The following is a 72,089-nucleotide window of genomic DNA, read 5'->3' as shown; positions in this document are numbered from 1 at the left end:
CATACCATGCTTGAGGAGACCTGTTGAGTCAAGTACATTAACATCAACAGCAATATCAAAATCAAATCAAATGGAAATTGTAGTTGTAAGCCCCATGCCGGTAGCACATAAAAAGCACCATCCAAACATGGCCGTTGCCAGTGCTGCCTTGACTGACTTCTGTGCCAGTGGCATGTAAAAAGCACCGTCTAATCATGGTTGATGCCAGCTCCTCTGGCCCCTTGTGCTGGTGGCACATAAAAAGCACCCACTACACTCTCAGAGTGGTTGGTGTTAGGAAGGGCATCCAGCTGTAGAAACACTGCTAGATCAGATTGAGACCTGGTGCAGCCTCCTGGCTTCCCAGACCCCAGTTGAACCGTCCAACCCATGCCATCATGGAAAACGGACGTAAAACGATGATTATGATGAGGAGGAGGATGATGAAATGCAATATTTAATGATGATGCATCACTTTGATGGCATGCACTGCTCTCTCACTCAATAATAATAATAATAATCTTTTCTACTTTAGGTACAAGGCCCGAAATTTTGGGGGAGGGGCCAGTCAATTAGATCGATCTCCTGTACACAACTGTTACTTATTTAATCGACCCTAAAAGGATGAAAGACAAAGTTGATCTCAGCGGAATTTGAACTCAGAACAGAAAGACAGACAAACTACCGCTAAGCATTTCGCCCAGCATGCTGTTTCTGCCAGCTCGAAGGGACTTTCCTGTTCAAATGGACAAGAAGCTAGAAAATAATAGACCAGACATCAAAATAATAGACAAGGAAAAGTGAAGCTGCTTTCTAATTGATCCATCATGTCCATTTGATTTCAGAGTTGTAAAGGATGAGAACAAAAACAAAAAGAATTCATTCCCTTAAAATTTGAAATTGCAAAAATTTGGAGTTTGAAAACTGTAAATGTTGTGCCTATAATTGGTGCATTGGGAGCTATACGCAGAATTTGCCTCTTAGGGACAGGAAAGATTATCAGGAGGTTCTAAGCACTTGCAAGATTATTGAAAGTTTGTGGATACCTAAGGTTATAAGTAGTAACCCACTACCCACATAAGTCCTACCAGAAATAAGAGCTAACCTCAGTCATATTAATAATAATAATAATGATAATAAGAATAATAATAATAATAATAATAATAATAATTGCCCTGATGCAATACCAAGCAGTGGCTCACATGGCTTTTGATCTTAACTAATTGAAAGTGTTATCATGTACATTGTTTTGTCTTGGTATAAAAAGATAGGATACAGCAAATATTCTGCCCAATACCACAGATTTGCTTGTCAGTTGTTTGACCTTAACCAGTGGAGCATGTCTCTTAGTGGCTGACGATATGTGCACCTCTGATCACAAGCAGGAGTAGTGGGGGAGCACCATAGCCATGTGTTGAGAAGAATTTTTTTAGGGTTTGTTCATCATCTTTAAACAACCCTCATTCAGGGACCTTTTGAGTGGGAAGGGCTACTCGACCTGAAGAAAATTCTAACTGAGCCCCACCTACAAAGTCACGTGCTGTTTATCTTGATATAAGGTCACCATGTCATGCACACATGCTTGTGATTCATGTACTTGGTGTACCCTTATCAGATGGGTAGTCATGATGGGCAGTTTGAGCTTTCTATATTTGTACCCCAGTGTCAGTTCGATGGCATACATTTATCTCTCACTCAATAATAGTAGTAATAATAATAATAATAATTCTTTCTACTACAGGCACAAGGCCTGAAATTTTGGGGGAGAGGGGCCAGTCAATTAGATCGACCCCAGTACACAACTTGTATTTAATTTATCGACCTCGAAAGGATGAAAGGTAAAGTTGACCTCAGCGGAATTTGAACTCAGATCATGCAGCTAAATGAAATACTGTTAAGCATTTTGCCTAGCATGCTAATGACTCTGCCAGCTCACCACCTTAATAATAATGAGAATACTTGTAGTAGTGTCAGCATTGTAATTGTAACAACAGTACAATTTTGATAATTGTCCCAGAGTTGATACATGTAAAAGCTTACTTTAGTTAGGTACCTCATCTTTTATATGCACAAGTCAGTAAAAATCATTCTCCTCATTTTTCTAGTAATCACAGTGAGAAATTAATGAACAGAAAGAAAGGAATAATGGGATTTAGAAACATATTTTTCTGCACACTCACATACTGCCTAAATAAATTATGCTTTATTTCACATAATTTCACTTCTCTATTAATAAAAGATTTCATTATTCATTATCAATAATGTACTTATTCAATAACTATTCATTCTGTGTTTTCAGTTGCTAACCAGTTCATTTCATTTATTTAATATGCATGATTATCTACCATAAAGATTTCAAACATGTAGTGTATGACACCAAACAGGCATCTGAACAGTTTCTGTACCAAAATTCACTCTCAAACTCTGACCACCCTAAGTTATGTCAGAAGACACTTGACCAAGATACGACATCCTGGGATTGAACTTAGAACCAATATGCACTTCTTTTTTATATGCAAGTCCTATACCTCTGTGGAGGCGCAATGGCCCAGTGGTTAGGGCAGCGAACTCGCGGTCATAGGATCGCGGTTTCGATTTCCAGACCGAATGTTATGAGTGTTTATTGAGCGAAAACACCTAAAGCTCCACGAGGCTCCAGCGAACCCTGCTGTACTCTTGTAGCGAACCCTGCTGTACTCTTCCACCACAACTTTCTTTCACTCTTACTTCCTGTTTCTGTTGTACCTATAATTCAAAGAGTCAGCCTTGTCACACTGTGTCATGCTGAATATCCCCGAGAACTATGTTAAGGGAACACGTGTCTGTGGAGTTCTCAGCCACTTGCACGTTAATTTCATAAGCAAGCTGTTCCATTGATCATATCAACTGGAACCCTCGATGTCATAAGCGACGGAGTGCCAACAACCTATACCTCTGCTATACAAATAAAAAGTATCCTATATATTTACACTTATGAATTTCTGTTGCAAGATTCCTGATGTGAAACTGTGTATTGAAACAGATATTGTTGTCTTTCAGGATGGTCAATTTTTTTTTTTTTTTTGCCAAATAAACATACGCACTATATATTCATTCTTCACTCATTTATTACTATTCTTATTTCAACTCATGACCATTGGTACATAGATTTACACTCTATGAACTATTGAATCTCAATATTTTATGCCCTTAAGGCAACAAGCTGGCAGAACCGTTAGCATGCCAGGCAAAATGCTTAGCTACATTTCGTCACCTTTATGTTCTTGGTTCAAATGCCTCCAGGGTCAACTTCGTTTTTCATTCTTTAGGGGTTGATGAAATAAGTACCAGTTGAACACTGGAGTCGAATTAATCAATTTAGCCCCTCTCTTAAAATTGCTGGCCTTGTGCCAAAATTTGAAACCAATAATTTATGCCCTTTGTCATGAGAACTCTATTTTCATTCTATGAGGTATTATCATGTATGGCAGGTAAAATGTAGACAGTGAAAAATGTATGATTGATTGGTTGGTTGATGGGCAAATGGGTAAATAAATAGTCAGATGAAACTATCTGTATAAAGTAGTCAAGAGTCATGGGTATTTAACACTGCAGACAGGAAAGTAGAAAACCATGTGTATAGAAATCATGGATAGTGAGAGAGTGAAATGAAAGCAAATGATATTCAAAAGAAGGGGGAAAAACGAAGCTGCCATGAGAAGTTAATAGGAATACATGCAATGTACTTAGACAGGTATAAACAGCAAAATTATTTTTCATCTTTCAATGGTTTGATCAGGTATAGGAAAATTTTCAGTCTGCAGAGAAATGGCTAAAATTTGCTCTGTTTATAATTATACCATATGTTACTTATTTATTATATCATTTCTTGTTACTGTATGGACTAAGATCCCCATTGAAAGGGCGCTGGTATTTATAGAGTGTTAAATGCTTTCAGTATGCAAATTAGGAATTCCTTCATAGAGTAACTGCTGCATTTGTTGAATATATAGAAAGTTTGGCTGATTGATTTTTCTGGAAGCTGTCAGAATGATGTGGATGCCTCTGAAGAAAACCCAATAAGGTACAGAAATCAATTAAAGTTGTTTATCATCATTTTGTTTTCAGTCAGTGGAGAAATGGCTAAAATTTGCCCTGTTTATAATTATACAGTGTTATGTATACATGCACAAAATTATACAATGCATACAGATAAGTACAGGCATATCTGTGTGCTTAAGCAGGTTCAATCACATTGCATGGTACCTTCAGTAAGAGTTCTACTTTAGTTTCTTTTTGGGTAATGCTTTGTGAGTGGAATTTTGTAGATGGAAACTGAGCAGAAGACTTTCATAAGCTGTGTAGAAAGAAGTCTGTGTAGAAAGAAGTCTGCTTTCCAACCACATGGTTCCAGGTTCAGTTCCACTGCATATATACGTATGTATATGTTTGTCTGTCTGTGTTTGTCCCCTCACCATCGCTTGACAAACCAATGTTTCTAAGCAGTTACAGGGCTTAGAAAAAACTGAAGGACTGCTGCAATAAGTGTGTGAATCTGAGAGGGGAATATGTTGAATAAAATCATAATTAACTGATCCTCCTGTATTTTCTTTTACACAAAGCCAGGAACTTTTCAGCACCCCCTCATATATTCAGTTAAATATGCATGTATTTGTGTGTGTATGCATGTGTGCATAATAAGTAACTAACAACATGTTTACATTATTTTTGATATTTCTAATTTTCTGTTGACTTGATATTTTTTCTCATTTTTTTCTTTTTCTTTTTGTTGCTGTGGCTGTGGTATATGAGGAAATGTGTAAGTATTCAATTATTTCCACTCCAGTAAGCAAATACTCCACATCTGAGAATCCATACAGAATCTTTCAAATTTTAGGTGTTGACTTAAAGCAGCATCTAAACCTATTTATTGTTAGGTGTATCAATACTTTATTTCTGAATACCATATTTTATTTTTATGACACTAATTTTTTTATCTTTCATATTTATAATTGTGGTTATAGTTGTTGCTATTATCATCATCACCATCATCATTATTATTATTATTATCATTATTATTATTCATTTATATATTTATTAGTAGTTGTAGTAGCATAGCTATGTTGTTTGCTATAAATATATAAGACATGGCTTTAAAAATCTCTCACCCTAGCAAGGCAAGAATATCTACAAGAAAAAAATAAGAAAAAAAAGTAACACAATAGAGAGCAGAATAAACAATAATAATAATAATAATAATGATAATAATAATAATGACGACGATGATGACAAATATCACAAATAACTTCGACAATATGCGGTAACAACAGCAGTAAGCATGAAGACAAATAGAACTGTTAAATCAACCTGTAACAACAACAGCAACAATAACTTCAACAATGACAACATCTACAATAGAAACAAAACAACATAACAGCTGACAAAAATATTAATATGGTAACAACAAAGTTACAGCAACGCCAAACACAGAGAGTACCACAATCAATACATAAAGGCTGTACACGCATATGTATGTACGGACATAAAAAAAATGAGAGTGGAGAAGAGAGAAAGATACATATATCACGCATATACACAATTATTGTTGATATCATTATTCCTGGTGCTATATGTGGCTGTTATATATATAAATATATATATACAAGTATGTACATGTGTGTATATGTATGTAATTATATATATATATATATTCACACACGCATGCACAAATATATGAAGTGTGTGTGTGTGTGCATGTGTGTACAGATATATATACAGAGATAGATAGATATGGATGTATCTGTATATTACACAAAAATATAATATGCAGTCTCATATATGTATATAATATAATATAAATATGTGTGTGTGTATGTGTGTGTGTATAGGGAGAGAGAGAGAGAGAGAAAGATTGGATAGATAGATAGATAGATATATAGATAAATGTGCATGTATGTGTGTGTGTGTGTATCTATCTCTTTCTATTTATATGTATGTATGTATCTATCTATCTATCTATCTATCTATATATATATATATATGTATGTATAAACACATGCACACAATCAACAAGAACTTTAACAACAGCGGCAACAAGCACTGGGTGTAGTAACATTAAAAATATAATCTATTTCTCAAGCAACCAAGCCTGTATCTCTGACACAATAATCATGAGAAATATCCAGCTGACACTTTCAGCTTCTTTTCTCTTCAAAGATGAAGAATGAAACAGGAATAATGTGGATAGTTTTAAATCTACATAGTTTTCTTTTTTTTTTTTTAGCGTTTCTGTTTATTTTCATATTTGTTCAATCATCCCAACACTCTTCCTTTCAGATGAACAAAACAGACATCCAGCAACCCAGCCATCACAGGAGATTCCCCTCTTCCTATCAGGTACAAATTCTTCTGGGCTGCCACTGATAACGTTGGCACAATGAAAGTAAAATCTGAAGAAATTGTAAAGATGGAGCAGAACGGGGTAAATGTGACTGTGTACAAGGAGTAAATTAGAGAAGAGCGTCAGATAGAGTTCTCATGGGTGATGAACACAGGTTGAAATTCTTATGGACAAAGGTGCTACAACAAATGCACTAAGCTTAAATTTGGCATAGAAATGGGTAAATAAAGTGAGGTGTTTAAATTTTGTGACAGGGTAATTATGCCTAAACTAATAATGATTTCAATTTTTTACACAAGGCAGCAAGTTTGGGGAAGGGGAGAAGTTGATTACATCGACCCCAATGTTCAACTGGTACTTATTTTATCAACCCTGAAAGGATGAAAGGTAAAGTCGACCTCAGTGGAATTTGAACCCAGAATGTAAAGATGGACGAAATGTCACTAAGTATTTTGCTTAGTGTGCTAATGATTCTGCTAGTTTGCTGCCTTTATACTTAAACTAATTATGGGCAATATAACTGCAACAGTTATTTTTGCATAAACACCATAATCATGATTGGTAAATGAACAAAAGGATACATCTTTATGGGGTTTCTCTTGTAGACTCTTGTAGATCTCATTAAGGAATAACAGCAACTTTGTTATCATAGTTGGGGGCTTTAGCGGACATCATCATTATCATCATCATCACTTAATGTCCACTTTCCATGCTGGCATGGAGGTGGCATGCCAGAGAGCTGCACCAGGCTCCAGTCATCTGTTCTGGCATGGTTTCTACTGTTGCATGCCCTTCCTAATACCAACCATTTTAGAGAGTGTACTGGGTGCTTTGAATGTGGCACCAGCATGAGTGCCTTTTATGTGACACCAGTATGTGTTCTTTACATGGAACCAGCACAGGCATGTCATGGAAAATCAGATTAACTATTCTGACATACTTAGAAATTATGAATATGTTATGAAGAGTGGGGAAGAGTTAAGACTCTTTAAGTTCTGCAACAAAAATTACCTATCTACCAAACTAATTTCAACAAACCAATCAGCTATTTGATCACCTACCAAGTGGCCAAACTAGCCAGATGGACATCACACTCATCAAGAATGGACATTTGGTTGTGAAAATTAAGTCTTTTCTCTCTAAAGAATGTACCATTCAGCATAGACTAGTGATCAGTAACCTTAAGATAACCTTTCCAAAACAACAAAAATCTGGAAAACAACTGGAAGAAAGTAGGAATCAAGGAACTCTTTCAGCTACCTAGAAGAAAAGCCATATATCGAGTATACATAGCATGGAGGGAAAGTTGAAAATAGAATGTTTGTTGTTAGTAAACCCTAGGTCTGTCAAGGCAAAGCAAATCTATGTTCAAAAGCATTCTAGCCATCCCCATTTAGTCATTAAAAGCAGTTTATCTTCCAGTGCATTATCCAACACAACTTCCTTCTTTCATTTAAAATAGTAGAGTGTGATGTAAGAGAAATTTGGCTGCTATTTCTGGCAATAACCATCTCAGGATCTCCTCAGAAGTTCATTGAGTGAGCTTAAATATGGATAGTGTAATAGTGTACAGTCAGTAAAATGGGGAAGGGGAATAGTTATGGTCAAAATGATGAAAAGACAAAGATGTACCATGGTATGTTGATAAGGAATCAATTAGGGAGTGAAGGCTTGAAATATTTACTAGTTTCTTCCAGTAGAGCTTGCTTTGTGTACCAAGAAACCAGAATAACAGCAATCTGTACAATATGCATCACCTCCATCTTCAGGAGTCAGAAGAAGAGATCTAGTCCAGGAAGTTTCTATTTACACTATTTTTCAAAAGCTCCATTAATAATCTTTCTACCGTCTTTCACAAATAGAACAAAACACACAAACTTTAAGTCTCACATGTCCAATATTTTTACAGGATGATAACTGCTTAAATGTAAACAGGATATTAACATTTTGGAGTGTAATATGTCTCCTTGCTTTGGCCTAACTGGAATTACTTTAGTTTCTTACCAATTAAATTGAAGGAGAAAATTTCAGTGTAGCCTTTTACTTACTTTGTATCTTTAAAAATGGAAGAAACCATATGTTTTAGCACTTAAACGTAATCATAGAACAAGGACAGTAATGATTAAAGAAATTTTAATCAAGATGGGCATAATATCATACATGCTAGATTTTTGTGCCTGAGATATTTGAATAATAGTTACTACTGGGAGATATTTGAAGTAATGTTACTGCTGGTAGAGGAAAGAGACTTGTCAAGAAGTAGTGAAGACTAATCTTAGAATGCTGAACTTCATGAAGATGATAATGAACAGTAACAAGTGGTGAGGCTGTCTTCTTAAAAATACCCATCCAATCCAAGCAAGCATGGAAAAACAGAAGTGAAATCAGGATGTCTATGAATTTGTTCAAGAAGAGTCTATTGATGCTCGCCAACAATAACAACAACAAGGTCACATTCTTGCTTGGCAAAGAAATTTTTTTTCTTTCTGATGGAATTACTTATTAACAATACTGAACTTACAAAGTTTTCATTGTTATAGTCTTCTATTCAACATATCACTGTTATATTTCTTCTGATTCTATCTATGAGTTGTGATATCTTTTAACAGAATTCCAATTCTTCCATTTTCAATTTTCTTTGAAGTATATTCCTTAAAATCTCTATTTTTCTAATTTATATATCATACTTTATGTAATCCAAATAGATATGATTTTTTTTATGTTTTTTTAAAGAATTTTGAAATTGAAACTTTGAAATATTTTCATGAATAATAAAATTAGTTATACTGAAATAATTCGAATAGCATATTTTCTTAAATGTGATTTGATTTAGAATATGAATTGTGTGTATCCAAGGTAGAATTGTACAAAAGATGTAAATGGGATTATCTAAAAGTCAAAAAGTTAAAAATTACATAGAAACAAGCTAACGTAGAAAAACAAGCAATAAAGAGATGATAATGATGACAATGATGATGATAGCAATGATAAGGATTATAATGATGATGAGGAAGAAGATAAAGGGATGAAGGCAGCAGAAGTTCCATTCCTTTACACTCAGTATGTATAACTGTAACTGTTTCTTTTCAGTATTTTTGGCCTGTTATTACAACATAACTGTGACACTTCAATACACTCCACTGAAGTTTTCCTCTTCCTGCTCTTAAACAGATTTTCTGATATCTCTGGATTATGTCAGCAAACTAAAATATTACAACTGTAGCTGAATACTGAAACACTGTGTCAAACAATTCAATGAAGGAGCTTCTCAAGTGCCTATATGTACTTGCTCAACCTGCTAAATTTAGCAACCAAATCTCCCATAACTACACTAGACCGTTTTGTACAAGAAAAGATATATTAGATAATATAAGCTAAGACATCCCTAACAAAACAGTTGAAAAGTCTTTGATCTTAGGTTTGTTCATTCGAGGTTGATTTGGAGCTAAAAGAACATTTAATTCAATACATTAACCCTTTTGTTACCAACCGGACTGAAACTGGCTCTGACTCTGAGTACAAATGTCTTGTTTTCATAAGTTTTGAATTTAAATCTTCCGAGAAACTTTAGTCCCAATTTATGTTCCTAATACTAGCTTAAATTTAACTAAGTTAGTTTACTAAAGAATTTGGTATATTCAAAATAACTGAATGAAACACAGAGCATCTCAAAATAAATACAGTAACAAAAGGGTTAAAGAATTCTCTGTTCAAATAAGCACTTATCATCTCATAATCTCATTACATATTTCCTTTATCTTAATATAACACATGTAGAATGGCCAAACTCAAAAGTTAATCAAACCATAAATATTCCATAAGATACATTATGCCAAACATAAAGGAAAGATGTTAGATCCAAGTCACAGAAGTAACCAATGTGTTTCATGACATTTAGTATCTTAACTGTTTTGTGATTAAACTTCTATTGAAATACAATGTCTAAGTATTTCAGTTTATTTTGAAAGTATTCAAGTATTTCAAGAGATTTAGTAAAATATCTTTTTCCTTATTTATTTGTTATTTGGAATGCAACTTAACAAAATTACAATGAAAGTTTTTAATTTAAATATGAACACTTTAAAATGAGAAGATTTACATTATAGAAGCACAGTCTCAGATGGTTTGGTCTCAAAAGAGTTAAAATCCTGAGACAAAATTCTACCAAGGCCACCCTTGACATTCCTGTATTAATTTTCCATTTATAGTTGATTTTAATATGACAAGTCTGTGGGACTGAATATTTTATCTACATTTACTGTTGTTATATTTTTTGGGATATTTGTGTTGTGTTTTTATTGTTGTTTAATCCTGATCAGTACTGAGGAGGGTTAGGATATGAAAATAACTGTTAAAATAAAGTGTCTGATTGGTCTTTCTTGCTGTAGTCATCTTTTATATCAGGCATCATCATCGTCATTGTTGTTGTTGTAACTGTCATTTCCATCATCATTATCATTACAGTCATCATTGTAGACATCGTCATTATTATCATTATCATAAACATCATCTTTGTCGTCATCATCTTACATCTATTTTTCTATGCTGGCATGGGTTGAAAAGTTTTTCTGAGGCAGTGTTTTACCCTTCCTGATGCCAACCCTTTTAGCTAGCATTTGCAGCATACAGAATTACAGAGTACCTATTTCCAAACCCAAGATATATGCAGTATATTATTATACATGTTGTCTGAAATGTAGGGTTTAAAACACATTTCCTGTCTTAAAGATAGGAATGATTTTGTTTTTGATTTGTTTTTTAACAAGTCCAAGTGACTATATACAAAGGCTCTTTATTGACTCATCTACATGTAGTGTACCTAGTTTGCTTGTCTTCTGACCGTTGTGAGCTCTGTCAGCATTATTCAGCATCAAGTCATCAATTGTTTCTTTTCTGAGATCCATATAGAAATTACTGCTTCATCTCAAATATCATATAACAGATTTATTATTTTCCCTAGGTAGAATTTCTTGAGATACAAAAACAAACCTAACATAAATTTTAGAAGAATTTGAAGTGCTATATATTATCTTCAAAATATATTGGATAAAATTACCCATATATCAATAGCATTATAGAAAAAAAAAAAAGAAACACTCATATTTTTTCCCTTTAATTTTCATTTATTTATTTATATTTAAATTTATATTCCCAGAAAATTTTATTGTTAATAATTGGTTGAAAAATATGTTATTTGGTTCTGAAATATAATTTTTGGATTTTTGCAACAATTTCCTAGCAAATCATTCCCTCTTTATCTTTGCTAATATCATACCACTTAAAAAAAAACATTTATTTTATTTTTATATAAATTTTTGGTTACTTCTTAAAGGTGAAATGCTTTCAGTATGTAAAGTCTATTCCAAATCATTTTGCCATAATAGCCTCAGTTTTTTTGTTAATTTTCATGTTATGTTATTAACACCAGTAATATAGTTTCTAAGGCCATTTTGATTATAACTTTCCATACATGAATATTATTGGAAATGATGTTCTTGGCTCATATTTTCTATTCCAGAATGAAAAATTAATCTTTTGCCAAAATAGTTTCAAAAAAATTGAACAAGCTCATTAGAAAATAACAGTTTACATGTTTAATTGAAGACTTTAGGAAATGCTCCTACTGTTTATTTATGTCTTTTTGTTCTTTAGAATGTAACATTTTTTTCAGAATTTATCAAGAATATAGCAACTGGTGAGTGGGATACCTTATCACTAACTCACCGTTCTTGGGTTCTATCCTCTACATAATGCACATTGATTTTTTAATCCCTATTTAATGCCTTCCCTATTTCTTTCTTGTACACAAAATAACATTGGACAGATAACAGAAGGTACATTTCATCTAACCAACTACATTTTATCCCAGTTCACAGTTCAGTAGTTGGCATTAAAGACATATGCAAAAGTAACCAAATTGAAGATTTATATTAACATTTCTATTCCACAGATTTATATATATATGGTTAGTTAGCTTTTCAATCTATTCAACTACAGAAAAATCTCATGATATAAAATCCACCATTGCCAAATTCATAGGCAAACTTTTGAAAAAAGATAATGTGAAACCTTTGTTAGTATCCAAGAAAGATAACCTAACAGAACAGTTTTTTTCATAATGTAAATAACTAAGTTCTCAAAATTAAAAATTATATAAAATTGAAGGTGTTGCATTTATTCATTCTTTCTTAACTTATACATTTCTTCGGAGTGATGGAAATGATATGTAGATTATAGTCCAAAGTCAGAGGAATATCAGGAAAGATTTGATAAGGAAAGTTTATATGGTGAATATGATTAAAATAGGTATCTTTCATTGATGGCATTAATAAACAAGTACAATTATGAAACATTTAAAATAAAACACATAAGACAAAAGACTTATGGCATAATAGAAAACATAAACAATTGCCTAAACAATAAAATCAACACAGTTTTATTTAACCATTGTTTTGGTATAAATTCTTTCCCAAATACCAGCTCAAGTTTATTGATTTAATAAAACTTTGATTCTCTTGATTTAATATTAATCAAAAGAATCAAACATCCAAATAATAAACTGTTTAAAGCTGTTTTGCATCTAATTCCTTGTATTTGGTAGAAAAATTCATACTAGATGGGAAGATATAATAAACAGGGAACAACTTGCTCTTTTACACTTTTATTGATTTCAGTCATTGAATTTTGGCCAAGCTGGGGCACCAGATTCCAAGGTTTTAATCAATTACATTAACCGCAGTACTTCATTTGATTGATTTTAGAAGTAACAAAAAAGACTTCAGCCTAGGTATAAAGGGGCATAACAAAAATGTCATCCTCATCCTGATTTTGCCATTTCCTCCTCCTCTTATTCTTTCTCTTATAATAATTATTATTGTTGTTGTTTTGTTTTTATCTGTTTCATTCGCCGTTTTTAGTCTTATTTTATACTTACTGTCATGTTTCATTCATTTGTAAGATACATCATAAGACACATGTGTGCCACACAGTGTAAGAGCAGACAACTTGAGGCTTGTCTGATGAAGTGCCACCCAAATATAATCAATCACAAATATTATTTCTTTTATTTGTTTCAGTCATTTGACTGTGGCCATGCTGGAGCACTGCCCTTAGTTGAACAAATCGACCCCAGAACTTATTCCTTGTAAGCCCAGAACTTATTCTATTGGTCTCTTTACCAAAGCGCTAAGTTACAGGGACATTGACACACCAGCATCAGTTGTCAAGCGATGCTCGGGAGGGGGGGGACAAACACAGACACATAAATATACACACACTCATATATACTTATATATTTATGTCTTTGTCTTTATGTTTTCGTTTCTCATTGTGTTTAACGTTTTTTGTGATGTCCTGTACCCATATATGCATGTATGTATACATATAGATGTAGGTATGTACATAAATGTATGGATATATGCATATATTTATATATTATTTATGTTATTTTATTTATATACGATGGGCTTCCTTCAGTTTCCGTCTACCAAAAGGACTCACAAGGCTTTGGTCGGCCCAAGGTTGTGTAACTTTTCACATGAAATCATTTACATGCCATGATGTCAGGACAGAGTGGTATTATGACAATTGCAACAAATAATAAAGATATGCTAAATTCATTCTTCCTCTTACATATATGCAGAAAAGGTGTCAGTAGATATGCATGTGTGTGTGTGTGTTCATATGCATGTGTGTTCATATGCGTGTGCATACACACATATTCACACGAACACACATGAAAACAAATAGTTGGAGTTTCAGATATTTCGTTACAAACATTTCAGTTGTCTATAATTAATAATTGACACATATATAATACTGATCATCACCCACCTCTTCTGATGATATGTTGAAATGGAAGATGTAGTTGATGATTGATTTAATATGTTTTAATTACTAATTATTGATTAACAACTACTAAAACCTACTGAGATATTTGTAATGAAATATCTGATATATATATATATATTTGTTTTCAGTTTGTTCTTTTAAACTATAAGTGGTTCTGCCAGCTACATTGTAACCTTAATACATATTGATGCTCCCTTGGTAGCACTATTCTGTTGTAGGGGTTTTTAACATAGCTGTTATGTGAGCCCCAATCTTCAATGGTAGTTTGTTGCCCTATCAACACATCTAAAGCTATGTGTGTGTGTGTGTGTGTGTGTGTGTGTGTGTGTGTGTGTGTGTGCAAAATATACATGCATATATTTATATATTTATAGATAGATGCATAGATACATACATACATGAGTGTGTGGGTGTGTGGGTGTAAAATATACATGTATATATATATTTATAGATAGATACATACATACACACATACATAAGTGGATGTGTTTTCTGTGATGCAAATAATCGTATGATCTGTAATACTAACATCAGGAAACTTGCTAGTCACCTGTTCACCTACCAGTCTGGTGGGTACACTAGTCAGATTGACTACATTTTCACCAGGAAACGAGAAAAATGGCTACTTATAAATGCCAAAACTTTCCTAGGTGAAGAATGCACCCCACAACATAGATTAGTAGTTAGCAACTTCAGGATCAGGGCTAAGTGGTTGCCCAGAAGACAACCAGCATGGCAAAGAAGGGTCTGGAAGCTTAAGGATCCTCTAAATGGACAGAGATTTAGAGATGTATTACTTGAAGCTTTTGACGAAAAAAAGGAGGATATAGCATCACATAATGTGGAGGACAACTGGAGGTCCCTACAGGACAACCTGTTGAGGGCTACTGACCAGACCTGTGGCTAGTGCAAAGTCCCCTCTCGACCTAAGGTAACATGGTAGTGGAACAATGTAGTTGATAAAGCCATTAAGGAAAAGAAACAGGCATGGAAGGACTGGAAGTGTTGTGGTAGCAGGAAACTGTATCAGATCGTCAGAAGGGAAGCTAGGACAGGTTTACTTAGCCAGTGGGGAAGCAGATAAGAAAAAATTCACCAATGTTCTATGTCATAAGGACCAGAGACCTGACGTGTTTCAAACTGCAAGACATTGTGTGAGAGAAAATCACAATGTCATAGGAGAGAAATGTGCCACGTGCATTTAATGATGTTGCAAAAAGAGAGAGACTTGGAGATATTACTATGAAACCTTGCTAAATGTAGAGAATGAATGGAAGAAAGAGAGTCTGCCAAATGTTGACCCAACAGAGGGACCAGCTATTCGAATTGACAGTACATTGGTAGATAAAGCAATCAAGAGTATGAAGACAGGGAAAGCCTTCAGCCCACCAGGAATTACTGCTGAGATGCTTAAAATATCTGGCGGTGTAGTCACCCATATAGTCAACTAGGTGGTACACGAAGGAGGCATACCCAATGACTAGCATAGCAGCACCATAGTCAACTGCTACAAAGGTAAAGGTGATGCATTAGATAGAAATAATTACAGAGGTTTCAAATTGTTGGATCAGATGATGAAAGCCAAAGAGGGTCATAGCCCAACTAATTAGGGAGATAGTTAGTTTAGGTGAGATGCAGTTTGGGTTTGTGCGAGGGAGAAGCACCACTGATGCTATATTTCTTGTAAGACAGCTGCGAGAGAAATTCCTAGCCAAAAACAAACCTCTGTACTTAGCTTTTGCTGATATGGAAAAAGTCTTTGACAGGGTCTCCCAATCCTTTATCTGGTGGTCAATGCAGAAACTAGGGATAGATGAATGGTTGGTGAGAGCTGTACAAGCCATGTAAAGGGATACTGTCAGTAAAGTGAGGGCTGGCAATGAGTATGGTGAAGAATTCCAGGTAGAGGCAGGGGTTCACCAAGGATCAGTCCTCAGGGCCCTCTTGTTTATCATAGACCTCCAGACAATAACAGAGGAATTCAAAACAGGCTGCCCCTGGGTGCTCTTTTATGCTGAAGACCTTGCTCTAATAGCTAAGTCACTACCAGATCTAGAGAAGCAGTTTCAGGTATGAAAGCAATGTCTAGAATCGAAGGACCTTAGAGTTAACCTAGCAAAAACTAAAGTCTTAATAAGTAAGAAGGTGGACAAATCACAAATCCCTTCAGGTAGATGGCCCTGCTCAATCCGTAGAAAAAGTGTAGGTTGAAACTCCATAAGATATACCCACAAACAGCGATGTTACACGGCAGTGAAACATGGGCTGTGATTCCTGAGGACATGCATAGGCTAGTATGTTTCGCTGGATGTGTAATGACAGTGTGCATGTACAACAGAGTGTAAGCACTCTGAGAGAAAAGTTGGACATAAGAAGCATCAGATGTGGTGTGCAAGAGAGACAACTGCACAGGCATGGTCCTGTGTTGCGCATGGATGAAGACAGCTGTGTGAAGAAGTGTCACACCCTAACAGTGGAGGGAACCTGTGGAAGAAGTAGATCCAGGAAGACGTGGAATGAAGTAGCAAAGCACAACCTTCGAATGTTGGGCTTCACAGAGGCAATGACAATCGGCCAAGACTTTGGAGATATGCTGTGCTTGAGAAGTCCCAGCAAGCCAAGTGAGATTGTAGTCATGGTCGATGCCAGTGTTGCATAACTGGCCCATTTAAAAACACCCTTCAATCATCAGGCAATATGCCATACTTGTGAAGACCTGTTGAAGTGAGTGAAATCATAGTCGTGGCCAATGCCTGTGCCGCCTCACTAGCACCCATGCTAGTGGCACATAAAAAGCACCCGTGCCAGTGGCACGTATAAAAAACCCTTCAAGCATGACCAATGCCAGTGATGCCTCACTGGCACCCGCGCCGGTGGAATGTAAAAAGCACCATTTGAGCTTGACTGATACCAGTGCCACCTGACTGGCTCCTGTGCTGGTAGCACCCACTACACTCTCGGAGCGGTTGGTGTTAGAAAGGGTGTCCAGCAGAAACCTTGCCAAATCAGATTGGAGCCTGGTGCAGCCTCCCAGCTTGCCAGTCGTCAGTCTAACCATCCAACCCATGCCAGCATAGAAAGTGGATGTTAAACGACGATGATGATGATGTGTGTAAATATATATTATATGCATGTATGTATATATGCATATGCATGTGAATGTGTGTTTGTGTGTATGTGGATATATATATATATATATCTGGTTTAGGTTAGATGTCTTTTCTCCACAGTAACACAAATAATCAACAAAACTAACCATTTACAAAAAAAATGATGGCAATGCATGCATCATGCATGCACAGACACGAACACACACACACACACAAATGTCATCACCATCATGACTGTGACCAATGATTAATTTTTCTTTTTTTTTTTTTTTTGGAGATGGGCATAGAGAAAATAATTCAAAGCAGTGAAAACATTGAAGGGTATAAAATGTCAATGTAATTAAGATTATCATTAGTTATTATGTGTCATAAAGTACTGAGCTATGTCATAATGCACACTTTGTAGGAGATGAAGATAACATGCCATGACACACAATCTTGTCTCCATTGACATCAACACCATTACTCGCAATCTTAAAATCGGCACTGCCACCAATACCACTAATACTACTACTGCTACTGCTACTACTACCATTCCATTTTGAAACATGTATAAACACATACAAGGCATGCATATAAATGCATGCACATGCTTTACATTCATACTCATGCACAAACAGGTACAGAGATACACACACATATGCATATATACATGTATATATATACATGTGTGTGTGTATATATATATATATATATATATATATATATATATGTATATGTATAAACACATACCTATGTGCATATTTATATACATGTACACATACATAAGTACATACATATATATGTATGTATATGTATACATATATCTACATGCACATCATACTTTTCAGGTTATATAGTATATAAACAACAACAACAATACAAACAACTACATTGAAAAAATGAATGAAGGGTGGTGCCACTATGAAGATGCTTCACCTACTAGAAATAGAAACCAAATCTGACTCAAAACCCATCTTGCATGTGTATAAGATAGTTCTAAAAACATTATTTACATTTGACGGATATTTGTCCTCATCTTGTTTGTTGTTAACACAACGTTTCGTCTGATATACTCTCCAGCCTTCATCAGGTGTCTTGGGGAAATTTACAGCCTGGGCTCTCATTCCTAAGGTATTATTATTATTATTATTATTATTATTATTATTGTTCAGGTCACTGCTTGGAATCAAACTCGGAATCTTGGGGTTAGTACCCCGTGCTCTTAACCACAGGCATATGGCATAGTGGTTAAAAGCAAGGGCTACTAACCCCAAGATTCCAAGTTCAATTCCAACCAGTGACCTGAGCAATAATAATAATGATAATAATAATAATAATAACATCGAAAAATACCTTAAGAATGAGAACCCAGGTTCAAAATTTCCCCAAGACACCTAATGAAGGTTGGAGGGTATATCAGCCGAAATGTTGTGTTAACAACAAACAAGATGAGGGCAAATATCTGTCAAATGTAAGTAATGTAAATAATGTACATAATTCCTCATCTCTTGAATATAGAACTGTATAGTCCTAAAAACATTTAAGCTTAGGATGGTGATCATCTAAATAATAGGTAGTGAATAGCAGAGTTATTAGAGCAGGGGATAGAGTGCTGTGTGGTATTTTTCTTGACTCCCTACTCTTTGAGTTCAAATCCTACTGCAGTCAACATTGTATTTCATCCTTTCAATGTTGATAAAAATGTACCACTCCTAGTAGGTAGATTGGTAGAATTGTAAGACTGTCAGATCAGGTGCCTTGTGATGTTTGTTCCAGTTCTTTGTGTTCTGATTCGAAATCCCACCATGGTCTACATAGAAGGTAGACTTAATCCATCATACAGTTTAACATCACTACCTAGAATCTTGAATCCCTTTAGTGGAATCTACTCTGTTACAAGCAGTCAGTTTGGGTCTCCAGTTTGAAGGATACCCTTCTCCCACCAGTTTCTGAGGCACAGTAAAGGATCACAGACACTGCTTTCCTACATTACTATAAGATGAAATAATATAGAAAAAACTTCTACAACATCAACCACATTGTGTTCACTGGACTTAGAAGTCCTGTAGAATCTATAACATTAGGCTTTCTATAGCCACTGATTTTTTAGAGACACTACTCTTCTATAGTCACTGACATTCTTGAGTTTCATTTGTGTTTTTCCCCTTAACTGGAGATTGGGTTTGTATCCCATTGGAGATATATTTTTTTTAATGCTAGTGCCCCAGTATGGCTGCAGCTCTCAGACTGAAAGTAATAAAAAAAAGAAGAGCGTACAACTGTTTTGTACCAGACAGCACCCTTAACTACCATGTTCTAAGGTTTCTTGGATTGTTTTTTTTGGAATACACTAGATTATAAGAGGTTACTAACACCTTGATCAAAATAGCATTTCTTCAAAGAAGGTGATCTCTCCACAACCATCTCACAGCAATTCATAGCTAACTCTGAGGAAGCAAGTGAAAGTAAGAGAGAGACTGAGGAAAAAACAAATCGATCTTGGTATTTCACTGGTAACTGACTTTGGAAGAGGTTTACCTTGGAAGACATTTACTTCAGATCGATTTGCATCCAGAAAGCAAAGAACCCAAGCAATTTCCAGATGGTATTTCTCCAATACTTCATGTTCTGACTCAGCAATACAGCACAACCAATTCTGAGAGAAAGAAAGAGGTGTGGAGCATGTGAAAGAAGATTCACCTGCTGTTTTTGGCCTGCACTTTATTTATCAACCATGGAAGGATGAAAGGCACGGTTGATTTCAGCAGTATTTGAACTCAAAACACAAAGAACTGGAATAATTTCTTCCAGGCCTTTCAAAAGTTATTTTGGTTCAGCAGAGTGTATCCTGTTCTGAGAATGGCAGAAACAGAAAAGAATCAATTCCTAGAACTTCATTTAGCAACCCTTGAAAGATGAAGTGCAAAGCTGGCCTCAATGGGAATTGAAACCAGAACATAAGTGCCAGAACAATTTACACAATGCATTTGTCCAATGCTCTAATAACTTGATCATTAGACTACCCTTTTCTATGTTATACTATGTGTTTAAATACTGACATTGTAACTATTCTGGCAAAAGACTTCCTTGTATTTTATCATTTCACATTAAATATAAAAATATCCCCATGTGCACCTGTGTAAGAAATCTGTGTAGATCTACTAAATGTATAATGGTTCCATAATAAATGTATTTTGTTTGTGAGTCAGTCTAAAGTGTTCCAAGGAGTTTTCATGAGAAATTTCAAGTAAGACAAAGTTTATAACATATTACATTTTTTTTTATACTGAACCAAATATTGTTATTTCATAGTCTTCCTCTTACAGCATGTGTGAGAATGTACGTGAGTGGGTGTTTATGTATGTGCATATGTGTTCAGGTGTAGATATAGACATAAGATTGATATATATGTGTGTGTGTGTGTGTGTGTGTGTGTTCAGGTGTAGATATAGTCATATATATATATATGTGTGTGTATGGGCTAAATATAAATAAAATATCAACAAAGATTCATCAGTATACATGTTTATGTATGGGTACCTATCTAGCTATCTATATATATATATACATCACTCTTTGTATATGCTTAATTTACTGTTTACAGAATAAAACTATATATGTATGTGTATTTGAGTCTACACACACATATATGTATGTATATGGTCATGCCACGCAAGCACTCATATACAGAAAGAAATCTCTCTCTCCCCCCTACTCTCTTTCTCAGTCATGCACACACATATATATGTCTCTGTGTGTCTTTGTGTGTGTGTCTGTGTGTGTGTCTCTGTGTGTCTTTGTGTGTGTGTCTGTGTGTGTGTCTCTGTGTGTCTTTGTGTGTGTGTGTGTGTGTGTGTGTGTGTGTGCCTGTATGCATATTAATTTTTTTTTTATTGCCCCTTTGTGTTTCATTTCCATGTTTTCAGTAAGATAAGCAAAGAGATGTGAAAAGAAACTTCAATAAGTTCAGTGGTCAAGTATAGTGTATGAACCAGAGACTTAGCTTAGAGCGATTCCAACCCAGTTGTATATCCTGTCCAACTGTGAAATCCATCTTCAAACATTGAAGAAGGGACTCACTTTCTCACTCACTATAGTAAGAACTTTGAAAACTATAAGTAACTATAAGGGCAGTGGGAGACAAGAAGGGTCAGGAAGGAATGAGAAAATGGTAACAAAAACAACATACACAAATACAAATACAGAACAGCTATAAAAATTTCAGCCTAATAAGAAAAAGTCACATAGGTGTTGACCAAAATTGCTAAAGGCATATTGTGCTAAGTGTAATGTTTACTTGCTTTTCTTCGTTTTCTTTTCTTCTCCATTTCATTTTTTTTAGTTTTTGATGTTTGTTTCTTCTATGTTTTTATTCCTTTTTTTTTTAATATACTAATTCTTTCAGATCTTGCAAAGTCTATTGCTTCTATGGCGTGATTATATTTGTAAACTAGTTAGGATGGACTGTGTGATTTTCTGTGTTTATACACACACACACTCATGTAAATACAAATATAATATACATATACTTATATATGTATATATATATATATATATATATATATATATATATATATATTTGCATGTGTATGTTAGTTTCTCTGCGTGTGTGTATTTAACTGTCTTTTGCATGAATTGTTTTTGTAAAGTGAGCTGCTTGTCAGGATGTCAGTTTGCATAAGTGTACATGTGTGTAAATATTTGTGTGTATGTGTGTGTGTATATATATATATATATATATATATATATATATATGTATGTATGTATGTATATATACATACATATATACACACACATAAGTATACATGTAACATGCACACACATACACAAACCGACACATGGCTCACACTCACTCATATTAATACGTCTATGAGTGTATGTATATGTTTATGCATAATTTGTATTCTATAACATATCTCAGGTTTTACATATACAGCCTTTAACAGTCACCTAGTTGATAACACTGTGCGTGTGTGTGTGTGTGTGTGTGTGTGTGTGCACGTGTGTCTATTGCTTTGTGTATTTTTGCTTGCATAAACACATTTTCTCAATTAAGAAGAGAATACTAGTTAGTATACCATACTTTGCAATGCCATCAATCATGCTAGTCAACTACTTCTACTACTACTACCACCACCACCACTACCACCACCAATAATGATAATTTTTTCTACTATAGGCACAAGGTCTGAAATTTTGGAGGTAGGTAGGCAGGGCTAGACAATTTCATCAACTCTCCAGTACTTCACTGGTACTTATTTTATTGATCCCATAAGGATGAATGGCAAAGTCAACCGTGACAGAATTCAAACTCAGCACCAAGAGCCAGAAGAAATGCCGCTAAGTATTTTGACAGGCATGGTAATAATAATAATAATAATAATAATAATAATAATCATTTAATGTCCTCCTTCCATGCTGACATGAACTGGATGGTTTGACAGAAGCTGAGCTGGCAGAAGCCTGCACCATACTTCTGTGTCTGTTTTGGCATAGTTCTTATGGATAGATGCCCTTCCTAACCACCCCACAGAGAAGGCCGAGTGTTTTTTACATGGTACCAGCACAGCTGAGGTCAGTTTTGGTATGGTTTTTACAGCTGGATGCCCTTCCAAATGCCAACCACTTTATAGTCTGGACTGGATGCTCTATAAGTTGCACCTGCAAGACAAGGAATCTTTGAGAGGGGAGGAGCCATTGGAGGAAGTGATCTAGTGTCAGATGATGAATGGTTAGAGTGTGACAGAGAGACAGATACAGGTGTCTTGCTGTAAAGGAGGTACATAGTTACCCAGCCAGAGAGAGAGAACAACAATAACAACAACAAAAATATTAATAATCCTTTCTACTAAAGGCACAAGGCCTGAAATTTTGCATTGACCCCAGTGCTTCACTGGTACTTAATTTATTGATCCCAAAAGGATAAAAGGCAAAGATGACCTTGGCGGAATTTGAACTCAGAACGTAGTGACAGGCGAAATACTGGTAAGCATTTCATCTAATGTGCCAATGATTCTTCCAGCTTACCACCTTAAATAATAATAATAATAATAATAATAACTAGGAAGTGGAGAAGGTAGTGATATCTTTTATGCTTTTATGAACCACAAGGGCTTATGGACAAAATACCAAAAATAACATTGGTTAAAAAGGTAAGACCAACAATAACAATAAAGACATATTAATGATATATATATATATATATATATATATATATAGAGAGAGAGAGAGAGAGAGAGAGAGAGGAAAATGAAAAATAATAATAAGGCAGAATGCTAAACTGAAAGCATATTTTAATATAGATTTCTAATTGGCTTTTTTTGCATGGCAAAGTTTCAAGAAGAGGGAGAACGAAAATGTTTTTTACAAAAAAGTAAGAAGTGAAAAAAAATTATATATAAAAAAATAATATATAAAAAAATAAATATACCAATACATTATATTGTCTTTGAGCTTTTAAAGTTCAATGGTAATCCATGTAGATAATAGTTGGAAAAATAAGGATGCATGAAAATTGAGAGTTGTGTTAGGTTTAAAAAAGGAGCTAAAGGTTTATGTGTTAAGCAGGAAGTGTGGTGTCAAAACAAGAAGTGTGTGTAAGGAGAGATAAATCTCTTTAGTTGGAGTTATGAACTCTTTGTCAACAGGAAGTTTATGTCTGTTCCTAGAGAAATAAGGTCACTGAGGGGTTTGTGTGTTAAGAAATGGTTGGAAGAGTAGCAGTCTATAAAGAACAAATAAATCTCCCTCAATACTGCCAAATTCCACTCAGCGGCCACAGACTCTTGCACCAGAAACAAAAACCCTAAATTCCTTATATTCCCTTTCTATCAATGTAAAGACAGAATCTCCACACAAGAAAGAATCAACAAGGAGAATCTTTTCATGTAAAGTTTAAAAAGAAATATTATAGACAAAACTAAACACTAAAATAAGGCAATAGGTATCAACACTTCAGCTGTACCAATAAAGAGGAGAATTATTCCGCCACCCATCCAGTCCTTGAGAATTTTCTCTGTTGTAAGCATTTGTGACAGGTCTCTGGTGTGAGCACAATTTCTTCTCTTTCTCCTGTCAGTCTTAGAGTCCCTGAAAAATAGTGGATTATAGGCACAGCCCTTTCTCCTTTGACTAAGCTATAAATAAAGTTATAGCTTTAATATTCCCAACTGGGAACTAAGTGAATTAGTATTGCTAAGAAAACAAACAAGAAAAATAATGAATGCATTTAGAATACTCTGCCAAACACAGAAATATTATATGTACCCTGAATACAAGGAAGCAGGAGCTATCTGCAAGAAAATTGTTATAAAAAATATCTTGTAAAGAAGAGAGTAACTTATACAAATAGTTATAAAACATGAAAATAAAGAAAAATTGTTTCCAGTTCTCAATGAAGTGAACAAATATAAACAGGATCAGTGAGGGACAACTGTGAGGAGGACTCTTAAACATCTGAAAACTGAACTGAAAATAGAATTGTCAGGGGTAAAGCTACGACATTAAAAAGCCTTGACATGACCAGTATTCAGTGATACAGAATGAAACGAAAATGGATAAACAACAGCAAAATATGGAAAATTTGGAAAGAAATAATTAATATTATTTCTTGGTGTCCAATTTTAGCCATTGACAAAATTTCAGCAGGCTTGACCGAAATAAAGCTGTCGTACACTGGATATTATGCTAGCATTATGAAATAACCAACTGAAGGAAGTGGTAAAAGCATACATCAGAAAAAGTGAGAATGACAAGGTAACCTTATTCTGGAAAGGGCTAATTTGCATAGACAAGAACATCAACAGCAATCAGTTAAATATTGTTAAGACCTATCAAGATCATGAAACAGATATAATCAGAACTTAGAAACTGGAAACAGAAATAATTCCTATAATAGGGATATAGAAATTAACTTAATTTAACATGAAAATACATATATCTCATGTTTAGACATGGAGTAGAAATGGGATAATGTACAATTCCTCTAAAAAGCAGAGACTATAGCAATTAATTGAAAACATCAACAAGGTTTATAATCTTCTTTTTCTTGGATATTCTAGGGTCAAAACTCTGTATTTCATAATTTCAAGTTGCTTCCTTTTGTACATAGTTCATTCATGTTTTTTAATTGGAACTTTTGATCTGTGAGTCACTTTCACTTTGTTCCTATTGAATTCCTACTGGTGAAATTTTTAACTGTGCAGATCATATTTTTTGATTATTTATTTGAAATTGCCTCAAACACTATTTAAACTATCATTAGTTCTTTTCTCCATCCACTATTCAGAACAGACCAATTGAACAAAGCATTGATTCAGTTATGTAATTTTCTTTACCTTCCACATTTGGTCAACAACATATCAAACTCTACAGACTTCTAACACATGAAAGTATTGAGTACTTTTAATAATTAATTACAAAAGCAATACACACACTGTGGGTGCAGATTCTTATCAAAATGATGTTCCTCAAATACAATAATATATAGTCTTATATATATTACACACATATACATACATACATGTGTATGTATATATATATATATATATATATATATATATATTTATATATATATACACACACACACACACACATATACATATATATAGAAAGAGACAGACAGGCAGACAAACAGATGGACAAATAGATGGATGGATAGATAGATAGATAGATAGATACAAATTTACATATATGTACATGTGTACTACACATGCACACATAAATACACAGATACATACACTCACACTCACACACACACACACACACACACACACACACACACACACACACACAAGACTATGTAATACTTGATTATAAACAATACATCGTATACATTACATATTTCTTCATTGACATTAATATTCAGTTTTTCAAAAACTGTAATGTATTTTTAGGGTTTCTTGTGTTAAATTAAAATGATAATTTTCAAGATTATATTTTGTTCGATATATTTACATTAACTTTAGCTCAATTTTGTCAATATTTTTACATTTTTATATTTCTTTTCTTTTCTTTTTTGTGAAACAAATAATTACATGAATAAAATACAGGATTAAACTCCAGTAACTGAAAGCTATATGATTAAACCAAAAGTAGGTATAGGATCAGCAAATATCTCAAATATAATTATAATATAGACTGGGAGTTCACTGATTCTCAATTCCCAATCCACTTCTATCTATATGATAGTCCTTGAAACAATCACGAAAGTATTTAATGGCAGAACGATGTAAAAGAAGGTTCATTCCTGGAATGCAATTCAACTCAATTTTATTTTTATATTCTGTTATTCATTTATTGGTTTTCGTCCCATATTGGACTGTAGTCATGCTGGAGCACCACCTTTAAATATATTTTAGTCAGTTATAACATTCTGAATATGTTGTTTAGTATTTAGTATTGTATTTACTTTGTTAGAAAATAAAGACAGTTTGTGTTGGGCATAAAAAGAGATATAATCATCGTTTAACGTCTGTTTTCCATGCTAGCATGGGCTGGACGATTTGACTGAGGACTGGTGAACCAGATGGTTACACCAGGCTCCAATCTGATTTGGCAGAATTTCTACAGCTGGATGCCCTTTCTAATGCCAAGATATAAGTTGGTTGTAATTAAACACGAGATGTTTTTACTCACTGTACCATCAATACACACAGAAACATATATATATATATATGCATGTATGTGTATGTGTGTGTGTCTATATACCTGTTTGTATGTGTGTGTCTATGTATATAGGAATATGCATATATACATAAATACACACACATACATATCATTAACATCATCTTCTTTTAACGTCCATTGCCCATGCTGGCATGGGTTGGACAGTTTGACCAGGGCTGGTAAGCTGAGGGGCTGCACCAGACTCCAGTCTGATTAGGCATGGTTTCTGTGGCTAGATACCCTTCCTCTTGCCAACCACTCCAAGAGTGTAATGGGTGCTTTTACATGCCACCGGCACAGGTGCCAGTTACGTGACACCAGTATCTTCCATGACTATGATTTCACTTGGCTTGTTGGGTCTTCTTCTCAAGCACAACATCTTGCCAAAGGTCTCACTCATTTGTCATTGCCTTCGTGAGGCCCAATACATATATAAATGTATATGTATGTACACACACAAATGCATATATTTGTGTATGAGAGACCTGCATGGTGTGGATGTAGGTGTTTTCAAAACAAAACTGGATTTCCTCCTGTCAAGGATTCCAGATGAGCCTACCTCATACCAGGAAACACAGATGAGGGCAGCAACACCAAACTCCTTTATTCCCCAAATGCCACATATCAGAGGAGTTTCATGACCACAGCTTTAAAACTGAAACAATTTAAAGAATTAAAGAATATATATTCATATATATACATACATACAGATATATATTTGTATGCATGTATGTAAGTATGTGTGTTTATATAAATATGCATAAGCACATGTGTACATCTGTGTGCATATCTACTCATGCCTCAAGCTAACTTCTTCCTCCAGTCATTCTGGTATGCCTTGTCCATTTAATTCAGACATGTTTCTTTCTTTCACTCCATATGTTTTCTCTCCTCATCCTTCTTTTCTACAGAAGAGCATAGACTCAAAACGTTGAAGATTTCTTCCATTTACCTGGACACAAACCTTATACACCTTGCTTGTTGTTCTCACCAGATAGATAGGTAGCTAGATAGGAAGGTAGATAGGTAGATAGATGGACAAACAGAGGGACAGAAGAATAAATGGATGGATGGATGGATGGATAAATAGATATGTAGCTACTAACTTGCTATATAGATCAATCAATCAGTAGATAGACAGACAGACAGATAGATAGATAGATAGAGGGGGAGGAAAAGGGAGAAATTCACACACACACACTTATACTTTCTACAGAAACTGAAATACAAGTAAATAAATATAGAAAATAATAATCCATACTGATATGCATATTCTTATAAATATATGATGAGATACTTATATATATATGTACATGTTTAATGATTGATAAACATACATACATACATATATATATATATGTATAAATATATATATATATATATATATATATATATATATATATATACACATACACATATGTGCATATATATACATAGCCTATATAATCTCTTAGGATACCATCATCAATAAGTGCTTTATATTTTTCTTGTCATTTTTAACCATTATCTTTCTTTAACATTCTTTTACCAGAGTTGAAGCATTTTTCAATGCACTCACCTACTTATTATTCACTCCCTCCCTTGCCCTCTTTCTTCCTCTCTCTTTCTAAGCTTCTTTCACTCTATCTTTCTAAGCTTTTTTCACTCTCTCTCTCTCTCTCTCTCTCTCTCTGAATAGAAGAATTCTGATTAGAGAAAAATTCTCAAAGGACACATGTGCAAATCAAGTAATAGCCCTTTGTAATATTTCAAGAGTAAGTCAAAGTCTCTGTAGTTCAATGATTAGCATGCTTACCTGATCAGCAGGAGATTCATAGTTCGATTCCCTTTGGGGAGTTTCTCAGAAATTTCAAGAGAGGGCCATGACATTCAGTCATATATATATATATATATATATATATATATATATATATATATATATATGACTGAATGTCACACACACATATCCATTTGTATGTGTGAGTATATATATATATATATATATATATATATTAATATGTGACTCAAGGGCCGAGAGTTTTGTGCATTGGTGCTTATCAAGTGCCAGTGTACGAAACTTTTGATTCCTGAGTCACTCTGCTACTGCTATCAATTATTAATGAAAAGCATATATATATATACTCATGCTTTGAGCTCTACTTTTCCTGCTTGCATCACCATACCTATAATATATACATGTATGTATATATATATATATATATATATATATATATATATAGGAAAATAAAAAAAGGCAGAATGCTAGACTGGAAGCATATTTTAATAAAGATTTCTAACTGGTTTTCATTGCGAAAGTAAATTATCAAGAAGAAGGAGAATGAAAATGTTTTTTACAAAGAAGTACAAAATGAAGAAAATAATATATAAAAAAATAAATATACCCATACATTATATTGTCTTTGAGCTTTTGAAGTTCAATAGTAGTTCATGTATATAATGGTAGGAAAAATAAGGATGCATGAGAGTTTTGTTAGGTTTAGAAAAAGGGTTAAAAGTTTGTGTTAAGAAGGAAATGTGGTGTCAAAACAGGAAGTGTGTGTAAGGGGAGACAAATGTTTTTAGTTGGAGTTATGAACTCTTTTTCAACAGGAAGTTTGTGTCTGTTCATAGAGAAATAAGATCACTGAGGGGTGTGTGTGTTAAGAAATGGTTGGAATTTCATAGAGAAATTCCAACCATTTCTTAACACACACCCCTCAGTGACCTTATTTCTCTATGAACAGACACAAACTTCCTGTTGAAAAAGAGTTCATAACTCCAACTAAAAACATTTGTCTCCCCTTACACACACTTCCTGTTTTGACACCACATTTCCTGCTTAACACAAACTTTTAACCCTTTTTCTAAACCTAACAAAACTCTCAACTCTCATACATCCTTATTTTTCCTACCATTATATACATGAACTACTATTGAACTTCAAAAGCTCAAAGACAATATAATGTATGGGTATATTTATTTTTTTATATATTATTTTCTTCATTTTGTACTTCTTTGTAAAAAAACATTTTCATTCTCCTTCTTCTTGATAATTTACTTTCGCAATGAAAACCGGTTAGAAATCTTTATTAAAATATGCTTCCAGTCTAGCATTCTACCTTTTTTTTCATTTTCCTATTACTTCTCTGCATGCGGTTAACACAACCCCACTATTTACTGACATATATATATATATATATATATATATATATACATACATATATATATATACATATATATACCTATGTATATATACATATATGTATATATATGTATATATGCATATACACACACATGCATATATATGTGTGTATATATATATGCATAAATACCTGCATATGTGTGTGTGTGTGTGTGTGTACGTATAAATAAAATATTGTTTTTAATTTCATCTTCTTATGTTCATTTGCAGTTCAAATGACACAGAAGGTGAACCTTGCTTTTTTCTCATTCTTCAACTAAAATAATATTATTTGTCATTATTCTTGTTACTTAACCCCAGATTTACTTTGATTGAGCACACTCATGAGATGCCTATGTTAATTTACTATCATTATTATTATTATTATTATTACTCGTCCTTTGATATTTTCCACCATGTCTTGGGCCCTTGTTGCCAATGAAAGAAATCATTGTTATTATTATTATTGCTATCATTATCATTATTATTGTTGTTGTTGTTATTGTTATTATTATTATTATTAATATTATTATTATTATTTTCATTTAATCTGCATGTTTGTTACAATCATTTGCTGAGACACACCCAGCATCCTAGGGAAAGTGAAGGATAAGAGATGTTACAGTATAAGTGAAAGCTTGGGGTGGAGAAGTGGCAGGGGCAGTAGCAAAATATTTTCATGTAATACAACATGGACATTTAAACTGACAGGGTTTTTCTAAGTATGTGGGCAGTGCTTGTCAGCACAATTTTATGGATTTCTCTGAAACATGGTTCCCCTGGGATATTATCTGGATGTTTCTGACACCCCTTTCTTATCATACCTAGGGCACACACAATAACAGGAACAGTTCTCACTTTATGATGCCACATCTTTTGTATTTCAATTTCCAGGTCCTTATATTTACTTAATTTGTCAAATTCCTTTTAAAATATATTTTTATCAGTAGGAACACTTACATCTATTAGTTTACAAGTATTTTCTTCCCTGTCTTTAATAACTATGTCTGGTGGATTAGCCTGGATCGTTCTGTCGGTGTTAACTGGAAAATCCCAGAGGATAGTGACATTTTTACCTTCAACGATTGACTAGTATGATGTTCATACTAGTAAGCAGGGGTGTTGATTTTGTAGTGCTAACGTATTTTTCAATATAAATACTGTCCTACCCTGTTGTAGTGATTTTTGTATTCATTCGGTGTCGGCCCAGGACATCCTGTGACGAGATGAGATGGTCTACTACTACTACTACTACTACTACTACTACTACTACTACTACTATTATTATTATTATTATTATTATTATTATTATTATTATTATTATTATTATTATTATTATTATTAAAGGTGAGATGGTAGAATCATTAGCATGCTGGGCAAAATGCTTAGTGGTATTTTGTCTGTCTTTATGTTCTGAGTTCAAATTCCACCAAAGTTGACTTTGCCTTTCATCCTTTTAGGGGTGATAAAATAAGTACCAGTGAAACCCTGGGGCCGATGTAATTGACCAGTCCCCGCCCCCAAATTTCAGATCTTGTGCCTATAATAGAAAGAATTATTATATTTATTATTATTATTAGTATTATTATTATAATTCATCCTTTGATATTGTCTGCCATGTCTTGGGCCCTTGTTGCCAGTAAAAGAAACCATTATTATTACTATTATTATTATCATCATTAAAGGTGAGCTGACAGAGCATGCCAGACAAAATGCTTAGCAGCATGTCTTCCATTTTTATGCCCTGAGTTGAAATTCTACAAAGATGAACTTTATCTTACATCCTTTTGGGGTTGATAAAATAAGTACCACTAAGCATTTTGTCTAGCAGTCTTACTTTTCCAAGGCTTTAGTAATAACCAGCACAATTATGACCTGCTTAATTACTCTGTTCTAGCACATGAGGATTTCATACCTCAAGTTGGTATAAGACTCAAGTTTTTCCTTTCCTTTTCTTTTTACTCTGGTGTCAAATGGGCATGATACATCAATTACAACACATCTCTGGTCATCCCATAAGCTCTGTCCAATTTTACCTTTTTTAAAATTGAATGAAATTTACTAGTATTTTAGAATGTCTAATGGAATTAAAAATTATTTTTATGCATTTGTATACATTTAAACTAATTAAATATTATTTTACAGAATAATAGAATTAAAATTTCTTTGATTAAAACCCTTTCTAACATGGAAGTATCCAAAGATCATTTAAGGCACATAATGATCTATGAGTACAAAAAAGGAAACTCTGCAGCCGAAGCGACTCGAAACATACACCCAGTTTATGGGAAAGAATGCTTGAATGAAAGAACTTGCAGAAGATGGTTTGCAAAATTCAAAAGTGGAGATTTCAGCTTTGAAGATGAAGATCGAACAGGACGTCCAGTTGAGTTTGATGATAAGCTCCTTGAGGCATTACTTGAAGAAAATCCTGCATTATCATTTGAAGAATTGGCAATAAAGCTTAGTTCAAACCATACAACTGTTCATTGTCATCTTCAACAACTTGGAAAGGTTCCTAAACTTGGAAAATGGGTGCCTCATGAATTGTCCAAAAGCAACTACAAATCCTGAGTTGACATCTGCTCTTCTCTCCATTCTCACAAACTCATTTCACCCTTTTTAGATAGACTTGTGACTGGTGATGAAAAATGAATCTTCTACCGAAATGTTAAATGTCGTAAACAGTGGCTTGGTAAAAGGGAAAAAGCTCAATCACAACTGAGAAGGGAACTTCATGAAAAAAGGTTCTTCTCTTTATCTGGTGGGATTGCAAAAGAGTAATTCACTTTGAATTGTTACCATCTAATGCAACAATGAATGCTCAAGTCTACTGTCAGCAATTAGAGCATTTGAACCAAGCTTTGAAGAAAAAAAGACCCACTTTAGTGAATTGAAAAGGAGTGATGTTTCATCAGGAAAATGTACGACCCCACACTGCAAAGACCGCATCAAAGAAAATCGAAGAGCTTGGTTGGGAAAAAATTCCTCATCCACCTTAGTCTCCCGACCTTGCTTCTTCAGATTTCCATTTGTTTTGTAGTTTACAGAATCATTTGGGGGACAAAACTTTCGCAAGCCAGGAGGGGGTCGAAACTGACATTTCAGAGTTCTTCACTTTGAAACCAAAAGAGTTTTACATTGATGAGATTAAAAAGCTTGTAAATATATGGAAGGAAGTCATAGATAATCAGGGAAAGTACATTTGATGATTAAATTTAAATTAAATATAACATTTGATCACTTGTTTTCTTTATTCAAAATTCGGACAGAACATATGGGATGACCTGATAGTTTCTTCTTGTTATAATATTGAGTCCATTGCATCCTAATCTTCTTTTGGCTCATATAAATTAGTCCCACAACAAACTCAATTCATTATTTTTGAGGGCCTCCATTTCTGTTACCATGAAATGCTTATCACTTTCTTCTGTGTCTGAAAACCAAATTTCAGGCAAAATTTTCATAAATATTATTATAGTGAATTTGACAGCTATTTCTAGCAGAACAATTGCCTGCACATGGGCTCCATAGTTCACTTATAAATGGTACCAGCAATATTTTTCAGGCAATTCAATCTAGTATACCCACTTCTGTTACTAATTTTGTTTTGTGTTTGATGAAAAGTAATCAACATTTCAAAAGAAAATGTACCCAATGGAATTTGTAAAAATATTCTGAGATATTTCAGTCAAATTGAAATGAAAAAATATAAAATAATCAATTGAACAAAAAACTATTTTATTCTGAAAACAACTGAAAGGAATAGAGAACCTATGAATATTATTTATCATATATTATGAATTCTTTATAGGAATGTATTTGTTGAATAAGTAAAAGATAAATAATACAAAACAATTAGAAGAATTGTAAAATTATTTCAGTAACTATCATACATGGAAGAATACACAGATGAAGACAGGATATACATTCTCAGTTGAATGTAACCATCATATTTTCTATAAAATAGAACAAAAATTGTTACCACACTCAGGTGATTATATAGTTTTGGACACTTGGGATAACTAGATCTGCCTGAGCATACAACCACAGGGATCCCATTTAGAAGTCATGAGTTCTGAATTGCAAACAACCAGTCCAAAGTTGAGGGATCTTGTGAGAGCAGTAAACAACATATCTTATGTTGCTGGTACTGTAAATACCTTGGCTGCCTATTTGTGGAACAACCTCAATGAAGGCAAACTCATTTAGGAGTCATAGGTTCTTCTGAATTGAAAATAACCAGTATGAAAATGTGGAGCTCATGAATCCAGTAAACACTGAATAGTATCTTGTGCTGATGTACTATAAAATACTCTGGCTTCATATTAGAGGAACAACCACATCATCAAGTTCATTATCACTACTAAATTCTTGACTGCTTCTAGCAGAGTTCACTGCATTGAAAACATTCAGAGCAGGCTTCCAATTTAGCAATAACGCAATCTCTTGATGCACTGATACTAGTGCACTTTCTTCTGCATAGTGACTGTCATGAGGTGCAATCGGAAAAAGTGTTGCAGCTTAGGCTAGCCACTAAGTAGAGCAAGGAACCCAACCTTGTATGTAATACCAATAGTGGTTGCTTTACCAGCTGAGCATATAATGTTTATCTTCTCTTCCTGAAAACACAATATTTTAAGAGTTCATTAGTAGTCTTTTAAAATCCATCTACTTTTATGATAATCACATCAATACTTCATGAATTATGCTTTCTGTCTCTCTCGCTTCCAACAAACAAAATGAACAAAATGATCAATAAACCCACTGGACAATTTTTCCTTCCCTATACATTCTTTGTGAACTTCTTTCCAAACTGAACTATTCACCTCTTACTAACATGCAAACCACATTCCTTCCCTCTTTGTGACAAAAACCTCTCATCCTTTAATTGCAGCTTATCTCTGTTTGCCAGATTTAAATCTATACTGCCTTCATTGTCAAAGTTGGTTTCTGCACATTTATAGATCCATCTCCCCCACCTCTCATCTATTTCACCTATATATCAACTGCAAAGACCTCCACTTACTCTGGCTCAAAGTCTCCTTTCTTCAACCTTTTAAATTTATCTGTTCACTGAACTTCTTTGACCAATCGTTAAAGATATCGTATATCTATTTCACATCATTTTCATGTCATTGTCCATGATAACCTCAAATATCACAAGTCCTCTCACATCCATTACACAACCAAAGCTCAGAACACAAAGAGCTGGAACTGTTCCCACAAAGGATTTACATTTGTTCAATGCTGTAACAATTCTGCCAACCAACTACTTTACCAAATTTAGAAATCAGCATTATTAATTTATCTTATCTATTTCCTTGCATTTGTTATCAGTTTCTCTCTTCATCCTCACTCTGTCTCTCCATCTCTCTCTCTCTCTTTCTCACTCTCTCTCTCTCTCTCTCTCTCATATACTGATGTCAAACCTTTCTTGATATTTAAAATTATTCTTCAAATATTCAAATTTATCAACATATTCATTTAATCAAACGCTAGCAACAACCACTTCCAACTTATATAAGTATAGATTAAAATCAAAAATGAATAATAATATTAACAGATGCTAAGGCAGTGAACTGGCAGAATCGTTAGCACATCAGAAAAAATGCTTAGCAACATTTCATCAATCTTTATATTCTGAGTTCAAATTCTGCCGAGGTCATTTATGCCTTTCATACTTTCTAAGTTGATAACATAAGAACCAGTTGAACACTGAGGTCGATTTAATCAACTTAGCTCCTCCCCACAAACCTGCTAACCTTGTGTCAACATTTTGAGCCTAATATTAAAGGATACTGTTGTATATATTCTATATGTTGGGCTATTTTTGATTTGACACTCCAGAAATGATATTTTTCAAAAGTTTCTACTCTGACGTAGTTTTTCAAGCTATTTGCATAAATCATGATAATTTGACCCAGGAAGACATGGGACGAGGTGGTGCAGTATAATCTTTGGATGTTGGCTCTCACAGAAGCTATGATAAATAACTGAGACCTTTGGTAGTTTGCTGTACTTGAGAAGACTCATCAAACCAAGTGAAATTGTAGTCGTGGACAATTCTGGTTACATGTAAATGGCACCCATGATGGTAACATGTAAAAGGTAGCCATGACAGTGACACATAAAAGGTACCCACTACACTCTTGCAGTGCTTTGCATTAGGAAGGGCACCCAACTGTAGAAACCAAGCCAAAATCAGACTGGGGCCTGGTACAGCTTTCTGGCTTACAAGTCCCAGTCAAACTGTCTAACAACCTATGAAAGATGATGATGAGGAGGAGGAATAAATAATACTGTAGTTATTAGCATGAAAATTAGTTAGTACAAAAAAAGCTACTGCATAGAAAATTTTAAAAACAGATCAGACCTGTCAAACTGAAAATGTCCAACATTTGTTTCAACTATTCTGTCTTATGTAGAATATTTGCCTAATCACACCTGCCATGCTTTCTGGTGTATTTCAATGTACACTAAAGAAAGGAGAAGTTTTTAGCCTCTAATTCACCCCTCCACTATTTCTTGAAAGAAAGGCACACAATAAGTGGCCACCACCCATCTCTATTTGACTGTCTCACTTTGGACCATAGCCAAGTCAGAGAGAGAGAAAAAAAAAAAAAAACAAGGATCCATTCTAGTGCCACATTAGCAGTTTATTTATCCATCCCAGAAGGATGAAAGACAAAGTTCACCTTGGCAGGATTTGAACTCAAAATACAATCTGCCAGAATTTTTACTTCAAATCAGTTTGTGCAATGCTTTAACAGTTCTGCCAAATGATCGCATTGTACACTAAACATATATACATCCATCCATACTGAAATACAAACAAATACATACATATATATACATATATGTATATATATGTGTGTGTGTGTGTGTGTGTATAAATATGTATATATATATGTATGTATGTATGTGTCTATGTATGTACGTGCTATAATACATTATCTATGTGTGTGTGTGTATATATATACATATATATATATATATATATATATATATATATATATATATATATATATATATATATATGTGTGTATATATGTGTGTGTGTGCATTATATATCTATATACATAAGTACATACATATGAACATACGTACATACATAAATTATATGTGACAAATTAAACAGCTTTCTTTATCTATGAACAAAGAATATATTATTAATAAAAAAAAGGGAAAAGGATCATAAAATTATCCAGTCCCATTGTAGAAATAAAATAATGAGGATGAATCTTTGCCTGTGATTATAAGGAGTTGAAATGATTCACACCATGAATGTTTATTGCCAAAATAAATCTTATACTCTTCCTCCTGCCTTGCTGTCCCTCCCCTCCTTCCCCCCTGCTTTCTTGATACTTTCATGTCCAATTTTCCTCTGGCTCTAAATTATTTACCAAAACCATTTATTTCATTTATGCTTTTAAACTATATATATGTATGTATGTATGTATATACATATGCACACATACATATATATATATATATATATACACATATATATATATATATGCACACATACATATTTATACATATATACACACACACATAAATATAGATACACACATATATATACAGACACATGTACATATATATATATATATATATATATATATATTGTGTGTATATATATATTTATATATATATATTGTGTGTATATATATATTTATATTGTGTGTATATATATATGTATATATATTGTGTGTGTGTATATATATATACATAATGTATATATACATATATATACATAGTATGTGCATACATATATATATATATATATATATATATATATATATATATATATATATATATGTATATATATATATATATATATATATATATATATATATATATATATAGTGTGTGTGTGTGTGTGTGTGTGTGTGTGTGTGTGTGCCAAAAATATTCAATTAATGGACAAATAAATTTTAAATATTCTGATATGAAAGAAATTCAATTCAAACAAATGATTATATGAATTATTTGGATATTTTCTGAAGAATCATACCATAAATATCAGGGAAAATTGTTTTCACACATTAGTAAATTTGCTATAATAATCTCATAAATGACTAATGACAAAAACTGTATATCACTTTTGGTTGAAGATAATCTCTCTCATCAAAATACCTCCACAATTCGTTGCCATCATACAATCTAACAGAAAGTTTCCAATTTACAGCGAGGATCTGTATTTTAATTTCCTACATTATGCACACACACACACACACACACACACACACACACACACACACATTTGTGTGTATGTATGTGTGCTTGAGCGTGCATGCACATACACGTGTGCTTGACATATAAACATGCATATAACATGCATGTATAGAGTCATGTTTATTTGTGTATGTGTATATACACAAATTTTCTAAAAAAAAAAAATCTATTGCTGAACACTCGGGTGGCTGTAGTTAACAGAAAAATAACCTCGCCGGTTTCAAATCCCCGTAACGCTAAAAATTTTTATTTTATCTACTTTTATTTCTATATACTTTCAAAAAGGTGGGCAAAAACCTATGGTTTCAAAAAGAGATCACCTCAGTAAATTTATTCAAAGTTTTTGGACCAAAAGACTTAAGGATGGCAAGGGATTCTTTTACACACAACTTACACTTATTTATATTTACTCTGAAGTAAGGGGCTCTCGAAATAACGGACCATTCCAAAGACTAACTCTTATTATTCCTCTTTAGATCGTGTATATAAGATGCAAGTGCGGTAGAGCTACAGTATTTTTCGTTTGAGAACGAGCTCATGCGGGCCCTATATCTAGCCTTAAAATTTACTGTACTACCCATATAAAACTTATCTAAATTATCCTCACCCTTAACAACGCATTTATAAATTGCATTAGTAATTAGACAGAACCCATCAAGGGGACATAATCCAGGGTTTTCAACAATTACATGATTTCCCAAGGTTTTCAACAATTACATGATTTCTTATTTCTACTACTAACAGTACTTGTCAGGTTTCCCACATTTCCTCCTTCACATCTCTCATTACTGGGATTCGAGACAGCCGATGGGAGCAAATGTTGGCATTACTAGTATTTATATATATTTATATTGTTGGTGTTGTTGTTGTGCCCGGGGAGTCAGTCTGTCTTAATGCCTTGTTAATTAGCACACTCACCGGTTCCACTCATTTATTCTTTCTAACATTTCTGTTGCTTGTTGCAAATTCTTCAATAGTTGTTAACTCTGCCCGTTATCTGAGCTGCATTCTCTTTATTTGCTTGTTTGTGCGCATGTGTGTGTCAGCGTGCATGTGTATACGCATATGTATGTGTGTATGTATGTACTATGTATGTATGTGTGTATGCTTATATATCTGTATGTGTGTACGTTTGTATGTATGTACTCTGCATATTCATGTGTTTGTGTGTTTGTATGGATGTGTGTCTTCATATGTGTCTTTGCGCACGCGGAGTGTGTGCTTCAACACACGAATTCATATAAAGAATCTTGCAAATCAAAGGCAAAAACGAAGTATGTATGTATGTATATATATATATATATATATATACATACATACATACATACATACATGTGGTGGCTGTCTACTCCTTATGCAGAGTTTCACCACCTCTTGTACTTACACCTTAGATCCCTCATGGCGTCTGATGTGGCTTTTTAAACCAGACAATGTATTGAAAAGACACCCACATAGATTGCATATCCGATTTGGACCACCAAGACTGCAGTTAAGTTCTGATCTTTGTGGATCTTAAAATGTCTTTTGATGCCTCCATTGGATTTGTGGACCTTATACCATAAGGCATTGAAAGGTGTGCACAGATATATAGGCAGAATAGTTGGTGGAGGTTCGTTTTTCATGAGTCCACAAATGAGATTTGAGCTCAGCGAAAGAAAGGCATGGTCTCTCACAAACTGAGCCCACAGAAAGGTCATTGCGATTCACCTTCTCGATCGTAACATTCTTCTTTAAATCTCACTTGAATCTAGCATGCATTATCCTGGCCTCTTCAAACGCTTTCACTCCACTCCACACTTTTGTTTGCCATCCAGCTCAATCCGAAGCAAAAGTTTTTATGAGCTCTGGATCCATTCCAAGTAACTTCGTGGTAGTTCTTATGCTGTCCTTAAACCTCTTTTTAGGTTAACACCAATAGCATTTCCCCTCTGCAAGCTCACCATAAACAAACTATTTTGTATGAATGTATGTACTACATGGGTGTCAGATATAATGTACAACTGAGAAAACCACTGGAATGGTCGTGTGAAGCATATGAATGAGGGCAGCTACATAAAAAAAAGCACTGATCACTAAGAAAGAATGGAATTTGTGGAAGGAGAAACCAGGAAAACGAGTAATGAAGTAGTAAAGAATGACATTCCAATGTTGAGTGTCACAGAGGAGATAACAAAGGATCAAGATAATCATCCAGAAGCCCTAAAAGCACATTGCTTATGTCTATGCCTCTGCACCCAGTCTACCCCTGACAAGCCTCCCCATCTTTCTAATATCCACCCCTCCATCATTCTACTGACTGCAGTACTACTCACTCAGCTTCTATAATTACAAGAGTGGAAATCCACATATTTTATCCCCTTACCAGCTACCCTCCCTGGAAGCACTTTCTTTTTCTCTTACATCCTCAGTATCATACTGTTATGTCTCAAGCTACTGCTATCTAGCACCTTCGGATGATCTCTACTCAACTGCTACTCAACGTTTTGTTTATTTGGCACTACGGCCATACCACAGCGGGGGACACTACAAGGACAGACACGACACCACAATGGGGACACAAAACATAAAACGAATGACAATGAGATGTTATATAATGAAGAAATGAAATGGCTGCATGGGCCCCATAACCATGCAGTACCATTTGAATCGTTTATATAAACTATTTACCATCGTTCACTTTTTCTGTGTTATTCTTAATTATCTGTTTTTTCTCTATTTTTTTAAAATTATATTTATAACATAAAACACTTACTTTTTTTTTCCTTCTTTTTTTTTCCAGATTAAAAATTTTTTTTTTTTTAATACCTCATAAACGTCTCCAAGTCCCTGAGTTCGATCACTGGTGGCAGCTCGTCGAACATCACCGCTACTCCGGGCGGATCAATTTTATCTCCGCACATGTCTTTTAGTTTCTCGTATGTGACCCTATCGACCACAATGGTCTTCACATTTTCAGAGTAGACATCTGTTGGTAACTTAGTTCTTATAATATGTTTGAATTTTAGAATTTTCTTCTCCGTTTCCTTGTTTTTTGAATAAGTTACAAAATTCCAATTGTTTTTCCATCTTCTTGATTTTTTCTCTTCTTCTCCTGTTACTGATGTATTTCCTTCTCGAACTCCAAACCATTTATCCCATTCATCGTCAGATGTTTCAACTCTCGAATCTTTTTCCGTCGCTGGGGAAACCTGCGTTATTATCGCTGTTCCCTCCTTCTGTAAATCCACCTGTTTAGTAGTTGTCTTCTCTCTTTCTTTCTCCGTCACCTCTTCATCTGCCTTCCTTCTGGTTACAGCTTTCTTTTCCACTTCTTTCTTCTTCACTGGTGGTGAGTTTGTTCTTCCACTCCTCCTTCGTTTTCTTTCCATTACCGTAAATCCCTCCTCCGTTGTATTTTCTTCTGTCTCTGTCTGTACTACCTGGTTCGTGTCTTCCTGTTGGTTCTCTCTGCGGGCATCTCGCCTTCATGTGGCCTTTCTCGCCACATGCAAAACATGTAGGCGGCCTGCCCTCCACTTTCACTCTTAATTTTTGGTCGTCAGGTAGCGCTATCTCCTCGTCAATTCTATTAAGGTCTTCCACTGTTGCCTGGATAGTCAGTTCGATTCCATATCCCCAATAATCCTCACTCTTTGTTATTGTGGCCTTCAGTATCTTGGCCTCTTCCTTCATATTGTACTTTATTGCTGTCATGAGCCATGCTTCATCTAGTTCTGGGGGTACTTTGCCTACTCGCCTTCTGGTCACACGTTTGCCACAGTACGACGGCAACAGCACCCATTCCTCCGATCGTATAGCTTCCGTAGAGTTCTTAATTGCTTCTATTTCTGTTGCAAATCGTACCTCCACAGTGGCATATATTTTTCCTCTAGTTACAAAAGTTGTTTGCTTTCTGATACCTTTCAGGCATTCCTCGATCTCCTCAACTGTCGCGAGCTCTATCCTTCTAGTTGCCACCTTCATGGTTTTAAAAACCACAGTTCTCATTCTTACACCTTCTGTCAGTTCCACAGGCGGTGTCAACGTCAGCGTGTTTCCGACCCTCGCCAGCAACTTCTCACATTCCTTCGTCTTCTTCCGATCAACCTTAATTTCGATTATTTCCAGCTTTCCTTTTTCTGTTCCTTTTCCAGTCGCGGCCGCATAACTGTGGCCACCTACCGGTGCTTTCTCCATTCTCCACAACGGGAAGACACAAAAAACACGAACAATAACAACAATTAACACCAATAATTAACACTCAATTTTACAACAAAAATACTCAACTTTGCAACTCACATAAAAGACTCTACGTCATCGACAACTCAAATTCCAAAAAAACTGGTGCTCAACACACGGCCAGACTACCTCTATTTATATGTCTTGGAAGATCCTACTTCTTCGCCTGGGGACGTCGACACAACACATACCTTGCATCTTATTTTTTGCTGAACACCTCTTTCACTTCTCTCTGTTTTGTACACCCAACCATTTTGGCAACAGCAGTCCTACCAGCCCCATTACCTCTTTTTTTCTATCCATCATTTCCACCCTCAGTAACTCTGACTCCATTTCTGACATTGTGCATCTCTCTCTTTCACACCATCCTCACACACTTTGCTTTATCTTTGTTTCTACGTTTTACCTTCCTGACCCACACCAATTTCTTCAACCATCCCTTCCAATGGATATTCATGACTGACCATGCTTCCATCCATGCTCACCACTTACTGCATTTTCCTCCATCTGCCCCTCACTTCTCTCACTCTCATCACCTTACCAACCCACCAATACCCCTTTTCTTATATTTACCTTCCTGTAACTCAATTGTTCTCAACTATAGAGGAAGAAGAAGTGTGAAAATACGAATTCCCAGAGTTACACCAGATATTAAACCAGAGTGGTTGGTTGCAACAGTGCTGGCTGCAACCAAGGAGGAGCCGGAATTGGGACCAGTGGCGAAAACAAAAGTGTGCAAATGGTGGGGATTTGGACTCGAAATGTGGCTTTTTGCCACATTCGAGGACATAGAAAGAATTCCCTACCAGATAGAAGTGGAGGACGAGAAAACGTGAAATGTCGTAAAATTTTTATTATGATCACTATTGATCTAATTTACATAGATGATACAAAGACAATTACAAACAGATGTACAAAATGTATGAGTTCTTTTTAAAAAATTTTTACGATGTTTTTATAAAATTTAAAAAACGATGACTTTGAATATTCAGACATACATATGCATGCATACCCACACACATCTATATAAATATATATATATATACACATATATACATACATACATACATACATACACACACACACACATACCCATGTCTATAAAAAGAAGGGGAGATTGGGTTTTTCAACCCGGAAGCCTATAAGGCCCAGCAGTTTGACTTTTATTTTCACAATGATTAGTTTGGATGACTTACACCCACCTTTTTCACTACTTCCTTCCATCTTCGTTCATATACTTTCTCTGACAGGGTTCTCTTTTCCAGCCCTATCTTGCTCTTCAGGTGATATCTGAAGTAGAACAGCAATCCAGGGCTGGATATGTAGGACCCTGTCACGATGCCTTCCATTCTCGTCCTCCATATACACTCTTTCAATACTGCTACCGTACAGAGAAAACAAGCCTCACCTTCCTTTGATAGTCCAGTTGGCGGTATCATCTTTATCATAGACTCAGCCGACAGCTGTACTCGTCCCAGATGCGACAACACGTGTTCCACGTAAATCATCAAGCCGGAGAGCTTCCGACAATGTACGAGAGCGTGCTGGACAGTTTCACTGTCCTGCTCGCATCTTGGACATGTCGGTGGCACTGCTAAACCGTGCCTGGATAACTTTTCGCGAACAGGTAGAGCATTCCTGTAACTCTGCCAAGTCAGAGATTTTTGGAAATTATCCAAGTACTCTGGCTTGAAGGTCTTACGAAACAGGTTGGCGAGTTGGTTCTCGTCGAACCCCAGAGCCCCTCCTAAGACGTCATCGTTTCCCTCCTCCACTAGCCGTCTGTAGAATACCGAGGTGGTATTCCCGCAGCCAGCCTTGCCCGTCTTGTGGATAGACTAGAGTGCCTGACGGCACTCCTTCTGCCATAAAGTCAGATTACATCTTCTAATGAGACCGGGTTTAAATTGTTCCAGCGAGGCCGGTCGCGGCAAGAACTCCTCCGCCAACGGACTCCACACCTTATCACCCTCCAGGTGGCACCAGAGATGTCTCAGCCTCAACGCATGTCTGCGCATCATTAGCCAGGGCATCCCCAAACCACCCTTTAGCGGTTCCTGGCAGCATACGGAGCGCCTCACAAGTGGCTTTCCCCCCCTCCACAAAAAGCGGAAGAGGAGTCGTACCAGCTTGTTTAGCCAAAAATCGGGGCAAGGCACAACGGACAGGCGGTAGGTGATTACAGATGCTATAAACATCTGCACCACCTCCGCTCTACCCTTCAAGGACAGAGACCGCCCGGACCACTTCCGGATTATGGCCTCCACCTTGTTTACTACCTCGCTCCAATTCTTCTCCGTCTGTGAGTCTGAACCGAACCAGACTCCAAGCAACTTAACAGGACCATCTGTCCAGTGTCCAACGACACTGGACGATAACGGCCTGTTCCTCCAGGTGCCGAGGCGCAGACCGATGGACTTGTCCTTGTTAACTTTTGCTCCTGCCACCGCTTCGTATCTTCGGAGAGCATCTTCTACTCGAGGTAGTTGTGCTTCCTCAGACACGATGAGAGTGACGTCGTCCGCATACGCAGAAGTAAACTTACCGCATCCGATCTCATTAGGGTTGCCACCCAACTTCTCCAGCCTCCGCAGCAATGGCTCCAGGGCCAAAACATACAGGACCGGAGACAAGGGGCACCCTTGACGAACAGACCGCTTGATCGAAAACGGCTCCGTTAGGTAACCGTTTATCTGGACGGTGGACTTAATGCCGCTGTACATAGCGGAGATCCACCCGCGAAAGCCCGGGCCTATCCCAGCCGCTTCGAGGACGGCCTCCAGGTACCGATGGTCGACCCTATCGAATGCTTTACTTTGGTCTAAGTGGACCACTGCCCCTCCTTTGCCGGCTAATTTCCCAACCCTGTCTAAGGTGTAACGGAGAAGGTGAAGATTGTCCTGGATCGACCTGCCTGGGATTGCACAGGTCTGTGCCTTCCCGACAAGCTTCTCCACGACCGCCGTCAACCTTTTAGCTAATACCTTGGCCAAAATCTTTAGCTCTACGTTGAGTAGAGTTATGGGCCTATAGTTACTAATGCTATCCCCCTTGCTTGGGTCCTTCTGTATCAGCGTCACAACTCCCCGGCTTACAGAACTGGGAATTCTCCCATTCTGCTGCCAGTTTGCATAAACGCCTGCCAGAATCTCCCCAAACAAGTCCGGCATTGCTCGGTAAAACTCGTAGGGCAGACCATCCAGTCCCGGAGACTTTTCCCCAGTGCACTCGGCCAGCACCTCTCTTACCTCCGCGGGAGTGATCAGGCCTTCACAGCATTCAGCCTCGCGCGCCGAGAGTCGAGGCCCGCCAGCTAGGAAGTCCCTTAAGGGCTCCCCACGCCCAAGCGGACCGCTCTCCCCGAACACCCGAGCAAAATGCTGGTGAAGGGCCTTTTGCATCTCCTCCTGTCCATAGATCCTGCGTCCCTGCCCGTCAGTTAAAGACCCAATGCAGGACTTCTTGCCCTTCTGACTCTCCACATGGCGAGCCAATCTGGCTGCGTTGATACCTTCTCGTTTCCCAGCGCGTAACTTAGCTCTGACTCGGCATCCTTCATGTTTGGCATTGAGGTGACGATACAAGACCGTTCTCGCCGCCGTCACTCTGGATGCGGTGCCAGATTCCATTGCCTCATCTAGACTCCTGACTAAGTCACCCTCTATTCTAGTCCTATCTAAACTTAGCTGATTGCTAAATCTAATGGACTCAAGTCGTATGGCTCTCTTGAGGGCGTGCCACCATCTATTATTAATGATGGTGCCACATAATGCCCTCTGCACTAACTCCTTAATCCGGGTACGAAAAGCTACACAAGTCAAAATAGACTTGTTCATTTTCCAATACCCGGGTCCCTGTCTATGACACTTATCTATATGCACCTCACACGTCACAAGTTTGTGATCCGAGTAAGGCACAATGCAAAAATGTGGACAGCTAAAACTATTCTTATCTCTTTCCTTAACAAATATTCTATCTATATACGATCTGCGTGAGCCGTCGTTGTTACTCCACGTCCACTGTGGAACGCTCGGCTCATCCAGTCGGTAACGGTCTACTAGATTAAAGCTCTCTAGTAGACCTTTGAGGCAAGAATTTCCTTTCCTATCAGCGGAGCCTACACTATCAACTCGCGCATCGAGAATAGTGTTGAAGTCCCCTAACAATACTATGGTTTTAGACGTCAATAGAAAGTACTCCAGGTTCCGAAAAAAATCCGACTGCCTGTGTTCGTTAGGAGCGTAGACAGCCACCAACCTGAAGGACTGCTTACTTTCGTGTGTCACATCTAGGACGACCAGCCTAACTTCTGGGTCCAGAAAGACAGTACGTATCTGCAAATCCAAGTTTTTCTTGATGAGGACTGCCACGCCTGCACCTCCCCTCCGGCTCGGAGAAATAAATTTCTCGTAACCATTGAGGAGGGGCGAGAACGCTTCAGGTCCCTTCATCTTGGACTCGGTTATTACAGCCACATCTATTCTATGTGAAATGAGGTCGTGCAGAAAACAAGCCTGTTTCCATTTCGACCCCATTCCACGCACATTTAAACTACCCAACTTAATCATTGAAAAAATAAAGGTAGAAAATGAGGACTTACGGTTGTGAGAGGGAGCATGGCACTTTTTGTCTGCCAACCTCCCCTCCTCCTTCCGTTTCTGCATTGCTCTTTCTCGGGGTTGCCACCGGGCTCTGGTTTGGGGTGGCTGCCGGGCTGACAATCAATCTGCCCTCTTTTACGTCGTTGGAGACGTCAATTATTAGTTTGTTTCTAACGTGTTCCTGAAACAGTCTTTCTGCAAAGTCTTCTTCTGAGACCTTTGCATATCTGTATTGAGCGTCCTCTGTGCCGCTCTTGAAATATCTTACCCTTGGGTGGGATTTGATATACTTCACCACTTTTTCATTTTTTGTGTTTATCGCCACTATTTTTTCGTTTTTTTTAAAACCTTTCAATGCAGGTTGAGGGGTGGGGGGGGGCTTGAACCTCTGTCCTATCATCGTTGTGCCAGCGGGGTAAGGGTGGGAAGTTGTTTTTTTTTCCTCTGTCTGTGCAGAGGTTTTTTTTTTGTTTGGGGAGGGGACTCTGGCGCGTGTTGTTTCTTCCTTTTGTAGCTCGCAGTTTGGAACTCCATCTTTTCCGTTTCGCTCTCCACCAGGGCAACTATTTTTTCTCTCTCTTGTTCCTTTTCTTGCTGTTTTTTTCCTTCTACCGTGTTTCGACTCTACACTTCGATGGTGACTGCTTTGCCTTTTTCTTTTTCTTCCTCGTCCGCTTTCGGAGGAGGGGCGTCACTCGTTTTAACGGTGTTTGGCTTTGTTTTTATACAGGCCGAGCGGACGTGACCCTTCTGCCCACACTTGAAACATCTGGGTCGACGTCCCTCCACCGACACGCGGATGGTATGCCCCTCCCCCACAAACACCCTATCAGGCAAATTCTCGAATGTGCTGTTCTCAGCTTGGACCAGAATTTCCAACGTCTGACCTCTCCATCTGGTCGCTTCCTTCCTCTTCATGCTTAGGATATTAATTTTCTCCTCGACGTCGAATATAACCGCTGCTGCCGCCCACATTACGTCGTATCTGAAAGGTATGTCCTCAATGGTCACCCGTGCTGTTCTTTTTCCCATGTAAGTGGGCAGCAACATGATTACATCGTTTTTTAACGTCTCCGTCGAGACCTCCCTCGCCACTTCAGCCGAGTCGAAGTGCACCTCAACCGTTGCACTTCGTACTCCGCGGTTGACGTGGCGGACCTTTGGCCATATTGGCGCCAGACACCTCTCGACCAGTTCGTTACGAACCTCCGTGATTTTTTTTTCTTTTATATTGTATACCTTGTATACTACTATCTTTTCCTTTCGGGCATTGACAGTCTCGGGTGGTGGAATCAATTTGGTTTCACCATCCACCTTTTGTATGTACTTCCTGAACGCGTACAGACTCTCTTTTACAATTTTCAGTTCAATGGTGCTTCCACCAACAGCCTGAGAAAAACTTTGCTTTGGCATACTTTCTCCCTGAATGGGAGCGTTGCTTTCGGCTGTCGCCATTTTGTCAAAAAGACAAAAATAACAGAAAAAATTCTTGTCGCCAAGACAAATGAATGGTATTTTCCTGCCCCGTAGGGCGAAAAACTACTGTTAAACAAACAGTTACAAAAATGTCTCACAATAACAGACGTAAAAGAACTCACACAGACGTAGCAGCAAAGATATTTGAATCAAGATATAATACTCCAAACACGAGAAAATGTCGTGGTCGAGGGAAGAAAACCAAATTGTTATATATGCGGGGAGAGAGGTCATATGAAGACCAAATGCCCTCTATATGAGTTCACACAGCCACAGCAAGAGAAAGCACAAACAGAGGAGGAAAACATTGTAGATCACACTGAGGAAATAAAAGAGAGACAGAAGTGTGAAACAGAGAAGACAAAGGAGAAGAACGAAAATGGAGCTACTAACCCTAAAAAGCGAAGAAAAAATAAGTCAAAGGAACGGTCAACAGAAAACAAAAAAGATATTAAAAAAACAGAAACTAATAATGTACAAGAAGAGGAGGAGAGAACGGATAAAGATGGGAAATACAAGGGGGTTTTGATAAAGTACGAGAATTGCGAGCAGATGGAGAGAAAAGTCGAGAGGTTAGAAGAAATAATAAGAGTGAAAATGCCAGAGAAATGTGCTGAAAAATGCATTTTGATACGTGAGGAAAGATGCTTCGAGTGCATAAAAGAACTTGGTGAAAATATAAAAACAAAACGGATATGGTTGGTGGAGACACCACCCTCTAGAACTGATTATTTGCAGTTGTTAAGGACGGACGTAACAATGATTAATGGAAGAAAGGTAACGCGAGTGTTTGGATTTTTTGAGTTACAAAACCGTTAAAACGTTTACATGACGTTGAACGTAAAAGTGAAAAACTGGATAAATGTAACCACCCGACTTCGGGGATCGAGTAGACATTGCGCCTCATTTTTTTCATTCTTGCATATTATCATTTTATTTTAATTACCCCGATTTTATGTTTGCTTTTTGTACTGTCTTTATGTTTTGTGATGTCTTAAAAATTCTTTGTATAGCCCTTTATGGGTAATAAAGAAATCGGTATTTTGTCTGTCTTTATGCTCTGAGTTCAAATTCTGCCAAGGTCAACTTTACTTTTCATCTTTTCGGGGTTAATAAATTAAGTACCAGTTGCATACTGGAGTCGATCTAATCGACTGGCCCCCTCCCCCAAAATTTCAGGCCTTGTGCCTAGAGTAGAAAAGATCATTTTATAATCATTCATTTATAAAATTATATGTAATTATTTTATCGACCTCGAAAGAACGAAAGGCGAAGTTGACCTCAGTAGAATTTGAACTCAGAACATAAAGACAGACGAAATGCTGCTAAGCATGTTCCTCAAAATTAATATTAAATGAAATAAAATACCTTTACTTCTCTCATATTTTTTGCTATCAGGTGACAATCCCCAAAATGCAAAATATTTCTCATGTTTTATTATTATAGAAAGGGGGTGTACAAGCCTCTCTCTCTCTTCTATTCTCTCTCACATTTTCTAATCATTGAAACTGGTAATTACTTTTAAAAGAAATGATAACAATTGGGATGAACTTCATAATCATAATTAAATCATGAGGTAACATGAAAATATTTTACATTCATCTCCAAAGAAAAACAAAATAGCCAAATTGCTAGAACTTGTTGGCATAAGCTTATGATAGTGTTTAGTGGCATCTCCATGCTTCAGTTTTTGTATCAAGGTTTATTAGTTTTAGAGGATTTGGAAAGACAGTGACGATGATTACAGTAAGCAAAATATACATGCCTGAGTAAATGTGTAGCCTTGTTACTGAAATTGTGAATTAATAAAATTGCCAGAGCATAGAATAACAAGATTTTTCAGTAAGTGTTCCAGCTCTTTACTCCCTGAGTTAAAATCCTATTGAAATCAACTTAGCCTTTCATCCTTTCAGGTTTGATAAAATAAAATATCAACCTATGATCGTGGATTAGTGGAACTGTCAGTGTCAGATGAGATTCTTTGTAATATTTGTTCTGACTAAGGTGGCGAGCTGGCAGAAACGTTAACACGCTGGGCAAAATGCTTAGCGGTATTTCGTCTGCCGTTACATTCTGAGTTCAAATTCCGTCGAGGTCGACTTTAACTTCTTTCATCCTTTCGGGGTCAATAAATTAAGTACCAGTTATGCACTGGGGTCGATGTAATCGACTCAACCCATTGTCTGTCCTTGTTTGTCCCCTCTATGTTTAGCCCCTTGTGGGCAATAAAGAAATAAGAAACATTAGCACACCAGGCAAAATGCTTAGCAGTATTTTGTCTGTCTTTATGTTCTGGGTTCAAATTTTGCCGAGGTTGACTTTGCCTTTCATCCTTTCAGGGTTGATAAATTAAGTACCAGCTGCATACTGTGATCAATCTAATCGACTGGCTCCCTCACCCAAAATTTCGGGCCTTGTACATAGAGTAGAAAAGAATATTTGTTCTGGCTAAGGCAGCAAGCTGGCAGAACCGTTAGCACACTGGGCAAAATGCTTAGCAGTATTTTATCTGTCTTCATGAGCTGAGCACAAATTCTGCCAAGGTTGACTTTGTCTTTCATCCTTTCAGATACCAGTTGATCACTGGGGTCAATAGAATCAACTTACCACCTCACTCAAAATTGTTGGCCTTGTGTCAAAACTTGAAACCAATATTTGTTCTGTCTCTTTGCATTCTGAGTTGAAATTCTACCACATTAGATTTAATCTTCTGCCTGTTTTTACACAACAACCTGGTCCCTGGGTGACTTCTGTGGAGTTTGCTTGGCTGCAGCCTTGCTGGCCAGATCTCTGATTTCAGGATAAATACCTACCTTCCTATTGTCACTCCTCGAAACTCTGAAAGAATAAAGCACCCTAGGTACTACTGTTCCCTTTTGGATAAAAAAAAAAACAGTAAGAAAAAATTCTATTCATAAATGCATTCCTCTATGGTCCTCATAAAATCATTCAATTCAGACACAAACACATAGTATACACTATTCAGAAACACGCACACAAACAACACACAACAAACACACATACACATGCATATACAGTATTAGGCACAGATATGCATACACACATATATACTAATATATACATGCATAAACACATAGACACACAACATAATATATACAGGCACATTCAGAAACAAGCTTACTCACTCACACTTGTAGATCAAAACATAGATAAACACATACATGTATGTACTCACAAACAATATTACACACACACACAAACACACACATACATATAACCACATGTAAACTTGCATACAAAGTTGCAAGCATGTGCTTGTACACACACACACACATACACAAAGAGTTATGTTCATACACTCAAACATGCACAAACAAACAATATGTACAGACACCCTCAGAAATATTCTCACAATTCTACACAAACGTACATTCAGAAGCCTGCACACACACACACACACGTGTGCGCATGCAGAAATATACATACATGCACACACATACACAAGCATACACATGTAACCACATACATACTTATGAGCACAATATATATAGACACCTATGGAAACTTACAATGTAATCTCATATACATACATGCACATAAACATACACACAGAAACCTGCACATATACAAACATATACATGTATATATAACCACACATGTACACACACACAAACACATGCTCAATTATATACAAACATATTGCATATACATTCTCATTATTATACAGAGACACACAAAAATACAACACACCCATAGACACTAATATGCTGCCAGTCCTAATCAGCACCAAGAATTGGTTCCAGAATTTGAAAATGAGAGCTTTCTCTTGGAGAAATTACAAGGAATAATCTATAAATGGAATGAACTTATAAATGAATAACAGTTGCAATTGAATTAAAACAACCTCTAATCCAGATTAGAGCTGATGATATTGACAGTGTATATTGGATTCTGTAGCAATTGCCTTACTAAAAGGTAATCTTCAGTGCTAACGATATTGTCTCAAAGTTTTAATAAGACGAAAGACAATCATATCATTGCTCTTCTCTAAAACTGTAAATAGTTTCACTGCAGACACTTGTCTCTGGTTAAATGTAGGTGTGTATGAGTGTGTGTCTATACACACACACAAAGATACACACACACACACACACATATATATAACAATATATATATATATAAATGCTTGTTTTTATGTTCACTTGTAATGAAAAAAACAATTTTACATTAATCTGATGGGTTACTCTATAGTTTTCTGGAGAACAAATTTATCATTCATATACAAGAATGTATTTGATAGTAACTTCAAGTTTCGACCAGCTAAGCCATTGTCAGACAGTCTGACGATGGTTTGACTGACCAAAACTTTGAAGTTAATGACAACAACATTCTTGCATAAGAATAATTCCTATATGAGAATGTATTGTAGCTCTTCGCTCCAACATTCGAAACTCCAAGTACTATAATGAAAACTTACTGTTTGTTCTAAATTATAAGATATATATATGTGTATATATATATATATATATATGTATATATTTATTTATTTATTTCTCTCTATATATATATATGTACACACATATATAATATGTATGCATATACATACATATATATTGTATGTATATACATGTGTATATATATATATATATATATATATATATATATATATATATATATATATATATATATAAGTCAGTAAATAGTGGGGTTGTGTTAACCGCACATGGAGAAATAATAGGAAAATGAAAAATAATATGGCAGAATGCTAAACTGAAAGCATATTTTAATATAGATTTCTAACCGGTTTTCATTGCATGGCAAATTTTCAAGAAGAGGGAGAATGAAAATGTATTTTACAAAAAAGTAAAAAATAATATATAAAAAAAATAATATATAAAAAATTAATATACCAATACATTATATTGTCTTTGAGCTTTTAAAGTTCAATGGTAATCCATGTAGATAATAGTTGGAAAAATAAAGATGCATGAAATTGAGAGTTGTGTTAGGTTTAAAAAAAGGAAAAGGGCCTGAAGGTTTATGTGTTAAGCAGGAAGTGTGGTGTCAAAACAGGAAGTGTGTATAAGGGAAGACAATTCTGTGGGTTTTATACTCTTTAGTTGGAGTTCTGGACTCTTTGTCAACAGGAAGTTTATGTATGTTCTTAGAGAAATATGGTCACTGAGGGGTTTGTGTGTTAAGAAGTAGTTGGAATTTCTCTATGAAAAGATTCTCCTTGCTGATTCTTTCTTGTGTGGAGATTCTATCTTTATATTGATAGAAAGGGAATTAAAACCCACAGAATTGTCTTCCCTTACACACACTTCCTGTTTTGACACCACACTTCCTACTTAACACATAAACCTTCAGCCTCTTCTCATTTTTTAAACCTAACACAACTCTCAATTTTCATGCATCCTTATTTTTCCAACTATTATCTACATGGATTACCATTGAACTTTAAAAGCTCAAAGTCAATATAATGTATTGGTATATTTATTTTTTTATATATTATATTTTTTATATATTATTTTTTACTTTTTTGTAAAAAACATTTTCATTCTCCCTCTTCTTGAAAATTTGCCATGCAATGAAAACCGGTTAAAAATCTATATTAAGATATATGCTTTCAGTTTAGCATTCTGCCGTATTATTATTTTTCATTTTCCTATATATATATATATATATATATATATATATATATATATGCATATACATACATACTGTACATACATATACGCGCAAGTGTGTTTGTGTATTTTGTAGGGTCAGTTGTAGATTAGCTCCAGGTCAGCCCAGGTCATGTTGAAATATGATAAAAGGTGTCTAAACCAAGACTGTGCCACATTTTTGTTTATATAGGAAGTATAGTTCAGCAATGTACTCAGAGTATTTGAAAACATGTACCATGGACCAGGAATTACAGCTCACTGATGTAAATAATGAATAAAGTACTATGTAAGAAATATGTTTCCCAAGTTTACCCCATTCATCATCATTGTTGGTGAATTACCCTTAACTTCATCATCATCTCATCATCATCATCATCAACACCATCATCGTTTTGATGTCTACTTTTCTATGAATGAATGGGTCAGACAACAGTATGTTGGGGAAGATTTCTCTTTGGCCAGATGTCCTTCCTGTTGCCAACACCTGCTTTTATTCTGAATGAGGGAATAATTTCCCAGTCTACTGAATAACAAACAGCTTGGACATATTTACAGAGAGAACCAGAAGCAGATACAACTGTATGAATGAGCTTTTTATTTACAGAGATTGTGCAACTTGTCAAGACATGACAAGGAGCTTGAATATGATTTCATGGTGGACTGCAAGCAAATGACACCAGCAGAAAAACCTTTGTTTGCAATCAACTACGAACACATGAGTATATGACAGACATACAGACTCATTCACACAATCACACACAACACACACACACACACACACACACACAGCTGGGTTCAGTCTCACTGCATATCACCTTGAGCAAGTATCTTATTCTATAGCTTTGAGCCAACTTGTGAGTAAATTTGTGTAACAAAAACTGAGAAAATTCCATCATATATATATATATATATATATATATATATAATTAATTCAGTAATAGGATAAAATCTTTTATCAAAATTTATCAAGTAGCTAGCGTGGAAAAAACCTCATACAGGAAAAATCATTTATTCCCCAAAATATATTTATTTATATAAGAGCATTACTATACATGAATGCCTCATGCTAAGAGGGACTCTAAGGTCAAACTACCATAATAAACACCTTTCTACCAAACGCGAGGAAATGCAACTCTCAAAGCTAGCCTCTTAAAAACAGACTAAACTATAGATCAACGATTTCATAGTTATTACAGCAATATGTAACTTCTACTCATCAGTATAGAATGGTCAAGACACATAAAAATAAACAAAATAAAATGACCACGCTCGAATGGTGCTTTTTACATGCCACTGGCACGGGACGTCAGGTGGCACTGTCTCACTGTACCATTGCTATCCGCTAGTCCCTGACCTGTATGTTTTAACAAGAAAACTTTTAACACACCCTATCCCAACAAACTAATCTACGTCTCTACATCTCTTCTCTTCTTCACATTACCTCCTTCATGCACTATGCCTACCTCTCACTCCCCAATCCTATCCTCACGGCCTTGTTTCTCTGTATCATTGCTCTCCGGTAGCCCTTCCCCACTCTATATATACCCAGGTTTTCGCCACTCACTTCCCACACCCCCTCTAGACTCTTTAATCACGTTTCTTTTGCAATATCCTGCCACTTATATTATGATGTTCAAACCTCAAGAGTATACCCTGGCACTTGCCACCATCTCTCTCTTCCTTTGCTCAACCATTTCATTTATATTCTGATCCCCAACCCTTGTGAGTATGCCCAGCACTTTGCCACCATCTCTATCCTGCTCTCTCTCTCCTTTTCCTGCTCTTCCTTCAGGATGGGTAACCATGTATCCCATTTGTGGCAGCACACTTGTTTCTGTCTTCATTCCTGATCTTTCTCCTCTCCCTCTCTCTCTCTCTCTCTCTCTCTCTCCAGCCAGGTAGCCTTGTACCTCCTCTACAGCAAGACACCTGTTTCTGTCTCACTGTCTCACTCTAACTTTTTACCATCTGACACAAGATCACCTCCTCCAATTTCCCCTCCCCTCTCAAAAGATTTTTTTTGTCTTGCAAGGTACTTGGTGACCCTGTCAATGCAGGTGCCCCTTAAAAATCATCCAGTCCATATTTTAAAGTCGTTGACGTTTAGAAGGGCATCCAGCTGTAAAGACCTTGCCAAAACTGACTTCGCCTGTGCTTGTGCCACATAAAAAGCACTGAGTCCACTCTTCTGAGTGGTTGGTGTTAGGAAGGACATCCAGCTGTAAAAATCCTGCCAAAACAATCACAGAAGTCTGATGCAGGTTTCTGCCTGGCTGGCTCCTGTCAAACCTTCCCACTCATGCCAGTATGGAAGGTGGGTGTTAAATGATAATGATGATAATGATGATGATGATGATAATATATGTGAGTTATCTGAAAAAATCTGGAGTTGAAAATTCTGCCTACCTGCTTCTTCTTATTATATAAAACTGGTACGCCAAAAAAGCCTCATGATAGCAAAGGAGAATGGGTACCAGCCAGCCCAAAGGTTGAGTGGGCTGCACCTGCCTACCTCGATTGCTACAGCATTAAGGTAGATCCAGCCACCCCCATTAACAGGGACAAAACTCGAACTTAAAACACTGGATGAGGATGATGACACATAGATACGCACACATGTACACACACACACATATATACATATACATGCATGATGTAGATATGTATAAGTATAACAAGTTTCTGCCCCTCCAAATTCCACTCAAAAAGTATTGACTCACTAAATGTTGTTGAGAAGACACTTTTCCAAGGTTCCATGCAGTAGAATCAAACCCAGAACTGAATGCTTCTGAATCAACCCATTTAACCACATTGCCAAGGAAGCAAATCTCCCTTTCTCCTGGACAGACTGCTATTCTACTCCTGCTTAACTCTCTTGGCACAATATTGTATATTATTTTCATGCTTAGCAAACAGAGAAATAGAATGTGCTCTGTAATTTACCATCTAATTGCTCAATATATTGTTTAATGTATAACACATATTCGGAACTCTTCTTCTTACTGGCGCCAAGTATAAGTGATGCAAACTGACACATTGGCACTTAATCAAGTAAGCTCCAACATGGTCTTTATCACCACTTCCAACCACTACCTCTTGTTATTAATCTCAAACATTTAAGCTCTGATCAATTGCACAATTTCATCAGATGCTATTTGAAATAAGGATATTATTAAATTAAAACTGTCATGAGAAAGAGGAAGCTGGGGAGCTTGAATATTTATTTATATTCAGCCTGCTATAGACATGATGGGAACAAATTCAGACAATTTCTAAAAATATGATTAAAAAAAAAAGAGAAGATAGCAATAATAATTAAAAAAAAATAGTAATAGTTTTAATAAATAAATAAATAAATATATTTCTAAATTACCATTTATTGTCACAGACAAAATTAATGGGAAATTTCTTGGTGCCATTTGAATCTTAAGGTTACACATTTCATAACAATCTTGAAACATTGGAACAAAACAAAAAACAAAAAAAACAAATTTTCAAAACAAACCAAAAATAAAAACAACAATAATAATAATAGTAATAATAATGATAATTTATAATAATAATAATAATAATAATAATAATAATAATAAATAAGCAAAAAAAATCAAATTAATAAAATAAAATTAATTAATTAATACCAAACAGAATAAAAACAAGCAATAAAATAATTAAATTATAAAAGAGGGGGAGAGTCAGCATTAAAAACAAGAAACAAAACAAAAAACAAAAAATGAAAGGTAAATTAATACAATAAATATAAATCAAATAATTAAACATGGATGAGAAGAAAACAAACAAACAAACAAATAAATAAATAAGTAAATAAACAAACAAAACGCAGCAAAAGATAACTGAATGAATAAATGAATGTAATAAGATGTAATGCGGAAAATAAATAGATTCTTAATTAGTATGATAGCTGTCATCAGAGCCTAATTTGATTGATTACATAATCATCACCAATGCAATCATTATCGTCGTCATCATCATCATCATCATCATCAATATCATCATCATCATCACCAGCAGCAGCAGTAATAGCAGAAACAGCATTACCACCAGTACAATTATCATCATGATCAGCAGCGTAATTAACGTCATTAGTATCAGCATTGTTGCTCATTATCGTCACCGGTATGATAATAATCAACATTAGCAACATTACTGTCATCTACACTGTTAGCAACAACACAGTCATCATCATCATCATCATCGTCATCGTCATTATCATCAAAGCTATCGACATTTTAATGTCCATTATTTCTCTCTGCTGGAACAGGGTTTGACAAGTATGCAATATGCTATGAAACTTATCGCTATACATTCACACAATTTTATACGGTTAGTTTCAGTTCTTTTTGAATAGACACATGAAATTAAAATTACCTGAACCATACCACAATGTATTACTGGTATATATTTCATACTTTGCCTTCAAACAATAATTATAATGATAATATATATATATATATAAACAAATAGTAAATGAGTATATGCATATATACATACAGGTATGTGCATACCGACATCCACCTGTATGTATAGGTGCATATCTGGGTACAGGACATTGCAAACAAAACATAGACGAGAAAACACACAAGCCACATAGAGAACATTCTACTTCATCAGCTACCCCCGTTTTAACACCAGCGTTTCGAAGAGCTGGGCAGGACGCATCGTTAAAACGGCTCTTCCCATGGACCGCAAATTAAATTTGTATACACAAATTAAATCTTGCCATGGAGGAATGTAGTGGCGGACACAAAACAAGACAGGAAAACAAACAGAAAAGGCTTTACGGCCAGACGAGAAAATTTATTTGTGTATGAACGCTGTGAGGCACGAACTTGAAAGTAGGGACGAGGTAGTTCGCGTGTTTGCTCGGCAATAGCCAAAGAAGAAAAGGATTATGTGTGTGTGTGTGTGTGTATGTGTATATATATATATATATATATGTATGCATGTATAGATGTATGTAAGTATATATAAATCATGATGGCACTTGTGCCGGTGGCACGTGTAAAGACATTCGAGCGAGATCGTTGCCAGTGCCGCTGGACTGGCTCCTGTGCAGGTGGCCAGTACCGCCTGACTGGCCTTCGTGCCGGTGGCACGTAAAAGCATCCACTACACTCTCAGAGTGGTTGGCATTAGGAAGGGCATCCAGCTGGAGAAACTCTGCCAAATCAGATTGGAACCTGGTGTAGCCATCTGGTATACCAGTCCTCAGTCAAATCGTCCAACCCATGCTAGCATGGAAAGTGGACGTTAAACGATGATGATGATGATGATATATATATATATATATATACACATATCTATATGTACACATACATGCATATTTCTACATGTATAAATACACATATATTATAAATATATATACACATATATTTATGAATATACAAATATATACATATTGACATACATGTATAGAAATATATGTATGTATGCACGTATGTTATTTGTGTGTATGTGTGTGTGTGTGTGTGTGTGTGTGTGTGTGTGTGATGTGTGTATTGGTGTTGACGCCACATGGTGTTGGTGCGATGTGAAAATAATGCCAAAGGATTCAATGGAGCCTGGTGCAGGTCTCTGACTTTAACAATCTCCTTCATGTCAAACCATCCAACTCATGCCAGCATGAAAGACAGGCATTCAATGATGATGATGATGATGATGATATCTGTATAGAAATAGTTATAAAGATATATATATATATATATATATATATATATATATATATATATATACTTGTATGCACATATAGTTGTGAAGACATATATATAGCTACACATACGTACACGTGTTTATATATGTATGTATGTATAGGACTATTAATTTTCCAGGAATTAATCCTGTCTGACATTTCTGTTATTTCTATTATCACTTCAAAATTTTTAATTATGTCTATTTCTAAGAATTGATAATTATTCAAACTAAAAAAAAACATAATTACAGCAGATGGGAGAAGGGTGTTTGTATGCATGTCAGTCTTTGTAGTATATATATATATATATATATATATATATATATATATATATACACACACATCCATGCACACATATACATATATATAAATAAATTTATATATGTACACACACACACACACATATAGACATATATGTATGCATGTATATATATATATATATATATATATATATATATATATAAATACACATACATGCAAACATACAAACTCACACACACACTCATGCATATATTTATATATATATATACGAACGTTTGTATGTGACTGTGTACATGTGTGTGTGCGTGCGTGCATGTATGTGGGTATGTGTGGGATGCATGTGTGTGCGTGTGTGTTTGTGTATGCATGTGTGTATGTGAGTCTGTGTGTCTGTGTCGGTGTTTATATATGTTTATGCTATATGCTCAGGTGTTAGAAAGTTCACATTGCAACCATGAGGACTTGATTTCAATTCTAATTCAGAGCTTTTTTTTAGCATATACCTTATTCCATAGCCTCTGGTTATTCTATGCCTTGTCTGAGAAATTGTATTGAGGGAAACTGTGGAGAAGCTTGCCAGATGGTTTGAACCTACAATTCAACAAGGTACAGTCTTGTCAGATACTGCATCATGAGAATCTACCCACAAAGTTTGTTACGAGTACACATGTCTATAAAACATTCAGTCTCTTGCATGTTAATACACAAGCAAGGAATTCAGTTGATCAAACAACCCTCATCATTCTGGTATTTTTCATTTATTTCTCTCTTTTTGAATTTCCCCAGAAGAAGGGCTCTGTCTGAAATGCTCGATTTTCCATTTCAAGTTCGCTGTACTCTTTTTATTTCGTTTTGCTACATGATATAAGTCTTGTTGATGCAGATCAACACCAGCCTCTTTGAAATCTGTTTGGTGAGAGGAAAAGAAGTGCCTTCTTCTGGGTGTTATCAATGATAAGTAGGTGCAGGTGTGGCTGTGTGATAAGAAACTTGCTCCCCAATCACATGGTTTAGGGTTCAGTCCCACTACGTGGCACTTTGGGCAACTGTCTACTATAGCCTCAGGCTAACCAAAGCCTTGTGAGTGGATTTGGTAGACACAAACTGAAAGAAGCCCATCGTCTATATATATATATATATATATATATATATATATATATATATATATAGTATGTACATGTGTGTGTGTGTCTGTATTTGTCTCCCCTGCCATAGTTTGACAACTCATACTGGTGTGTTTATGTCCCCATAACTTAGTGGTTCAGCAAAAGGATTATATAGAATAAGTACTAGGGGTACAAAGAATAAGTCCTTGGGGTCAATTTCTTTGACTAAAACCCTTTAAAGCAGTGCTCGAGCACAGCCACATTCAAATCATTGAAACAAGTAAAAGAATAGCGGAATGTGTGTGTGTGTGTGTGTGTGTGTGTGTGTGTGTGTGTGTGTGTGTAAATTGAGAGAGGATTTGATGTGTGCATATCATCATCATCATCATTATCCCTTAACACCCGTTTTTCATACTGATACGGGTTGGACTAGTATATATAGCAAAACAAAAATGAATCAAAGGCCCTTCCCAAGCCTTAGGCTCATAAGGCTGGTTTCCTGGATTGTGTAACATATATATTTTCCCTGGACAGAACAACAATCCATTACAGGATTAACCATTTTTGCCAGCTGAGCAGATTGGAGCAAAGTGAAATGAGGTGTTTTCCTCAAGAGCATTTCACATCGCTTGGTCCTGGAATTAAAAACACTATCTTACAGCCATGTGTGCAACACTCTAATCACTAAGCCATGCGTGTATATATATTATACCTTGATATATATATATATATATATATATATATATATATATATATATATATATATAAGTCAGTAAATAGTGGGGTTGTGTTAACCGCACGTGGAGAAATAATAGGAAAATGTAAAAAAGCCAGAATGCTGAACTGGGAGCATAATTTAATTAAGATTTTTTCTAACCGGTTTTCATTGCGATGAAGCAAATTATCAAGAAGGAGAATGAAAATGTTTTTTTACAAAGAAGTACAAAAAAGTACAAAATGAAGAAAATAATATATAAAACAATAATATATAAAAAAAATAAATATACCCATACATTATATTGTCTTTGAGCTTTTGTAGTTCAATAGTAGTTCATGTATAAATTGGTAGGAAAAATAAGGATGCATGAGAGTTGAGTTTTGTTAGGTTTAAAAAAAGGGTTAAAAGTTTGTGTTAAGCAGGAAATGTGGTGTCAAAACAGGAAGTGTGTGTAAGGGGAGACAAGTGTTTTTAGTTAGAGTTATGAACTCTTTTTTTCAAAACAAGAAGTTTGTGTCTGTTCATAGAGAAATAAGGTCACTGAGGGGTGTGTGTGTTAAGAAATGGTTGGAATTTTTCTATGAAAAGATTCTCCTTGTTGATTCTTTCTTGTGTGGAGATTCTGTCTTTACATTGATAGAAAAGGAATATAATGAATTTAGGGTTTTTGTTTCTGGCGCAAGAGTCTATGTGGCCACTGAGTGGAATTTGGCGGTATTGAGGGAGGTTTATTTGTTCCTTATGGACAGCTACTCTTCTACGTAATGGGAGGCTCGTCTGTCCGATATAGAAGTTTTGGCAACCTGCGCAAGTAAGGACATAAATGAGGTTACTCGAGGAACAAGAGAAATTGGTTTTAATTTTAAACTTTGTTCCTCGTTTGAAGGTAAATTCAGAGCCTTCAAGTAGGTAAGGGCAGGTGCCACAATTAGGGCGTTCACATTTTTTAACTGATGGGGGTGGAAGTGGTGTATGTAGTTTGGAATTGGTTAATAATGTTTTCAAAGATTTGTGTTGCCTTTTGCATTTAAGGACTTTGTGTGTATTAATGATATTGTTCATTTTCGGGTCTGTGGTGAGTAAGGGGAGGTTTTGTTTAATTGTGGTGAATGCTTCGATGTTATTGGGGTTATGGGTGGAGATGTATGGAAGTATTTTGGGGTTGGGTGTGTTATTATGTTGGTTGGTTTTTAGTGTGTTTTTGTCAAGTTCCTTGGCACGTTTTATTCCAAGATCTATGAGTGTGGAGGGATATTGGCGTTGTAACAGTGTTTTTTTGAGATCTTGTAAGCGTATTTCTCGAGTGGTAGGGTCAGAGACAATGGTGCAAATTCTTTTAGCTAAATTAAAGGGGATATTTATCTTGGTGTGTTTTGGGTGGCATGAGCTAAAAAGGAGGTATTGTTGTGAGTCTGTGGGTTTGTGGTAGATGTCGGTTGTGATTTGGTTATTAGGTGTTTTTATGATTAAGAGATCAAGAAAAGGGAGATGATGTTTGCTGAATTCCATAGTGAATTGAATGTTGGGATGTATGTTATTAAGAATGGATTTGAATTCTAGAAGTTTTTCATAGGGTTCATTCCATATGATGGAACAATCATCCAAATATCTTTTCCAGTTATCCATTAAAAAGATGTGGAAAAGGTGTCCAAATTTCTGACGTGAGGTTTCATATAGTGTTAATTCAAAAAAACCCATTATGAGGTTCACAAGGACTGGTGCAGCTTTAGTACCCATCGCGATACCACATTTTTGGCGAAAGTATGTGTCTGCAAACAGGAAGTAATTGTTGGTCAGAATGAACTTAAGTGATTCTATGATGAAAGTTGTGTTGATGCGATTAGGAAATGTTTCTGGGTGTTTGTGCAGCCAGAATTTAATTGCCTCAATCGCATATTCATGAGGGATATTTGTATAAAGGTTGACCACGTCAAAAGACACCAAGAGTGACTCCTCGTTTGTTGTATTCGGGAGGTGATTGAGCATGTCAAGATCATCTCTGATGTAACTTTTGATGTGGCTTAGGAAAGGTTTCAAAAGAATGTCCAAGAAATTGCTTAAGCGATGTGTTTCGCAGGAGGTGCCTGCTATAATGGGTCTTAGTTTTAAATCTTCCGGTGCCTTGATGTTGATGTAGATTTCAGAGGAGAGTTTGCAAGCTTCAGTGATGGATTTGTTCTTATGGATTTTAGGGAGGCCATAGAAGAGGCTGGGCTTGCATTTGAAATTAGTGATGTAATCTTTTTCTTTGTCCGTGAGTCCTTGACCTTGCTGGAGTATAAGGGTGGTGAGGTTTTTGAGAGTTTTTTGTTGTTTATAGTTGGTGATAGTTTCATAGAAGGAGTTATCGTTTAGTAAGGAGAGTGCTAGGTGTTTGTAAAAATCTGTGTTCATTAGGACTACAGTACTACCTTTGTCAGCTTCTTTGATAGTAAGGCTTTTGTCCTGTTGTAAGTCTCTTAGATTTTTCCATTCTATGCTATTAAAGTTTGATTTGACCTTGGTTTTAGGTGGGGTAAAAGGGAAACTCTGGATGTGGTTGCAAAAATCATCCAGTGCTTTATTCCTTCCTTTGGAAGGTATGAAGTTGCTTTTGTTTTTAATAATTGAGTCATCCTCATTGTTGAAGTCTATGAAAGCTTCTGTTAAACGAAGCTTTCTGCAAAATTCTGAAATGTCATCCTTGATCTCAGGGGGGTTGGGTGTTCTTGGGGTGGGTGTGAATTTTAAGCCTCTGGCTAGGATGTTAATTTGGGTTTGTGTAAGGGTTTTATTAGAGAGGTTTATTATTTTAGTTTTCTTTTTTTTTTTTTATATATATATACATGTATATGTATATATATATGTATATGTATATGTATATATATATATATATATATGTATGTATATATATATGCATATATATGTATATATATATATATATATATATATATATGTATATATATATGCATATATATGTATATATATATATATATATATATATATATATATATATATTCAATAATAGGACGAATTCTTTTACAAGAATTTATCAAGTAGCTAGCGTGAAAAAAACCTCATAAGGGAAAAAGTCCATCATTTATTCCCGAAATATATATTTATATTTATATAAGGGCATTACTATATAATAACGCCTCACGCCATGAGGGACTCTAAGGTCAGACTACTATAAGAAGCACATTTTTACCGAATGCAAGGAAATGCAACTCTCAAAGCCAACCCCTTAAAAACGAACTAAATTATAAATCATGATTTCGTAGTTATTGTAGTATTATACAACTTCTACTCGTCAGTATAATATGGTCCAGAAAAAAAGAAATAAACAGTGAATCAACATACCAAACGAACACCATGTATCCAGCATAGCATATAGACGACTGTCCATCGCTATTTCCCTATGTAAGTGGCGGGAATTTCGAATGCATCTCGGTAAATATGCCTCTTACTCAGAATAAATTCAGCACTGAATATATTCTGGTAATATATTTAAATTCAATAATTATAATTATATATTTAAATTCAATAATTATACTGAGGAGTAGAAGTTGTATAATACTACAATAACTACGAAATCATGATCTATAATTTAGTTCGTTTTTAAGGGGTTGTCACACTGTTGTACTGATTACACAAGAGTATTATATTAATGGTACATGATGTATCTATGGATCAGCCACTTTGCATATTAAATCAATGAATAGAACAGTCAGTTAATCAAGCAACAATATTGTCATATGGGTTTGTGTTGATATTGAGAGGAGGCTCCATCATACTTTTGTTAATATCAGCTTGTGTATGTGCTACATCCATGCATTTATTTGTGGCTTTTTATTGAATGCACAGTGAAGGCATTAGATATGTAAGCGCAGGAGTGGCTGAGTAGAAAGTAACTTGCTTACCAATCATGTGACTCCAGGTTCAGTCCCACTATGTGGCAACTTGGCAGATGGAAACTGAAAGAAGCCCATCGTATATATATATATATATATGTATGTGGGGGTGAGCATGTGTGTGTTTCAAGTGAGGGTGGATGAGTATATACATATAGGCACATGTACATGGGTGTGCGGTGCGCATGTGTATGTATGGACTGGTGCGCTTATGTGAATACTATGGACATTTTTACTTCCTCCCCTCACTTAGCGGTCATTCTAATTCTCTTGTCTTAATAACGGTCAATCACACAGTAATTTCCCTTTGTTTAACGATCATTTTCATTGCATTTTTTCAATGGCCAGATAACTGAGGAGATGACGGCATGGGTTTCCACCCCGACATCCAAAACTCGGAGTTTTATCATGGCTACCAAATAATTGTCACGTATTATTTACAGATATATATATATATATATATATATATATACATATATACACACACATATGTGCATACATACATATGTATGTATACAGGCATGCATATATGGGTACAGGATGTCAAAAAACGTAAATAACATGAAATACGAAAATAACATTGGGTATGCAAAGAGTGAGAGAAAGAAATGGAAAACAAGACAAGTGACATAAAAAACGACCCTTCATCAGTTGTCAGCTGTCCTTCTCCTTATTTCAAGCAATGAACGACAAGATAAGACTTTGAAGGCAGTTGCCTCCATGAACCAAAATATAATTTGGGATTTGTGGAGGGTCAAAGTTGGTAACAAAAGCAGGACATACAACAAACCAAATGAAATGAACACAAACAGAGAGGGCCATTATGCTCAGACGAGGTAATGTGTTCGTGCATCTGTGTTTGTTCCTCCACCAACGCTTGACAACTGATGTTGGTATGTTTATGTCCCTGTAACTTAGCAGTTCGGCAAAAGGGATTGATAGAATAAGTACTAGGCTTATGAAGAATAAGTCCTAGGGTCGATTTTGTTTGACTAAAGGCGGTGCTCCAGCAAGTAAAAGAATAAAAGAATAAAAGAATAGGTGACAAATAAATTATGTTTAAAATTATTAGAAGAAAGTGATGAAAAGAATTATTTAAAAATTATATAAAGAAGTGTATTAGATATAAAAATTTAGAATTTACGCTCATAAGCTAATAAGGATTATAATATATTTAAATATAAGGATAAAAAGATAAAATATGCAACAAGTTATATAGAATATAAACTGTAAATATATATAATCATTAAGGAAATACATAAATAAAATACATAAAAAATATATAAAAGTATAAAAACTATAAAAAAATAAAAGAGTATAAAAATATAAGACAAATATTGAAAAATATAAGAAATTGATATAGAAATATATTTAAAAAATTATAAAGGTATATATGTATAAGAAATATTTATAAGAAGATCTTTGTTTTTATTCCGTTAATTTGATAACTGTGTTCAATAAGTTGAACTGTCCTTTATGTTTGAAGATCATGAATTCATCTGACGAAAACAGTTCCTTTGCAATGATTTAATGTCTGCATTAATCAATTAAAGGAGACATTAGAAACAGCCACAATGAATTGACACCTGTACCTCTTTGTTACTCACTTATATATACATATACACACACACACACACACACACACACACACACATATATATATATATATATATATATATATGTATATATATACATATATATATATATATATATATATGTATATGTATATATATATATGTGTGTGTGTGTGAGTGTGTGTGTGTGTGTGTGTGTGTGTGTGTGTGTGTATCATCATCATCATCATCGTTTAACGTCCACCTTCCATGCTAGCATGGGTTGGACGATTTGACTGAGAACTGGTGAAACCGGATGGCAACACCAGGCTTCAATCTAATTTGGCAGAGTTTCTACAGCTGGATGCCCTTCCTAACGCCAACCACTCAGAGAGTGTAGTGGGTGCTTTTACGTGTCACCCGCACGAAAACGGCCACGCTCGAAATGGTGTCTTTTATGTGCCACCCGCACAAGAGCCAGTCCAGGGGCACTGGCAACGATCTCGCTCGAAAACCCTACAAGGCCAGTCAGGCAGTATATATATATATATATATATATATATATATATATATATATATGTCTGTACGTATTGTCGTCGTCGTTTAACGTCCGCTTTCCATGCTAGCATGGGTTGGACGATTTGACTGAGGACTGGTGAAACCAGATGGCTACACCAGGCTCCAATCTGATTTGGCAGTGTTTCTACAGCTGGATGCCCTTCCTAAAGCCAACCACTCAGAGAGTGTAGTGGGTGCTTTTACGTGTCACCCGCACGAAGGCCAGTCAGGCAGTACTGGCAAAAGCCACGCTCATCTCGCTTGAGAAACGTCATGTGTCACTCGCACAAGAGCCAGCCCAGGGGCACCAGCAACGATCCCGCTCAAAAATCCCAAAACTCCACACAAGAGCCAGTTCAGGGGCACCGGCAACGATCTCGCTCGAAGAAATTTCATGTGTCACCAGCACAAGAGCCAGTCCAGGGGCACTGGCAACGACCTCGCTCGAAAAACCTCATGTGTCACCCGCACAAGAGCCAGCCCAGGGGTACCGGCAACGATCCCGCTCGGAAGATTTCATGTGTCGCCCACACATGAGCCAATCCAGGGGCACTGGCAACGATCCCGCTCGAAAGACTTCATGTGTCGCCCGCACATGAGCCAGTCCAGGGGCACTGGCAGTATGTATGTATTTCCATATATATAGAGAAAGGTAAATGGTAAAGACCCTAATTGGTCATGAATGACCATGGGATTGCACCTAGAAAGCTTCCCTCTGTGGTACAAGTCCGGGCAAGGTTGTTTATGGAAGACCAGCAGTCGCCCATGTCACTCATGTTATGAAAGGCAAATGCCAATACAGCTTGGCACCAGTGACATCACAACTCATTTCTACAGCTAAGTTAACTGTAGTAATGTGAAATAAAGTGTCTTGCTCAAGAGCACAACACACAGCCCGGTCTGGGAATCGACTCACTACCTCAAGATTGTGAGCCCGACGCCCTAACCACTGAGCCATGCACCTTCACATATAGAGAGGTATATATAATGGATTAGAATGCACCCCGTAGTGCATGTATTAGAGAGATAGATATAGATATGTATGCATATATATTTGCATGCATACACACATACCTATATACATACATGCATACATACATACATACATACATACATACATGCATATATACATGATATGTGGATACATATGTATATTTAGTTTTATCTGTGTGCATGCTTTTGTATCTTATATCAGATGTTTATCTATATATGCTTTTATATGCATGTTCATGCGTGTATTTGTGTGCATTTTCATATATCTGATTGCACGTTTTATAGATGTGTCTGTGTAAAATTGCCCAGACATGTACAGATGTGTTCATATTTATGTGTTCAGACACCACAGGTCACATAAGTCTACCAAGTTTCTGACTTTGAAAAAGCTATTTAAACAGTGATTTATTTTTGGGACACCTCCTACATAGACACATAAGCATTTATGTTTACATAAGTGTGGTTTGTGTGTACATATTTATGTATGGAAATGTCTATTTGTATTTGATTTATAAAAGTGAATATGTATGTAAGTATACATGTATGTATGTATATGTGTATGTATGTATGTTTGTACATAGTGTGTGTGTATGTTCCTGTATGTATTCCTATGTGTGAATGTATGTGCGTGTATAATTATGTGTGTGGTTCTATTTGTTTGTGTGTGCATGTATGTGAGTTGTGTATGTGTGCATGTATGTGTGTGTGTGTGTATGTGTGTTTATCATTTAACAAGTTGTGATTTTGTTTTTTTAAGATGAGGTTAATTTTCCAAGTCAAGAGAATTTGAACAGAAAATTTAATAATTCAAATAATAGAGAAAGCAGTGTGTTATGCCATTACATAATGAAGAATAAATATTTATGAGTTTGGTGAATCCAGACACAGTTAAATGAATCATATGATTAGAGAAACTGGAGAGGAATTACAGAATTAACAGGAACCAAAAGAAATTAGGTGCTACTGACAATTTTTCTGTCTGATGGATTCTTGTAAAAGTTAGTTTAATCATAAATTATTTTTTAAAAAAAGACCTGTTGGCTAAAAAAACAAAAAGCAAAAAGTAGCTTTTATTTTCTGTTTTAGTCTGTTTTTATTTTTTATGCTCTTAGTTTTTTGTAATTATTTTTTTCCACGTGTGTGTAGGTGTGTGCATATGTGTCTGTTTCATATTTTAATATTTGTCTGCCAAAGTAATAATAATAATATTGATGATGGTAGTAGTAGTAGTAGTAGGAGTAGGAGGAGGAAAATGGTAAATGATAATTGTAATAGTAATAATAATGAAAAGATGATGATGACATTTAATAAGAATAATGAAAATGATAATTAGAATAATAGCAACAACAATGATAATAGTAATAACAATAAGAATTCCAATAAGAATAATTATGCAAATAATAAATAATAACAATTTATTAACGGTGGTGTTGGTAATTATGATGATGACAGCAACAATAATGACAATGACGATTATGATAATGATGATGATGATGATGACAATGTTGATAATGACGGTGATGATGGTGGTGTTGATGTTAGTGGTAGCCGTGGTAAGAGTGGCAGCAGCAATAATGGTAGTGATGTAGATGGCAATGCCGATAATGATGATGATAATGTTGATGATGACAATGATGATGATGATAATGATGATTTCTCACATTTAGTGCTATCATCATCATCATCATCATTATCATCATCATATTTTGCTTTATGTTACATTACATAGAAATGTTTTCCCATTTATTTTTTTCTTTCTTTTTGCTTCCATTAAATGCCCTTGAGGCTATTAAAGAAATTATTGATGGTTTTTGTTCTTGTTCTTCATTTTGTTCTTACTATTTTCTTTTTTGTTTTGTCTTTGTTGATAGAAAAAGTAAAAAAGAAAATTTGAAATATTTCTAGAAATTATGGCTAATTTTGCTTAAAGGAATCAAGTGTTACTAAAACATGCTGTGATTGATCGCAAACATTCCACACAAGAACTGCCTTTGCAGACAAGACAAGAAAGCTGTGGATTAATTTATAGCCTTGCTGGTGCACAGAGTCAATTTACAATGACCAATTTTCATTAAAGTTCCTGTCATGATACAAAATCTTCAACTATAAACCGTATTAGTTAGATTTCAGTCGTAGCTTCAGCAAGATTGCAGGAAATTATGGGAAGCATTTTCATCTCCTTCAAATGGGAATTAAAGATGATTTGGTAGTTTAAACATTGCTGTAAGAACCAATAATATTGATCATCACATTAAAGGGAAAATAGTTGATTTAAGGCTGGAGTGGAACTTACAAATCCCTTCCAACTTGTCATTGTTGTATATAATATACAGTGTGCATAAAGTGAGCAAAGACTGGAGCTAAAAAGAAATTCTCTTTTGTGTGCCACATACAATGGTCTTGAAATATTCAGAAGATCCAAAGAAAATTCACAGGAAGAACCATTTTTATTTATCTATTTTTGTTTTCCTTTGCTTTGATATATCTTCTCTTGAAACGATGATAATAGGAGTTAAGATTCAGTGGAGGAAAATTACAGTAGTCAAACAAGTTGGTCTTTAAAGAGATCATTCTTGCAGGCTAGAATTAAAAAGTCAGTATGAATGATAGGAACTCAATTGCTGTTGTTGGAGTAGCAGTAGTAGTAGTAGTAGTAGTAGTAGTAGTAGTGGTGGTGGTGCTGGTGCTGGTGGTGGTGCTGGTGGTGGTGGTAGTAGTAGTAGTAGTAGTAGTAGTAGTAGTAGTAGGTGGTGGTGGTGGTGCTGCTGCTGGTGGTAGAGGTGGTGGTGGTGGTGGCGGTGGTCAGTGATAGTTGCTGTTGCAGCTGATAGTAGTATAGCATATATAGTATTGGGGTACCAATTGGTGGGTTGTAGCGGTTTTGGGGGCTTTGTTGTTATTGTTGGAACTGTATTATGGTTGTTGTAATTATTGATATTGTGTGTTGGTAGTGGGGAGTGTGGAGACAGCATTCATGAATGCAAAGTGTAAAAACAGCACTTGCAGAATA

This window comes from Octopus bimaculoides, chromosome 3 (genome assembly GCF_046866305.1).
Source record: "Octopus bimaculoides isolate indiv1 chromosome 3, ASM4686630v1, whole genome shotgun sequence".
NCBI lineage: Eukaryota > Metazoa > Mollusca > Cephalopoda > Octopoda > Octopodidae > Octopus > Octopus bimaculoides.
The sequence above is the reverse complement of the archived record's forward strand: the minus strand, read 5'-3'. Positions refer to the sequence as shown.